The sequence below is a fragment of the Atractosteus spatula genome (assembly GCF_055471065.1).
Source record: "Atractosteus spatula isolate fAtrSpa1 chromosome 11 unlocalized genomic scaffold, fAtrSpa1.hap1 SUPER_11_unloc_1, whole genome shotgun sequence".
NCBI lineage: Eukaryota > Metazoa > Chordata > Actinopteri > Semionotiformes > Lepisosteidae > Atractosteus > Atractosteus spatula.
The window spans coordinates 137,030-209,118 of NW_028296630.1; the positions used below are offsets into that span (position 1 = coordinate 137,030).

The window sequence follows — 72,089 nt, forward strand, 5'->3', positions numbered from 1 at the left end:
GTGTTATTTTAATCCGATAGGTAAATATTAACCCACATATAAGCCGTGCCCGGGAATGTAGACAGTGGAAACTGAAAAATGAACTTCACATGGCACAATTTACCATTCTTACCACTTAAAAAGAAGCTCTTAGTTTTTAAATAAATAAAGTAAAATGTAAAGGTGCTTTTTTTTCTGCACAAAACTGTCTTTCATAATGTAATATTATGCTGTGGATTAAAAACAAAAGATTCTTTAAAAAATCCCAAGTATAAGTTGTTATAATTAGATGCCATTGTATGCTATATTCGTTTATAGTAGTGCAGGTGGGTAGCTGCGTCAGCATGCGTAGTCTGTAAAGGAACAATGGGTTTATTCCATGCTGAAAAGAGAAGAGAGAAAACACAACGTTTCGGCTGTGAAGCCTTCTTCAGATGCGTCTCCACACACCTTAAGAAGGCTTCACAGCCAAAACGTCATATTAGTTTATAGCCGTATCTTTAATTTGTAAAAAGCAGTTTTTGAGCAAAAAAAGATGTATTTCTAATATCACACTTAAAGAGGGAGTAGACACTCCACTGAAACAGATGCCCACAGCCACAATTTAACGGCAGCTGATTGTCGGAGCCACCTGAGAAGTGACAGAGAAAAGCCTAATTTTGCAGGGAAATGGTTGTTCTCTTTGAAAGATTCAATTGAATATATGGAATTAATATTCTGTTTGAATGTATCTCATGAATGCTGTTAAATGATAGTACCTATACAGTACTAACTACATGCTTCAAGACTAACATTGAGCAAATTAAATTCTAGAGGCTAAATACTGTATGCAGTACAGTGGTAAATATTGAATTGTTTTGGGAAATAAAAGACAAATTATATTTACAGTGACTACTGTTCAGGGGATAAAGTGAGTTCCTGAAGTGATTATCCAGAAATAACTAATTTATATACCATAAATATACAGTGTTGCCAAAGCAGGACAGTTTAGTCCAAAAACCTACTGTTCCCCCTAGTGGAAATATAGTGTTTGTACCGCTTTCCTTGTGCTACAAGAATATTTGCCAGTATCAAATGATCATAATGTATCTCTTCCAGGCTAAAATAAGCAACAGTAAACACTGGTATTTAACTGGAATATAGTAGCATAAAAAAGTGGTGCAGTGGTGCTGTCTCAGAGCACTGGGGCCATGAGTTCATCCTCATACCTGGGGTTTGTATGTTCTACATGTGTTTGCTTGGGTTGTCTTCAGGTAATTGGCTTTTGTGAAAATTGTCCCTGGTGTGAGTGTGCGCTGTGATGGACAGGTGTCCAGTTCAGGGTAAATCATGCCTCTGGCTCCCCTGCAACCCTGTAGTGGATAATGCAGTTAGAAAATGGATGGATTAAAACCTTCATTACCTTTATAGAATTCTTTCCTTTTAACATTATTTTACTACTGGAAACCACTGTAATTTTAAATCATATCCATTCAGCTATCAACTATTTTACCACAATATTACAGTACATTTTACCTTTTGTATATCCTTCTGAAACAGTGCTGCTGTGCATTCCATTGCAAAAAACGCTACACACATTCTGCTACCAGAAAGTTTCATTAAAACACTAAAGAAAACATACTCATTAAGTGCAATTTGAGACTTTACATCTCATTTAATATGGAGACCGTAAACTGACACTGACTCAATACATACAGTGAAAGTGGTTCAAGCTTTTAGAGACAACCTGTAAAATCTCACTGTCAGCCTCTGAGTCTGCAGATTGATTAAGACGCACAGTCTTTGGGGTGGGAATTCTTTCTTATTGGCTTATTTGCTGACAAGGGAGAGTTGACACATTCAAGAACACCATCCACAATTCAGAGGCAAGGTTATTAGATCTGCAGCAGGTGATTAAGAGACTCTTCTCCGGCTCCTCTTTTCATTGTACAGGGAGATGGCTGGGAGCAGCACTCTGATAATGGACACTGCCACCCACGCCACTATATTCTCCGCTATGTCATTCAGTTCTTCCGTTGTTATCTGTTTTAAAGCAACAGCATAAATGTAGGTTAACCACGGAGGACTAACATTGTCTTTTATTGCTATTAACAGAGTGTAAGCTGAGCATTAGACAGGATTCATCCATTCTCCCAGCAAACAGTGATAGGCTGATTTCTTTTTAAGGTCTTATTTTTGTTTTGACTTCACCTTGGAATATGTCATATTCTATTCTCATTTTTTCTACAGCCTATTCTGGACTTTTCTTTCGTTTGCTTTCCCTTCTTACCTCTCTCCCTCCTATTCCTTCTCTCTCCCAAAACCAAACCATTGTGCATTTTACTACACTGTATTACAATTAAAACACAAGATGAAAGGTTCTTATAAAATAGCTACAAATTATTTGTTTCTGGTACTAAATCTGGGTTTTGAAAATCATACTGCTTGGGGCACATTGCATTCTCTTCTTCTGACAAGATACCAAGGGTTTTGAGTCCCAGCTGGGTTTCTTCACAAGTCTTTTTCATAGGAACCCAATTCAAACAGATTACATACAGTAATTTCTAATTTTCTCGGGCAATGCAATAGATGCTGTTAATGGAATACAAGTACATTTTAAAAGACAACCTTAGATAATGTGACAATCAGTGCAACTCTTTTCAGTCCTTCAGATATCCCTTGTGGTGCCTCCGGGGGAAAGTTTATGTAAATGAGAGAAGTACTCACACCACACTTTTCTTTCCTGAGTTTCGTGGCGTTTCTTCCTCCAATTATCTTCCAAATCCAGTCCGTAATCCGCTCTCTTAATCCTGTTCCGATCCGAGTTACTAAAATCCGTAATAAAGCCAATCCGCGATGTATCCTTATCCACTATCCGCAATCCAAAAACCATAAACCTTTTCTCCTTTCAGTAGTCCGTTATTCATTAGTCCGATCTTTATCATAAACCTCTTTCCTCTCTCTTCCTCCAAACCACATTCACCTGATCGGCTTCCGCCCTGTTCTTATATTCACTTATATTTCACTTCAATTTCGGTTCCTGATGCGGCTCAGCTGTGTCTCATTGTTTCTCAGGGTAGACCCTTTCCATATACAGGTCAGCTGATTTTTTTTGGCAGCCATTTTGCTTAGGTCCATATCTAGTATTTTAAGTAGGTCATTCCGAAAATACCTGTTATGAATGACCCTTCCCCTGGTCATCTTACACCCTTTACTTGGCTGGCCTGTTGTGTGGGTGTTATATTCTATGATTTTCTCCTTGTTTTATTTATTACCTTGTCCAGTAGGTGGCAGAATTAGCACAGTAAGGAACTAGGCTTAAGGAGCAATATTTGTTTAATCAAGCTGACATCTTCCTCTAAAATATGTTTTTTTTTTTTCGGTAGTGGTATGAAAAACACAACGTGAAAATATAGTAATGAAAATGAAAAGTCAAAGCTTGTGCAACCAGGTGATGAGCAGCTGGGCCCGGGAATCGGGAACAGCGCCTCGTGCAGGCTGGTAGACCCTCGCTACCAGCCTGCTGTACGCCTGACTTGTACGTATCTCTGGAAACTCTCCCATGGCTCTTTCTAATTTTTTAGGTAAGATCTGAAGTAATAAGGCTTTTTTAAAAGGTCTGTAAATTTATGTTTACTGATGTCATAGTTTCGGTTTAAGGTTTACGCGTTTATATTTGTTTTAAGAGTATCAAAAGTGTATTCGGGCTCTGCGGGTTATCAGAGACGAAATTGAACTTCGTTAGCTAACTGTGTGAAGTCGCTAGATGAAAACTGTCTGTGTGTTGTGAGTTAAGTTCTTAGTGAGTTGAGTTGTTATGTTGTGTCGCGTTTAAATGGTGTTATAGTAAACGTCTTAAACAGGGGAAAACAACATGTACGAGGGTAGGAGTCAGACTCTCGCTACCAGCCTGCTGTAAACCTGACTTGTACATATCTCTGGAAACCCTCCCATGTTTTTTTCTATTTTTGTAGAAAATAAACTTTAAAAAAGGAAACTGTGTGTGAGTTCCTCTTGCGCGCGCCAGTGAGTGCACACGATCAACGGTAAAGCTGCCAGAACTGAGAGGGCCCCGCTAGAGGTCACCACAGCCAGGCAGAATAGGGACTGTGACGTAAACTTGAGTATTGCATTATGGGAGTTGTAGTTCATAAAGCCAACGCTATGTCCGTGAGCAACTATAGCCAGTTCTAAAACCCGGCTCCCCTTAAGTGAGGATTACAATTGCATTCCAGGCTTTTCTATGGAAGCCTGTTTCCGCCAGGGAGTAAAAAAAACGCGCTATGGTATCTCAGAATTCCGACTTAGCAACTCAGAATTCCGACTTAGCAACTCAGAATTCCGACTTAGCAACTCAGAATTCCGACTTAGCAACTCAGAAAGTACCTCAGTTGGCAGGACCTGGGTTCGAGCCAATGCAGTGAGGCACAAACTATGGTGGGAGCGGCGAGGGCACAAGCCCTAGAACCCGAATCCGTTACAATAACAAAAGGACAGACAATGAAATATGGGCTGTTTCGAAGTCGCAAATGTGAGATATAAAGTCAGAATTCTGAGTTACTTAGTCGGAGTTCTGAGTTACTAAGTCGGAATTCTGAGTTGCTAAGTCGCAATTCTGAGATACTAAGTCGGAATTCTGAGTTACTAAGTCGCAATTCTGAGATACTGTCGGAATTCTGAGATACTAAGTCGCAATTCTGAGTTGCTAAGTCACAATTCTGAAATACTAAGTCGGAATTCTGAGTTACTAAGTCGCAATTCTTAGATACTGTCGGAATTCTGAGATACTAAGTCGCAATTCTGATTTGCCAAGTCGCAATTCTGAGATACTGTCGGAATTCTGAGTTACTAAGTCGCAATTCTGAGATACTAAATCGGAATTCTGAGATACCATAGCGCGTTTTTTTGACTCCCTGGCGGAAACGGGCTTCCATACTTTTCAACCATCTTTTCCTTTTCCAACATTTCCTAAAATATTGATTTTTTTAGTGCGTTTGATTGAAACAGTTCTTACATAAAAATAACACCATTTTTAAAAATCATTTAGAATAATATTTTAATAAACACGAAGGTGCATTCATCATTTATCATAATGCAGAAAGTTATCTTTTTAGAAATAAAATTGGTGAACGTGTTTGGGGGTCATTGAATTTGATTCCAGACGTGTGCACCTTATGTAGGGGGTTTGCGTCTTCTCCCTGCTTTCACATAATCTTCCTTTGGGTGATTCCCTCCATCTTCCATCTTCAACACATGCTTGTTCGGTTCACTGGAATGTCTACATCGCCCTGTGTGTTTGTGTATGTACCCTACAAGGGGACAAGTATACTACTAATGCCGAGTTACACCTCTGGTATTCTGGGATAGACTCCTGGTCAGCAAACCCTTAAACAGGAATAAGCAGCCTTCTGATAAAGGGTGGATAAAAGACAATTAATCAAATAGATCTTAATTTCACGACCTGTTGTTCACCAGACTGCAGAATAAACACAAGCAGGACTAACAGTTCCCAACAGACAGTCAAGTAATGAGAGAGACTACTGGAAATGAATCAGATGCCAGTTCTTCAAAGACAAAATATTATAGAAACGGAGTTCTCGTATCCTGCAGGTGATCAGACCAGCAATGTGATTGTCAGCAAGACTAGGCTAAAAACAAGCATGTGCTTATTTCATACATTCAGGGTATTAAAATAATAATAATAATAATTGCTTACACTTATATAGCGCTTTTCTGGACACTCCATTCAAAGCGCTTTACAGGTAATGGGGACTCCCCTCCACCACCACCAATGTGCAGCATCCACCTGGATGATGCGACGGCAGCCATAGTGCACCAGAACACTCACCACACATCAGCTATCAGTGGGGAGGAGAGCAGAGTAATGAAGCCAATAATTCATAGATGGGGATTACTAGGAGGTCATGACTGGTAAGGGCCAATGGGAGATCCTACACCCCTACTCTTTTCAAGAAACGCCCTGGGATTTTTAATGACCACAGAGAGTCAGGACCTCGGTTTTATGTCTCATCCGAAGGACGGCGCCTGTTTACAGTATAGTGTCCCCGTCACTATACTGGGGCATTAGGACCCACATAGACTGCAGGGTGAGCGCCCCCTGCTGGCCCCACTAACACCTCTTCCAGCAGCAACCTTAGTTTTTGCCAGGAGGTCTCACAACCAGGTACTGACCAGGCTCACACCTGCTGAGCTTCAGTGGGTTGCCAGTTGTGAGTTGCAGAGTGATATGGCTGCTGGATAAAATGGATTGTATTCTCTTTTTTTACTAGGGATTTGAATTTGAAGGACTGTATCCACATCTTATTGCACCCAGCCTGACCGTGTGGCTCTGCAGATCAATCAGTGAACACACATTTAGTTAGCAAATTTGATCCCTCTGTCATCCACTGAGTCTTTTTCAGACGTTCCAAGCTTTGGCATTTGTATTATGTAATCTTGGTCACAAATCCGAATGCAGATTCTGTCCAAAAGAAAGGATAATCCTCTTGCAACTAAACAGATAAGCAGTATAATTGTTGATGACTGTAATTTTCTTTGCTCTCACACTGCAACAGAAATGAAGAAACTGACCTCTGGTAATTGCAGAGCCCTTCTCCACAGCATTGAATTGGATCAAGTGATTAGACAATGGATGGATAATATTCCATGTGTCATGCTGCTGTGACTGAAAATATTGAGGACAAGACCTGTATAACTATAAATGGCTGCAATACCATAATTGACCATAATTAAAATTGCATTTCTACACTTCTTTTCCATCCCAAAGGATCCCAAAGTCCATCACGCATTGTCCACCACTATACCAGCAGTTCCTTGGAGCTACAGATGAAAAGTGGTTGAAAAGTGAGAAATGTCTTCACCAATTGTTTTAAGGAAAAACTTTAGGAAGGCCAGATTAAGAATTCCAGAGTGAAATCTAGCTAGAATACGGAGGGGTTAACACACCTATTCTTATAAACAGGGATCTTAAATAACCAAGTATGAAATTTAAAGCACGGCATTGCTACGGTACAAATACCTTCAGCCAAACCGAAAACAACCAGAACACATCTCGAGGCTGAGGAGTTAGGAACCTCGTGAAATGGCCGTTCCGTTGTGACGTCATCCTACCGTCGCGCCCAGATTTGTTTTTAAAAAGTTTCTGTCGGTGCGTTTTCAATCCCTTTCTGCAGCTACACAGCTACAGATACCAGTTTACCAATTTAACAGCTTCTTCCTGCAGATTAGGTGCCGTTTTAGACATATCTAGAACAGACACATCAACCGCCAAAAAGCAAGACTGGGCAGAGAAAGGATGTTTTCATCCTTATTTCACCAGTGAAGCCCAACTGAAAGGAACTAGGACACAGCAGAGTGCAAGATTAGCATTATAAAACGCTTCGAAAAAAAGTGTTTTATAAGACTATAAAACCTACTGTATTTACAATATACTGTAGCGTTTACAGGTTCTTTTCAGAACAAAGGACCAGTGGAGACGTGATTAACAAACCAAGGGATAGCTTTATTCATTAACAACCACAAAACCAAACACAGGATATACATGCACATGAGGAGACTGACGGAACACGTACACATCTTTAGGGTGGTAATTACTTAACAACACGCTATACACTTATAAGTGTGGAGCCTCCCCCACGGCTCCTCCTCCCGGGCCCGGTAGGGGGCCAGGCGGCCTCGGTGCAGGACCACCACTCTCCCACCACTCTTCGCAACCGGACACGGTAGCAGACCTCGCCCACCACCCCGAGTACCTCAGCGGGCCCCTCCCACGACAGCGCCAGCTTAGGGCTGAGTCCCTGGGCTGGAAGGCAGGCCCCCTGCAGCGCAGGTCGTAGTGCCGCTTCTGCCGGACCCCCATCTGAGTCAGGTGGGTCCGTGCAAAGCTGTGCACCCGCCGCATCCGCTGCCGCAGGTCCCACTCGTAGTCCGGTCCAGCCGGCGGAGCCGACCCGTCTCCGGGCGGCGGGCCAAAGACCAGGTCCACCGGGGTTCGCATTTCCCGGCCCAGCATGAGCTAGGCCGGGGTGCACCCGGTGTATTCCTGGACCGCGGTCCGATACGCCCAGACCGCAAGGGGGAGGTGGCGGTCCCAGTCCCGTTGGTGCTGGGACACCAGGGTGGCCAGCTGGGTGGCGAGCGTCCGATTAAACCGCTCCACCAAACCGTCGCTCTGGGGATGCAGCGGGGTGGTCCGCGTCTTAGTGATCCCCAGGCGCTGGCACACTCTGGCGAAGACCTGGGACTCGAACTTACACCCCTGGTCACTGTGTAACTCCTCTGGCACCCCCAGCCTGGCAAACATCCCCTCCAGTAGTGCATCGGCCACCGTGGGGGCACTCTGGTCCGGGAGGGCGTAGGCCTCCGGCCACTTCGTAAAATAGTCCATGGCCACCAAGACGAGTACACTAAAGAGTACACTAAAAGTAACCGCAGAGAATATTCTGTTCAACGTTTCCCACCCATAAATGTGCCTGGGATGGTGATTGATTCTTATACAGATGACACAGAAGTCTTGAGTCGGGACACTCCCTATAGAGCCCTGACTGATGCTTCATCAAAACTTAAGGATCAACCTACTCCTACAGCAGAACAAGAAAATGAATTGACATGTAAAAGCAATCGAGTTCCCCGGTCCTGGGTTTGGAAGAAACCCTCTACTTCAAATGACATGGGACTGGGTGAACAAGAGTTCATGGAACTTCCTTGCAAAAGCAATGTGATAGAAGATTCATTTACAGATCAAAACAGCTTAAATGCTGCAGAACAAAAGAGAGGCTCAGAGAAAACAACACTTGACAATGTTGAGGAAGGAGACCAGCCAAGCCCTCTCATTTCACCAAAGCTTGACTTCTCAGCAGAACACATAGCATGTGCAGAGTCTGCAGTGTCTGACATTGAAATTGTTGCCATGGGTATTGTTGACATTATTATGGGCGAACTTGATGTAATGGAGGCCTCAGATACAAAAAGCAAGTCTAGAGTAAGCCAAAAGAAATCAGAGTGTGCAGCTGGTCTCGTCACTGAGAATATAGCATTTCAAACCCACTCCAATAATGTTAACTTGAACATTGAAAAGCTTTCAGCTGAAGAGGTGTCCTGTGCATCTCAAGTACCAGGAGCCACAGCAAAGCACAATCTCCCCCCACTGCAGACAAGGGTTTCAGAATAGCCTAAGGACCAAGTCAGGACCTCCACAGAGAGTTCTACAATGAGTCCTATTGAAAGGAAAGTGGAACAACTTGTCTCGAATGGATCTCTGCGTGTATTTTCAGAAGAACTTGTCAAAAATGTTTTCCATTTAATTTTGAAATCGGGAATTGCAGTACAATTCGGCACAGCTCACAAATCTAATTCAGATCCAACTTTAAAGAGCCCTCTAGTAGTTATCCCATCCAAAGTCCTCAGAGCTCTCTATGCAGTTGTTGTATTCATTTACTGAGAAATCAGTGAAAAAGCTGTTGAAGCAGTGCCTCAGTTTTCCTGATTCTCCAACTTTTGACACAAATGAGAAAGATGTTTCACTTTTTCAAGATTCTAATACAAATACGGAATTTAAGTCTTCCCAAAGGATTTCAGAAAAAGTGTCTCTGACTGCCAAGGATCACAGACCACAGAAAAGTACTGATCCATCAGTGCCCAGTTCACAGATCTACCATGATGCAATTAATCAGCTTTCCAGCTTTCTTGTAAAGTCTGTCATGGATGTTTTGTCTTCTGCGTGTGATTTATCAATGGAGCCTGAAGACAGTGAAAATCAAGGTAAGAAGGAAATCAAATCAAATCATTTAATAGTGTATTAACATTTTAGTTGTTATGAAGTACAATTTAAAAAATGTAGTGACTGTATATAAATATACAGTACCTTGATTTTCTATCTGTTGTATCTTTTAAATGTTTTTGATGTATTTAGACCAAGATAGTGTAGGCCATGACTATGAATGAGAGAATGAGTGAATATAGCCATATATTCAGTAGCCATATATACAGTATCTGTGAATATGGCTGCTTCTTTGTATGTAGTTACCTGAGCTCCAAGATGTAATTGTTTTACAGGAACATGAAGCTTTATACTCAAATATTTTGTGATGCCTGTCATTCGTTACTTCTCAATATAATTTAGTTTTTGTTTCAATTGTACATACTTTCTGATATTTTGTTTTACTATCATTAAATGAAAAGCTCTTTGTTATCATAGGTAATATACCAGCAGCCAGGATGACATCAGAAATTGAGAAGAGTTCTTCTGAGGAACTGAAAAGAGACTCCTACCTTGAAAACAGTTCTGAAATCAAACCACTCAGTGTCCCTGTAGAACCATTGAATATTGAACGGGTTTCCTCAGTTGGGCTCCAGGAAATTTCTATGGCTAAATCAACAGAATCACTTAATATGACTTTAGTGTGTACTGAGACTGTGGAAAACATCATAACACAGCTGCTATTGCAGATATACCCTACTTTGATAAAAGAGGAAACTTCTACAGAAATCCCAGGGAAGATGTCTATGTCTTTGCTGAGTCAGATAGCTGTGGACCTCTTTGACAGTGTGTTGCAGGACTTGTCCGAAAACCAGGAGATAACAGTTGTAAAACAGGATAATGATGTGTTTCATGAACCACACAAGATTCAGCAGGTTGCCAGCTCTGTTCACAATGAATTGCTGTGTCAAACTGGATCCCAACAGGTTCTACAGAAAGCTGCAGCCTCCAGAAATGAGACAGTGGTCAAAACCATAATCAGTTCTATGGTGACCAACATTTCCAAGCTGACACATTCAGCTTCCCAATGTTCATCCCTTTCACCAGAGACCAGTATTAGCAGAGAAGCAAGTGAGATCGTTGATGAGGTGATGGGTGATATTAGAATCACTAGTGAGCACAACAAAGAGGCAACACCCAGTGCTCAGTCTTCTGAAGTTTCTCTTGTTTCTTCTGAAATAGTACATGGAGTCACAGATAATCTGCTAAAGAAAATTCAGCTAAACTGTTTCAGCCCTGAGTCCAGTACTGAAGATCTGAAGAGACCTCTGCAAACCTTGAGTGAAATGGTTATAAGTATTACTGAATCTGTGATCATGCAGTTATCAGCTGTTCCAGGAATTACTATAGGCACAGCTGAGCATGACAGATGCGTCTTTCTTCAGCCTTCGGATGCAGACCAAATGATTGAAAAAGTGTACAATGACTTGCTGCAAGAAAATGGCTCCCTTATTGCATTATACTGTACAAAGCAGTAATGTCCAAAAATCAGGAAGTGTCCAATGCCATTATTGTATCTTTGGTTAAAGAGCTCTCAAAGCTCTACTTTTCAACAGCTGAGTCTTCAGCCTCAGGTGTTGGACGCGTTGTGCAGTGGACTGTTCATTAATTGTATGTCTGGCAGGATGGTGGCACTGCTTCACACCAGAGAAAATGATGGAAGGCAACTCAGGGGTAGCACTAGGTACCTGTACATCTGGGTTGTCCTGGGGTGGCACCCTTTGAGTCTGCTGAAGTTCGACAGGTGCAGTTGGAGGGAGACATTCTGTCTGTGGAAAAGCAGGTGTCAAATAAGCTTTCAGACGGTTGTGATGAACAACTTGGGTAGGTCCATCAGGGGAGTCTTTCTGTCTAATGACATACAGCACCCCATCTCCATCAGCAGGACGTATTAACTGTATGATACAGTATGGCCCTTTCCAACGTGGCGCCAGTTTACACCGTAAATGAGCTGGATCGTTCAACCAAACTAAGTCTCCCTTGTGGTAAGGTGAGTACTTTACTTTTTTGTCATGCTGGGTCTTTTGTTGTAGATGTGCAGCTTCACAATGTTCCTGGCTGGACTGATAAGCATGCTGGAGTTTACGACAAACAAATGCAGCATATTCAGCTGGTGTTCCTGGAGATGCAGATGATAGTTCAGCCTTAGGCAAAAATAACAGATGAACTGGCAACCGAGCCTCACGACCATGCACCAGATAGAATGGTGTATACCCAGTGCTAGCATGTACACTTGTATTGTAGGCAAACTGAATGGATCTCAGCAACGTGTCCCAAGCTTCATGTGTCTGATGATGGCCTGACACCTGCCGGTCCCAGTGTAAAGGTTCATGATAACCGTGGTGTTGTTGGTATGACCTGGCACCAGGACTGGGGCTTGCGAAAAGGTCGGCTTTGACTGATGCAGCTGCGTGAAGGAGATCTGCCTCTGCTGTGGTCTGGGGACTGTGGTCTCCTACGTGCAGCAGATGAAGACTGGACCTCCGGGGAATGAGAATGGGTACATGCCTGGGTGCGAGTCAGTGATGTTACAGCTGACTGCAATCTGTCCACTTGAAGTGTAAGTTTGTCTAGCTGGGCTGCTAGCTTGTCAGCACTGGTATTAGTCAAGCTATGGACTGGGGTGGAGAGAGCAGGCGGTGGAGTAGTCATTGACACTGCTGCTGGGAAGATGCCATGGAATGTGGAACGCGCTCTCTCACACTGGCCAGCTACCTTAAGAGCTACCAAGAGTGGTAACGCCAAACTCGTACAATTTTGCTTGTAACTCAAGGTCAAGTCCAGCAATGAAACGCCTCAGGATTTCTCATGTAATGGCAGTTTGCCCATAATCTGGGAAAGCTTGCAGTACAAGGCGACGCAACTCTGCTGCATACACCTCCAACCAAGGTTCATTAGGCTGACGCGGCCGTGCATTCAGATATGTTTGTAATGTCCTGAGTTCCTGTTTTTGTCCGAAAAAGGATTGCATGTGCTTGCAAGTGTTATCATAATCACATTTCACTGTATCTGGGAGACTGTCCCAATAACTAAATGCAGCACCCGCCAATCTCGATGGAAGAATTTTAGCTATTTGTGTTTTATCCATACCTGAAGTCTCACAGCACACTTGAAAACGTCTAACCCACTGTGAAAAACTTTCGGTTCCTTCACCAGTGAAATCCGCCGGCAAAACGGCTTTGAAGTGCACCACAGCAGTGAATGTGTCATCGTCAGACATGTCTGTAGACATCCTCAGTTTCAAAACTGTGACTTTCTCCTAACGGATTCACTCAAAGAATCTTCAGAAATATTATAGTGATTTTGGCCGGACGAAAAAAAAAAAACCAACAAATCCGTATGCAAAGTACAGAATAACACAAAGCCAAAAAAAATATCCAAAATGCGATCGGAGATGGCAGTATTAAAGTTAAAAGTTCTTAACTTGAAGATTTTACTTGAGGCGAACAAGTAACGAATTGCAGTACGTTTCGTTTCAAGGTAATATTGATAAAAACATATATCCTAAAGTCATTAAAATACTCAGTCAGATAATGATGCTCATCCTACTGAATCCATGAAATGCCAAAGCAGTGTAGTAAACTCACGTGTAGTCCTTTTGCGAACAGCGAATCATCCAAAAGAAATGTCCAAACGGCAAGGCACGGTGCTGACGTTTTTGTCCGTGAAGACCCCACACACAAAAATAAAAAAAAACCCGCCGCTGCCACCAAATATGTAAAATCCTGGGTTCGGTAAAATGTTTCAGGCATTCAGGTGAAGGACAACAGAGCTTTTACTGGCCGATTATCAAACTTAATTGGTAAAACAAAAAAAAGTAAACTAGCCGATCAAGCAAGAAACGACAAAGAATCAAAATAACGGACACAGCGCGAGCCTGCATTCTGTCCTCAGCCGTCCACACCACACTTTTCCCTGGGTCAGAGATTAAATAAGACTTCACTCGCACCAAACAAACTACCACACACTGAACACTGAACATGTTAAACCAAATATGTCTCACATTAGACCCACCGTGGAAAAAGAAACGTCCACGTTTCTAAGTAACATTCCTATAAGTAAATAAAACCTTTATTTTATTTAAAACCTAGGGGGGACCTAGGTGGCAGATGAAGAGCAGCCCTTTCTGTATGTAAACCATTTTGGGATCTCTTGGATGAAAAGCACTAACAAAGACATTATTTATCAAGTAATAATTGCAGTAATAGTAATTAATTAATGCAGAGCAAGAAAAGATTAAGTGACAGCCATATGGATATTAGAGCTGATATTGTTATGAAGTTCTCTGTATTATAACTTCTCCAGAATACTGTAATTTGAAGTTTAGGAGATACTCTTATCAAGGGTGACTTGATCCTTCTCCAGAAGGTAATTACTATACTGTATGTTTACTTGCTAGAGCTTTATTGCCATTGTCTCTTCAGTTTGACTTTTACATGTCCCATGGTAGCATCTTTTAATGCATATAATGTGAAACAAATGTAGTGGTGACTTTTAAGTTCTATGCTCTTAAAATTTGTCTGTTCTGCCTCTTGCATTTTTAACATACATTTGACAAACATTGCTTTAGTTTTAAAGAGAAGCTCGCTGCCAACACCAAGGTTGAATTTGATACTCAATGTAACTCAAGGTGATACTCAACGAGACATTTTCAAGAAAAGTCAGGAAAAGTCTCAGACCTCATAACCTCAGTGAGCAGGTGCCCTATCCCATCTGGACAAGAAGAACTCATACACAAGACTACTATTCATCGACTTCAGTTCAGCTTTTTACACTATCATCCCAGAGAAACTAGTCAAGAAACTCAGTGCACTGGGTCTCAACACCACCCTCTCCAACTGGATTCGGGACTTTCTGACAGGCAGACCTCAGGCTGTCAGGCTTGGAAACCACACCTCCGGCACACTAACTCTGAACACTGGGGTCCCCCAGGGGTGTGTGCTTAGTCCATTGCTCTACTCCCTCTATACCCACGACTGTAAGGCCAAACACAACACCAACTCCATCATCAAGTTTGCCGATGACGCCACAGTTGTAGGTCTGATCACAGACAATGATGAGAGGGCCTACAGGGAGGAGGTCAATCTCCTTACAACGTGGTGTAATGACAACAACCTCACCCTCAACGTCAGCAAAACCAAGGAGCTGATCGTTGATTTCAGGAAACTGCAAACCGGACATGCCCCTATCCACATCAACGGGACTGAAGTGGAAAGGGTCAGTAACTTGAAATTCCTTGGCGTCCATATCAACGAGGACCTCACAAGGTCTCTCAATGCCACCTGCCTGATCAAGAAAGCGCAACAGCGCCTGTACTTCCTAAGACGGTTGAAGAAAGCTAAGATATGTCCCCAGATCCTCACTAACTTTTACAGATGCACTACAGAAAGCACACTGACAGGCTGCATCACAGTGTGGTATGGCAACTGCAGTGCTGCTGACCGCAAAGCCCTACAGCGGGTGGTGAGAACTGCCCAGTCCATCACTGGGGCTGCCCTCCCATCTATACAGGACATTTATGAGAGACCGTGCTTGAGGAAAGCTCTAAGCATCATCAAAGACCCCACACACCCCAGCTACAGACTTTATGATCTACTACCATCTGGAAAACGGTACTGGAGCATTCGGGCCCGGACTACCAGACAGAGACAGTTTTTACTCCCGCACTATCAAACTATTAAACTCCCAGCCTCTCTCACTCTCACCTCACCTCTCACCCATGATCTGAACCTCACAGTGCCTTCTTTCTTTCTTACCAAAAACCACAAACACACATTGAAAATCTACCTCTACCATACATCTCAAAAGCTCACTCCCCATAATTTCTATCCCTTTATTTCATTCTGTTGATGCATGTTCTTGCACATAACCAGTTACCTTTTTGCTGTTTTGCACACTGCCTGTTGTCTCTGTCTTTCTTTTGTTATACAATTGTATTGTTGTTGTTGTTTTTTTTTCTTTGTACTACTTATGTCTGAGAGCTAGCTAAATAGCATTTCATTATACCATATACCTGTATATGAGTATAATGACAAACTTTAACTTGAACTTGAGGTACTGAGGTTATGTGCAGAGCAGTTCTGTACTGTATTTCATTATGTTTTTAATACGTGTATGAATCAGCAGAAATTACCCAGAATTGGGGAAACAGGTAACAGTCATGCCACTTGCAAAACACAAATGCCCCAAGATTAAATGATTTCAGAGCAGTGGCATTGTCCTTTTTAGTTATAAAATGATTTGAGTAAATTGTAAAAAGGCATGTTCCCCACCACTTAGAGCACCTGCTGGTCAAAGATGCTACCCTAACATTACTGAATCTCTTATGAATTAATTCACATCTGAAAGGTCCCAAGATATGCCAGAGATTGATTTATACAGTAGATTTCGGATCAGCCTTTAGCACCATTCAACCATGCTTGTTAGTGGAGCGATTACTCTCAAATTTTAATCTGGACTTTAATATTGTAGTCTGGATCTTAGACTTTTGACCAACAGATCACAAAGAGTGAGGGTAAGTGGTCTTGTATCAGGGCAGCTTTGTTCTTCCACGGGGTCTCCTCAGGGCTGTGTGCTGTCCCCTATCCTGAACTTTCTGTATACAGACAGCTGTAGAAGCCCTTTAGTGGACAGGCACATCATTAGGTTTGCTGATGACTTGTCAATTTCAGTCTCCTCCAAGACACAGACACTGATCATTGGCCTGTCGTGGGTTATTTTGTTGATTGGTATAACAGCTCCTTCCTTCAGCATAGTGTGTCAAAAACCAAAGACATGATCATCGATTAGAGAAAGCAACCACCAGCTGCAAAACCAACAGTTATTGAAGAGCAAGAAATTGAAGTTGTCAACAGTTACAAATATCTTGGCACTGTTGTTAATTACAAACTAACCTTTGAGGAAAACACAGATTCCATATGTAAAAAGAAATAACAGTGATAGTTCCTCCTAAGAAAAATCTGCTCTTTTAATGCGTGTACTACAACAATGACTTTGTTCTTTAGAACTTTCTTTGAATCCGTCTTAACATTCATTCATACAGGTGTAATAAAACCAAACTGAGCAGGATTGTGAAGCTAGCTAACAAAATTATTGGTGTACAACTACAGCTTTCAGACAACTACATCAAGCAAATAGCGCTAAAGGCCAATATAATCATTGATTGTCATGACCACCCCTTGAACAGTGAATTTCACTTCCTTCCATCTGGATGTTGATTTAGATGGCCCAGATTCTAGACCAATAGAACTAAGTCATCTTTTATTCACACAGTTATCTACCTGCTTAATTTAGATAACGCACTGTACATTTATTTTATATATAATACAGTCCGTAAGTATTTGGACAGTGACAATTTTTCTTGTTTTGGCTCTGTACTCCAGCACATTGGGTTTGAAATGAAACAATGGATATGAGGTTAAAGTGCAGAATGTCAGCTTTAATTCGAGGGTATTTACGTCTATATTGGGTGAACCATATAGGAATCACAGCCCTTTTTATACATAGTCCTCCTATTTTAGGGGACCAAAAGTATTTGGACATTTGGCTGCTCAGTTGTTTCTTGGCCAGCTGTGTGTATTTGCATCATTAGTTCATGCGCAAGAGAGCTAACAAAAGGTCTAGAGCTGGTTCTAGATGTAGCTTTTGCATCGAGTCTGTTGCTGCTGTCTCTCAACATGAGGACCAAAGAAGTGTTAATGCCATTAAAGTGGGTCATCGTGAGGCTGGAAAATCAGAATAAATCAATCAGAGACATAGTCTTAATTTCAAAGTAACAATTTTACATTTCAAAATGAAAAACTAATTGAATACAGATGCAGCCATTCAAAGTTCGCGGTACAAACCCCATACCGCACGCAACTATGCACAAGCCCCCGCGCCGTACCGCGGTACGTGATTGGCTGGCCAAAATGCCCAACAGGGGCACCCATGGGGCATTGATCGGTAGTGAAAAGATTTAATCATTTCATCTCTTTACTGTGCACATTTTAATCCGCTTAGTATTGAATATTTATATGGAATTTTACCACTAAAGGGAAATTTTAGTAGCTGAGCATAAAAAGAATAGAAGCATAATGCATCTGGTTATAGGTCATAATGTTTATGTTACTAAATTAATATAGTTTATGTAAAGTGTATATTGCTGGTATTGGTAGTTTAAAGAAAAAAATACACACCAGTATTCCATTTCTTCCTAAACATTTTAAGCATCAAAGTCTCACATGTGGTTATTTCGGAAACGTTTTTACGTGCTCCTTCTGACCATATTGTTTATATACTTTGTGAGAAAAGTGATATTTTAACCTCTTCTGCGAATACGCTCGCTATCGGAGTAAACAAAAGCATACTTATAGAACTTGATTAATAGGGAATATCATATGGATTCACGTATCTAAATAAATTAGATAACTATATTCATGTACTGTTGCACAAACAGTAGTATAAGACTTTCTATTGGTATGTGTATGGCTCAGAGCACTGGGGCCATGAGTTCATCCTCAGACCTGGGGTTTGTATGTTCTACATGTGTTTGCTTGGGTTGTCTTCAGCTAATTGGCTTTTGTGAAAATTGTCCGTGATGTGAGTGAATCCTGCTTCTGGCTCCCCTGTATTGGATAAAGCAGTTAGAAAAGGGATGGATTAAAACCTTCATAACCTTTATAGAATTCTTTCCTTTACCACTAATTTTACTACTGGAAACCACTGTAATTTTAAATCATATCCATTCAGCTATCAACTATTTTACCACAATAGTACATTTTACCTGTTGTACTGTACATCCTTCTGAAACAGTGCTGCTGTGCATTCCATTGCAAAAAACACCACCTACAGTACATTCTGCTACCTGAGAGTCGCATTGAAACACTAAAGAAAACATACTCATTAAGTGCAATTTGAGACTTTACATCTCATTTAATATGGAGACCATAGACTGACACTGACTCAGTACATACAGTGAAAGTGGTTCAAGCTTTTAGAGACATCCTGTAAAATCTCACTGTCAGCCTCTGAGTCTGCAGATTGATTAAGACGCACAGTCTTTGGGGTGGGAATTCTTTCTTATTGGCTTATTTGCGGACGAGGGAGAGTTGACACATTCAAGAACACCATCCACAATTCAGAGGCAAGGTTATTAGATCTGCAGCAGGTGATTAAGAGACTCTTCTCCGGCTCCTCTTTTCATTGTACAGGGAGATGGCTGGGAGCAGCACTCTGATAATGGACACTGCCACCCACGCCACTATATTCTCCACCATGTCATTCAGTTCTTCCATTGTTATCCGTTTTAAAGCAACAGCATGAATGTAGGTTAACCACGGAGGACTAACATTGTCTTTTATTGCTTTTAACAGGGTGTCAGCTGAGCATTAGACAGGATTCATCCATTCTCCCAGCAAACAGTGATAGGCTGATTTCTTTTTAAGGTCTTATTTTGTTTCAACTTCTCCTTGGAATATGTCATATTCTATTCTCATTTTTTCTACAGCCTATTCTGGACTTTTCTTTCATTTCCTTTCCCTTCTTACCTCTCTCCCTCCTATTCCTTCTCTCTCCCAAAACCAAACCATTGTGCATTTTACTACACTGTATTACAATTAAAACACAAGATGAAAGGTTCTTATAAAATAGCTACAAATTATTTGTTTCTGGTACTAAATCTGGGTTTTGAAAATCATACTGCTTGGGGCACATTGCATTCTCTTCTTCTGACAAGATACCAAGGGTTTTGAGTCCCAGCTGGGTTTCTTCACAAGTCTTTTTCATAGGAACCCAATTCAAACAGATTACATACAGTAATTTCTAATTTTCTCAGGCAATGCAATAGATGCTGTTAATGGAATACAAGTACATTTTAAAAGACAACCTTAGATAATGTGACAATCAGTGCACTTCTTTTCAGTCCTTCAGATATCCCTTGTGGTGCCTCCGGGGGAAAGTTTATGTAAATGAGAGAAGTACTCACACCACACTTTTCTTTCCTGAGTTTCGTGGCGTTTCTTCCTCCAATTATCTTCCAAATCCAGTCCGTAATCCGCTCTCTTAATCCTGTTCCGATCCGAGTTACTAAAATCCGTAATAAAGCCAATCCGCGATGTATCCTTATCCACTATCCGCAATCCAAAAACCATAAACCTTTTCTCCTTTCAGTAGTCCGTTATTCCTTAGTCCGATCTTTATCATAAACCTCTTTCCTCTCTCTTCCTCCAAACCGCATTCACCTGATCGGCTTCCGCCCTGTTCTTATATTCACTTATATTTCACTTCAATTTCGGTTCCTGATGCGGCTCAGCTGTGTCTCATTGTTTCTCAGGGTAGACCCTTTCCATATACCGGTCAGCTGATTCTTTTTGGCAGCCATTTTGCTTAGGTCCATATCTAGTATTTTAAGTAGGTAATTCCGAAAATCCCTGTTATGAATGACCCTTCCCCTGGTCATCTTACACCCTTTACTTGGCTGGCCTGTAATGTGGGTGTTATATTCTATGATTTTCTCCTCGTTTTATTTATTACCTTGTCCAGTAGGTGGCAGAATGAGCACAGTAAGGAACTAGGCTTAAGGAGCAATATTTGTTTAATCAAACTGACATCTTCCTCTAAAATATGTTTTTTTCGGTAGTGGTATGAAAAACACAACCTGAAAATATAGTAATGAAAATGAAAAGTCAAAGCTTGTGCAACCAGGTGATGAGCAGCTGGGCCCGGGAATCGGGAACAGCGCCTCGTGCAGGCTGGTAGACCCTCGCTACCAGCCTGCTGTACGCCTGACTTGTACGTATCTCTGGAAACTCTCCCATGGCTCTTTCTAATTTTTTAGGTAAGATCTGAAGTAATAAGGCTTTTTTAAAAGTAAATTTATGTTTACTGATGTCATAGTTTCGGTTTAAGGTTTACGCGTTTATATTTGTTTTAAGAGTATCAAAAGTGTATTCGGGCTCTGCGGGTTATCAGAGACGAAATTGAACTTCGTTAGCTAACTGTGTGAAGTCGCTAGATGAAAACTGTCTGTGTGTTGTGAGTTGAGTTGTTATGTTGTGTCGCGTTTAAATGGTGTTATAGTAAACGTCTTAAACAGGGGAAAACAACATGTATGAGGGTAGGAGTCAGACTCTCGCTACCAGCCTGCTGTAAACCTGACTTGTACATATCTCTGGAAACCTTCCCGTGTTTTTTTCTATTTTTTTATAAAATAAACTTTAAAAAAGGGAGCCGTGTGTGAGTTCCTCTTGCGCGCGCTGGTGAGTGCACACGATCAACGGTAAAGCTGCCAGAACTGAGAGGGCCCCGCTAGAGGTCACCACAGCCAGGCAGAATAGGGACTGTGACGTAAACTTGAGCAGTGCGTTATGGGAGTTGTAGTTCATAAAGCCAACGCGATGTCCGTGAGCAACTATAGCCAGTTCTAAAACCCAGCTCCCCTTAAGTGAGGATTACACTTGCATTCCAGGGTTTTCAACCATCTTTTCCTTTTCCAACATTTCCTAAAATATTGTTTTTTTCTACTGCGTTTGATTGAAACAGTTCTTACATAAAAATAACACAAATTTTTAAAATCATTTAGAATTATATTTTAATAAACACGAGGGTGCATTCATCATTTAGCATAATGCAGAAAGTTATCTTTTTAGAAATAAAATTGGTGAACGTGTTTCATTGAATTTGATTCCAGACGTGTGCACCTTATGTAGGGGGTTTGCGTCTTCTCCCTGCTTTCACATAATCTTCCTTTGGGTGATTCCCTCCATCTTCCATCTTCAACACATGCTTGTTCGGTTCACTGGAATGTCTACATCGCCCTGTGTGTTTGTGTATGTACCCTACAAGGGGACAAGTATACTACTAATGCCGAGTTACACCTCTGGGATTCTGGGATAGACTCCTGGTCAGCAAACCCTTAAACAGGAATAAGTAGCGTTCTGATAAAGGGTGGATAAAAGACAATTAATCAAATAGATCTTAATTTCACGACCTGTTGTTCACCAGACTGCAGAATAAACACAAGCAGGACTAACAGTTCCCAACAGACAGTCAAGTAATCAGAGAGACTACTGGAAATGAATCAGATGCCAGTTCTTCAAAGACAAAATATTATAGAAACGGAGTTCTCGTATCCTGCAGGTGATCAGACCAGCAATGTGATTGTCAGTAAGACTAGGCTAAAAACAAGCATGTGCTCATTTCATACATTCAGGATATTAAAATAATAATAATAATAATAATAATAATAATTGCTTACACTTATATAGCGCTCTTCTGGACACTCCACTCAAAGCGCTTTACAGGTAATGGGGACGCCCCTCCACCACCACCAATGTGCAGCCCCACATGGATGATGCGACAGCAGCCATAGTGCGCCAGAACGCTCACCACACATCAACTATTAGTGGGGAGGAGAGCAATTTAGCCAATTCATAGATGGGGGTTATTGGGAGGCCATGATTGGTAAGGGCCACTGGGAAATTTGGCCAGGTTACACCCCTACTCTTTTCGAGAAATGCCCTGGGATTTTTAATGACCACAGAGAGTCAGGACCTCAGTTTTACGTTTCATCCGAAGGATGGCGCCTGTTTACAATATAGTGTCCCTGCTGAGCTTCAGTGGGTTGCCAGTTGTGAGTTGCAGAGTGATATGGCTGCTGGATAAAATGGATTGTATGCTCTTTTTTTACTAGGGATTTGAATTTGAAGGACTGTATCCACATCTTATTGCACCCAGCCTGACCGTGTGGCTCTGCAGATCAATCAGTGAACACACATTTTGTCAGCAAATTTGATCCCTCTGTCATCCACTGAGTCTTTTTCAGACGTTCCAAGCTTTGGCATTTGTATTATGTAATCTTGGTCATAAATCCGAATGCAGATTCTGTCCAAAAGAAAGGATAATCCTCTTGCAACTAAACAGATAAGCAGTATAATTGTTGATGACTGTAATTTTCTTTGCTCTCACACTGCAACAGAAATGAAGAAACTGACCTCTGGTAATTGCAGAGCCCTTCTCCACAGCATTGAATTGGATCAAGTGATTAGACAATGGATGGATAATATTCCATGTGTCATGCTGCTGTGACTGAGAATATTGAGGACAAGACCTGTATAACTATAAATGGCTGCAATACCATAATTTACCACAATTAAAATTGCATTTCTACACTTCTTTTCCACCCCAAAGGATCCCAAAGTCCATCATGCATTGTCCACCACTATACCAGCAGTTCCTCGGAGCTACAGATGAAAAGTGGTTGAAAAGTGAGAAATTTCTTCACCAATTGTTTAAGGAAAAACTTTAGGTAGGCCAGATTAAGAATTCCAGAGTGAAATCTAGCCAGAATACAGAGGGGTTAACACACCTATTCTTATAAACAGGGATCTTAAATAACCAAGTATGAAATTTAAAGCACGGCATTGCTACGGTACAAATACCTTCAGCCGAACCGAAAACAACCAGAACACATCTCGAGGCTGAGGAATTAGGAACCTCGTGAAATGGCCGTTCCGTTGTGACGTCATCCTACCGTCGCACCCAGATTTGTTTTTAAAAAGTTTGTCTGTGCGTTTTCAATCCCTTTCTGCAGCTACCCAGCTACAGATACCAGTTTACCAATTTAACAGCTTCTTCCTGCAGATTAGGTGCCGTTTTAGACATATCTAGAAAAGACACATCAACCGCCAAAAAGCAAGACTGGGCAGAGAGAGGATGTTTTCATCCTTATTTCACCGGTGAAGCCCGACTGAAAGGAACGAGGAGACAGCAGAGTGCAAGAGTAGCGTTATAAAACGCTTCGAAAAAAAGGGTTTTATCAGACTGTAAAACCTACTGTATATACAATATACTAATATAAGAAATTAAGTCTGAAGGTGAACCGGACCCCTCGTCACATTACGGACACTACAAAAAGTAGTTATTTTTAGGATATTTTCTTCAGCAGCGCCACTTGCTTTCTATAACAAAGTAAGGAATTGAAGGGCGTATCGCGGTAGTCACTGAAAACTAGGTCTTGATATACAGAAAAAAGATACAGTTTTTAAATATAGTATAGTTGGAGATTTCCGTATGTACTGTGGCCACTGTCTTGTTATGTTGCTCTGTACAAATTACTAATCAGTCCGCGCTTTTCAAACAAGGTGTTTATTACTTTGTATTATTATTATTATTAGAGGTGTAAATTATTAAAAGGCAAACCGTGTGTTATATTTTTGGGGTCTCCAGGCTCCACTGGTAGAGCCAGACTGTTTGGGACGTGCGACCACACAGGTTTGATACCGTGAAGGCTTTGAGTTAGAATGGCGACATTCAAATTAAACATTAAATCGGACATCGCCCTTTTGTCTGGATTTTCTAATGAAAACCTAATTATATATATATAAAAAACAAGTCCGTACAGGGACGAATACTGTAGCTTCCCTGCTGCAGCTTTTAATGACGTCTTTACTTAACTTGTACACGCTGGATACGTCAGATAAGGCAACTGCTTTGCAGATCTGACGTAATAATAGACAACATTTTGGTTAGACAGTGGTTTATGCTCAAGTCCGTATTATACAAAATAAAGTTTAAACGCTCACGAACACGACGGAATTGTTTTCTCAAAATAGATTAATTGATTAATGGATTAATGGAACGAGATCAGGGATAAAAATGGAGAGAAAGAAACCGGGATCTGGAGCTGTGAGTGTACTATCCATACGTTTATATATTTCAACTTTTAGGTAGTGAATTGTAAAAAAAAACAGCATTAGTTTAGCTTTAAAATGTAAGGTTTAGTAAAACAGTAAAAACGTAGTAATATTTCTAATACTGTTTTAAAAGCTCTAGAAGGTAAAATAAATGGAACGTGATTTTAAAATTCCAGCTATGTGTTCTATTTCTGAAATCGTGGGTTAATAATTTATTGTTAACCCTTTCTGTATTTTATGGGAATATACGTACTGTACTTTTCTTTTGTTGTCTTAAAATGTCTTGCGTGAGAATATGCCTTCCCAATCTAAACCTCTAAACAGACTTAGATCCTTAGCCCAGATGCAGAGAATCAACTCGTTTGTGCAGAAGAAAAAAAAAAGAATGTTATGAACTGATTTAGCCCTCTAAACACCCTAGGGTTACTCTTCTTACCTATCTTTAAAAAGATATGTCAGGAACCGTGACCCTTAAATGCAGGGACTGCTTTTAAAAGTTAGTTTTGTAGCTGATTATGCCACCTAGCAATTCTAAAGACCTTTTCCCCCAGCAACAAGTTCTTTTTATCTTCCAGAACCACAAGTGCATCCACAGACCAGACAAGACAGTCATCCTACATAATTTCCATTTTTATTACAGTACTTTGCAATTCCAGTATCTATTATAGCCTAATCCACAGAACACATATGACAACTTATCCACTAGAGGTACTTACTTACTCACAGAACACATTGCAGACCAGCTCAAGAGCCCCATTTGAGCCCAGTTACCAAAACCAGAGTTCCAAAGGAAAAGTCCAGCTGCAAATATTCTCCCAAACCCAGTCCCAGTTGGAGACCTGGTGTGCCTGCTTCTGTCATAGCAAAGACACTCTGTGTAGTCTTAGGGATCCTCCTCAGTCCTGGCTGAGTCTGGTTTTTAATATGCCCCCCCCATTTGTCTCTGAGTCAATTTTTTGAGTAGAGAGGGGAGGAAGACAATGCTAAAGCCTTCCTCCCTTGCTCACTGTAGAGAGTCCCTGGTGTCCAAACCCTCTCCTGGGTGCTGTGGTACAAATTGGTTATTCCTGTTTCTTCTGTTTCTGTGTGCTCTGTCACTGGGGTTATTAAAGCCCCCCTACCTTTCTTGGGGGAGGTGGGGGTTGATAGTTTTGGGTGTAAGCAGAGCTAACTTCTTGGGGCTCATTGATCAAATGGCTATATACAGATGGCCAGGTGTAACATTGCTCTAGAACATTCTAGATTTTCTAGAATTGTTATGTTCTAGACCCACCTCCTCAGTCTGAGGCTCAGCTAGGCCAGTTTTGACATTCCATGTGTCTTCTCTGAACTGTGTGGTAATTAACAAGCATCTTTGATCAGTAGGAAGCCCCAGAACAAAGAAAGACACATATTACCACCCTCATTGAAGTCACTGGTCATTCTATGCAAACTTCAAGTCAGCATTGTCCTTGATACCTGCTGTTGCCCCCACAGCCATTTTATTTCACTCTGTGACAGATGAAATAATTTCTGCCATCAGCTCTGCTTGTTTTTTCTGGCGTTTTGGCTGTGGTTCTGTGAGGTACGATAGCTATGTTCTGTGTTTCAGGGCTGCTACACCATGCTGTATGCACTGCGGGGAGAGCAGCAGCTGTTGGAGAGACCCGTCGGCACTAAACTGCCGTTAATCCCAGGGTCTAAACCTCAATTTTGCAGGACTGCTCTTTTGGAGAAAGTAAGTGTAACCTAAAATGAAAAGCATGAATACATTCTCATTTAATTCTAAACATTTAAATTGTAAAAAATGACATGTTTATTCATGGTTTTCTTTCTTTTTAGGGGTAAACCAACATGTAAAATGTTATAATATGAAATGATACCTGGGACACATTAACACATTTCTGTGTGTGTTAGTATAATGTGGTTGCTGTAATGATTAAACTGTAAGCAAACTGTCCTCCCTTGGCATCTTTGTGCATATAACATCAGGAGTAAGGTTATATATTTTTCTAGACGCAGTATATTGATCACATTATTGAAATTCAGCTGTACTGTATGCCTTAAAGCTTATTGTGCTTACTGTCTTTTTGCAATTTAGTCAGTTTTAGTAGGCTACAATGACTGAGAAATTGGAATTTGATGTTCAAGAACGTAGGAAAAATGGTAACAGTGATTCTGGAGTAGTCTTCCAAGAAACTGGCGACAGCCTTCAGAGGGGGGAGAAAAAAACATTCTCATTTTTATGTTCAGAAACATAGGGGGATACATATCTGTGTTTACCTATACATATCATGTTTTAATAAAATACTTACCTTCTATTTCAGCTGCACCAGCCATCTCCTGACTTCACTCTGACTGATCCCCGCGGTTTCCTTTTGGATTCGAAGTACAACAGCCTCCATGACCCCCACCTGCGCACCTATTACCATCGCAAGGGCATGCAGGAGTCTCTGCAGAACAGAGGCTTAATCAATGAGCAGAAGAAAGTAAGGCTGTTTGCAGTTTGTGCAAAGAATGAGGCTTTTTTGGTATGGTGAAGGAGTGAGGTGTTGTCAAAAAAAAAAAACATAGACCAGGTTCTAGCTCATTTAGCTGTAATAGTTTCCAGTAGTGTGATTTAACTCATGTCTGCACTACAGCATAGATGTATTCGGTGTGCAGGCCTATGGTTGTAATCAAAGCATGTAATAGTAGATGTAATCAAAGCAGGCCTATGGTTTGTGCTAAAGTCCTTATGCTCAATAAATATTCAAACACAGAGTACTTGACTGTGCTCTAGATTTGTAAAATAAAAATAAAAACATTTTCTTTAACCTCCTAGACAGTACTTGAAACATGTTTTGTCTGTTTTCAGGTCCTCTGCTCTTTGAAAGAATACAATCAATATCGTAACTACCTAAGCAATGTGAAGTTGCAGTATGACAAAAATTATGCGACTAAACAGGTAAGTGTGATGTTTTTAAACAACCGTCCATCTGATTCTGACTCTTCATCATAGACTTCTGCCTTTATCCAGCCCTCAATCAGTAACGTTTCTGGATGAAGGCTTCCATAATATCTCTCCATTATGCACCTTTGAATATACTGCTGTCATCATGTCTTCTTCAAGGAGGTCTCTACCTTGACTGTGTTTGTATTCTAAGGATCAATTTCAGTTTTTTCTTTCAGTTTCTTCTCTAATTGCTATAAAGCTCATTTCTGTTTTAGTGTTTTGACGCTGATGATGTTGTTGCTTATGTTTGTCACTGCTCTAGCCTATTTTAGCTTCTTCTTGTTAGTTCAACCATACTGTACATCTTTTCATGCTATTTTGTGTTGTTTATAGCCCATATAGTCCTTTCTGCAAGCAGGATATGGGTTTCATATCATAAGAATAGTTACGAATGAGAGGAAGCTCCTTAGCCTGTTTGGTAATTACTTGCTAATTGGTCTGTGAGTCTCATCCAGCTGTTTCTTGAAAGAAGTCAGCGTTCAACAAGCAGACTTGTCTGTGAGGATTTTGAATATTTGAAACAGGTCTCCTTGTAGTCGTCTCTGTTCAAGATAACAGAGTTAAAAAAAGAGAGTTTTTTTTATTCATTGAGGCTGGGCAATATATCTGGATGTCTTTCTTTGTGGTAAACCACTAATTGTACCACCCCAATCGGAGCATTCAGTGCTTATCTGTACTGCTCTGTAGAGTTTAATCCATTTTCAGTGCAAACAAACGTATTTTTCCAAACACGTTAATACAGGCAGCTTTTGTGTGTAGTCCAAAACAGAATTTATAAGTCTTCTTTGCCAGACAAGGCTGAAAAACGACTTGAACTTCCATCCATCCCTTTCCATCCACGTCATCTAATCTAACTGCCTCATCTAAGGGCTGCAGGGAGCTGGGGCCTATCCCAGAAAGCAACGGGCTTAAGGCGATATACACCCTTGACCAGAATTTAGTCCATTGCACGGCACACACAGACACAAATTCACACTAGAACCAATTTTCCTAGAAACCTTTTTTTCTACCAGTATAGTATGGCTTTGGACTGTGGGAGCAAACCAGAGCAAACCGTGAAGAACCCATGTGAATATGGGGAGACCATACAAACTCCACACAGATAACAACACCTCAGGCCCAGAATAGAGCCCCTGGCCCCAGTGTTGCGAGATAACAAGGTTAACCACTGTATCCAAGATGTACATCTTAAATCGAAATGTTTAGATCAACAAACTACAGTAGCTCAGCCTTCACTCTTATACATATACAAACACATTCTATCGGTGTGAGTTCAAATGAAAAATCTAATGGAAAAAGTCAGTGTTGGTTTTGAAGTGCACACTCGGCTATAATAGTGCTTAGGAGAACTCTGCAATGAAGGGAGTGTGGCGCTCTAGTAAAAGGCTGTGCTGGCTTTCAGAAAACAATAGTGAAGAAGTTCTTGGAGCTCCAGGAGCAGAACAAGATTCCCAGGGATATCAGCTTCACCGATGTGAGGGAATGGCTCCTGGAGGAAGGATCCAAGAATATTTCAGACCAGATTATGGCTAACAGAGACAGGTAATAACATACGGAAGCTCCTCACTCTTTAACAGCAAGTTCCTGCCTTTTAGATTCCCTGATTTCTTATATTTGTATCACTTTTTTTTTGTTTCGCTGTAAATATTACTGTTATGTGGAAACATTGGATGTCAAGAATACAACTGTAAGTAAAGGTTTGCCTTAAGTGAATTAATTGTGCAAGCAAGTGGAAGTCTTGACTGAGTCAAAGTTTTCCAAAAGATGAACATTTGCTCTACAGAAATACCACATTCACAAATTCCTCTGCTGCTGTCTGACATTTTGACCTTGCCTTGTGGATTAAGCTTTCTTTGCTGTTGTTGTTTATGAAGGCACCAGGCAGGAGCTCCGAAAACCGAGGAGATATGCAGTGGTGAAATACAGCGTATGAAAGGTCTGCAGTACACCGGACAGGATGAGGTATGAGAATACAGTTTGATTTATTTTGACCAAGGGCTGCTCCTGGTCATCACCTGGATGGGAGATCTTTAATAGCTGGTTTCCTTCTGCATCTTAAACTGATTAGAGACATTTATATCCACTCTGGCAAGTGACCTTGTGACACCTCTGTAAATACAGCTTGATTGGGGAGCAAGCAAAAGAAAACAGGATCTCTAGCATAACTATTTTAAAAGATGTTGTCTTTCTGACAAGTAATTAAGCATTAATGTTGCAAAATGCTAATTAAAAAAATTCTCTCACCTTATTCTGTATATGCCTCTTCCAGCCGAACAGATTTCTGCAGAGTAGATACCCTTAGTAAATCATGTTACTTTATTGTCACACTTAGACTTCAGACACTTTTCATATGCTTTTATGAATCTTACATTTCACACTGTAGCTTAACTCACTTTTAAAACACATAGTTTATTCACTCCTTTCATTGATTTATCAGCTTTCAAATCACCAGCATTATCTATATACAGTATTTAGCCTCATCGGTTTTCTAAATCAGCTTAATCATGTTTCTTAATCATGTTTTTTTTCACATTCTCACTGTACATTACTGTATGGTATGTTATTTTCCCAGTTATTTTGTCTTTGGGCTTCCCAGACCACATTCAGCTGCTGAATGCTCCTAATATGCTGACAAATACCCAAAGGCCTCATTTGCTAGATTGTAAAAAGGGGAGAGATTCAGCTCCACATGATCTAACAGAATCCTCAATATTTAATGTACCACCTATAAGCAGGTGACATATATAAATATAAAAGTCTAGTAGCGTAGCTGTTTTGTGCTTAACACAATCTAGCTTTCTGCTGTTTCTCATCGGCTTTGCCTTTTCACTGACGGCTCTACAGATGTGGAAAATCAGAGAGAGAGCTTTTCAGATGAGGATAGAGGAAGATGCCCGGAGGGAGGTGCGACAGGCCCAGCAGAAGAAAGAGATCAGAGCTAGAAGGCACAAAAAGGTACTGGAGTAATGGATGTTTGGATTCATCCTCTTAAGGTGTACTTTTCTTTATGCAAATTCCGGACTTGACACTGAGCTTGCAGCTATATTTTGTTGTATTTCCAAGATGACCACCTATAGGTTGAAATTAATAACCTAAACTAATACTTTTTGGATCCTCAGTGTCCACAATGAGCGTGGTATGTTGGCACCTCTTATATTGTGCATCTTCTCTAGGGTGGTTATGCCAAGATATGCTACAGAGGTGCCAAAGCACCATATTCTGGTAGTGTTTGGTGCCTCCAATTCATGGTTATAGCACTGCATCTCCAAAGCCCATGGTTTATCTCCAGCCTTGGGCACCTGCCTGTGTGGCATTTATTCTGCGTGTAGTGGGTTTTAATTCCAAGTACCATCCCAGAGACATGCTGCTTTGCATAATTGGCTGTTCTAACGTATCCCTCAGGGGTATCTCCCCAAGAGGATCCAAGAGGGTGGTTGATGATCTCTCCTCTTCATTACCTAAGCATTAGAGGAGAGATGTTGCTGCTTCAGTCTCTTATACCCAGCCTGCAAGGTTCTGAACTACACACAGAGTCTTTCATCCAAGTAATGTCGGACCCAGCCTTTCTTCTTCTGAGCTCTGACCAGACCCAGCTTCCCAGCTTCAGGGTGCTGTAGATTGAGATGAGATTGGAGTCTCCTGTAGTTTTTACTTGAGCTGGAATTTCAGTGGTGCCCAACAGCTTCTGTCTGATACTAAATTAAAATGTGACCTTATGGACGGGATGTTTTCTACTAGCAACATATTGGGTTGCAAGCTAGTTCATTTGTCATTAAATACTAGAGTAATGGAAAAACATGTGCTTTTTAATACAAGATGTTCAACAATGAGATGGACCTTTTCATCTTTTGTTGAGAGGCTTTCCTTTTTCTTTAAAGAATAGCCACTTGTGAAAGGTTTTCTGTCATTCCCAGGCATTTGAACTCTATGAAAGGAAGGTTGCTCTCCAGCAGCAAAAGCTAAATGAGAGTTTACAGGAAAGGAAGGATTTTGAGAGAGAAATGCAAGACAGTATTAAAAGGCAATATTTTAATGAAATACTTCAGTCTGGAAAACAGGGTAAGCTTCTAGATCCAATAATTTGCAGTGGTACAACTGTGATTTAGTTCACAATTTAATGTGTTTTAGTTTGTTGGCCAGAAGGAATGATGCAGGTTGACAACATCTTCAGGTTTACTACTGATTACAGAACTGTAGAATTTGTTTAATAAACACCTACAATTACAAAATTCCAAAGCTTTTCAATCATATGGCTGTTTGAAAAGAATAATATGTATGTACTGAGATCAAAACGTTTTAAAGGGAAACGCGCAATAAGTTGCAGGCATCATAAAATAATACATTAAGAAGGAATCCTTCATTATCTTCAGATTGTTTAATTTCCAGCCACAACATGTAAATACATTATATTCAACATTTCTGTAATCCATATTTTGTATTTTGTGATAAAAACATTTACAGTATCTATTGATCTAAACTATCTGAAAGGACTGTTCAACTAAAATGATGTTTTCTTTGTGGCACAGCTTCAACTGAGATCATTAGCAAGGAGAATAGAGATGTTACCATTGCTAATGAGAAGAGTTCTAAAATCACCAAAGGTCAGTATTTTAATTTGTTTCTAGAAAAAATAAAGGTTTTGAAAAAAGTTATGTTTTGACAAATTTTCCAATGCAGCTGCAGAGAAATTCAGTGGGTGCTGATATACTGAAAGATATTGTGAAAGACAATGGAACATATAATCCCAAAAATCCGTTTAATTCAATTCAGTTTTATTTGTATAGCTTATTCAGATAAAAACATGTCAATTGTTTTGTGTCATTTAATCAATATTAAATGATTAATGCACAAGTGTTGGGTTTTGAAAGCTTGGTAACATCTACTGTTAAGGTTGAAGAAGGTTCCAATTAAGTCTGGGGATCTCTGGGCAGCCATTGTGCCACAGTCTGGTGCAGTAAAATTGTTGTGAGCTAAGGTGTGAAAATGATTTAAATTATATGGGTAAACAGAGAAATAAATCCTAATCAGCATCCTATTTTCTTCTATGAATAAATACATGTTTTCTGCCCATTTTGGATGTTAATTGGATTGATCACTTTTTTATGCATGTCATGAGAATTCTAATGCGACAATAATTCTTTTCCCCTGGGTCAGTTCATATTTCACCTGACTCCACTGAAGAGGTGACTACTGATTCCAAATGGTTTCATGAAGTCTCTCTGATCAGTCAGCTGTCTGATGGGTAAGTCCTACATTCTGCAGTTGTGGTATGTTAAGCATCAGTGCGTACATAAAGTTATTATTTTAATCATTTTAGTATGGTGATATGTAAATGTTTAAAGAGCAACTGTTTTCTATTTTGAGCTCACTTCTCCAGCTGAGTTTGTGAAATTGCTTTTTCTCTCTTTGCGAATGCGTGAATCAGTCTGTTAACAGTACAGTACATGTGCACATCTTTGTGTTAGCTCATGTGCATTTTTTCCAAATCCTAGATATAGTTTACCATAAACTGGCTTTGTAGTAATGACTAGAACATTGACATTGAATATTGATATTGACGATGACTAGAGCAGCAGTCAAAATACACTAACTGAACCTTCGCAAAAATAAACTGTTGTATTGTACTTATGTATAACTCTGATCATACTGCATTACAACAATAATATATTAGTCATATTAAAACAAATTTCTATCATAATAACTGACAATATGTTGTGGCACCGGTATAAAATGTGAAGTTTTGCTGAAGTATTGACAGTGGGAGAAATGTCTGGTCGTGTTTGAATGGATGTTATGTTTCAATCAACAACCACCAGAGGGCAGTAACAACTAAGTAACACTAAGTCATGAAATGTGTTGAAAACGCATTTTGGGCTTTGTCCTGAATGATGCAGCAGCAACATACAGTTGTATGCAAAAGTTTGGGCACCTCTGGTCAAACTGCATGTTTCACAGAATCTCTAAGTTCTCTAAGGTCTAATCTCTACGAAGTTAACACAATGTCTGCAGGGTACAAACATAAACATGACATATTTCTGCACATTTCAATGCAGAATTACTATTTATTTTCTGAATTTAACTGTATTTGTCATGTGTCAATTATGAAGTACCCAGTATGAAACTGGTTAGATACATTGCGCCTGACCAAGTAGTTGTTGTTGAAAACACAATGATGTAAATTACCAGTGATCTTGCTTCACATAGGAACACAATTGTACCATACTTGCTAAAGTGTTATGGAACAGTTGCAGTTTGAAGTTTAAGATTTATCATTTCCAATGTGCTATTTTGTTGTGGTGATTTTTATTTTATAAGCCTCTTATATTAAAGTGAAAAACCTAAGCAAGTTTTAGACATCCAGTAGGTAAATTGAAAAAGTACGAACATAATCATGGTTAGGAGGCCATCTTTTTTACACAGAAATGTGCTTTAAAATAGATTAATTGTTCTGCCACTAGAAAAGATGCCTATATATTGTTAATTAGTCACCATTTTTTAAGATTGCAAAATATAGTTAGTATTTTGTCCATGTAGTAGCAATGTCACACTAATTAATTTTTATGATAATGTTTTTTAGTGAAAGAAAGGTGATTGAGAACAGTTTATATGGACAGGTAAGGTACACTGCTTGTCTGAATGTAATGGATGCATTTTATTTTTCCAGATAGCTCCTTGAGGTTAAAATGCACAGTGTCATAACTAAAGAAGAAATGTAAAGAAATATGTTAATGTGTTCCTTCAGTACAGTAAATCCTGAAATTTAGTCCACCTAGCTGTTGCTTAGTGGTTCCTTCCCTGACATGTTCAGCTCAGCTCCCACTAGGTTTTGATTGTGGCTGCCCTGGCATCAGAGCCACATAGCCACTCCTCAGAGCAGAGATATTCCACTATGCCAAAGGTCTGCGCCTCTTTGCCAGAGAATATTAAGCTGTCCAGGTTCCAAGGGGGTGACTTCACTTTCTACCATAGACTCGATGCCAAAAGAACCCTTTGACACTGCCTCCTCTGGAATGAAACAGGGGTCTGCACATTGAATTATTTATAAATTAAGGGATCCACTTAAAATATGCAATACTGACCATTCTATTTCTTTGGTTAGACTGGTATTCTGTTGTTCTTTTTTCATTTATATATTAGAAATACTGTACTGTATATATTTTTCTATACATACAACAGTATATCTATAATAGATTTTTACTATACTGTATAGACAACAGTATATTTGTATTAGTTGCATCTGTGCTGGCATTCAAAATTTGGTTGCAAATTTCTAAATGTTAACATGGGAAACAATGAACCCTGACAAGTAAGTAAAAGTAGGTCTTATATTGATAGGTGTACTGTATATTGAACATTTTAGTGCTCTGTGCTTACTTTTGTACTATTGCTTTAAAACAGATAACAACAGAAGAACTTAATGGCATGGCGGAGAATATAGTGGTGTGGGTGGCAGCATCCATTATCAGAGTGCTGCTCCCCGCCATCTCCCTTTACAACGAAGAGAGGAGCAGGAGCGTGTCTCACTGCTCCTTTGAGTCCCCGGTTTACTTCAGCAGTAGTGAGGAGACACTACAGGCCACCCTGAGTTCTCATTCTCTGCTTGGTACTGAGTCGGGGTCCACATGGCAGTCCCAGAGTAGGAGCAGTAGCTTCATGTCAACGAGATGCAGGATCTCCACTCCCTTCCCTTCACCCCTCTCGTCCTCGGGTAGTTCAGGAGAAGAAACGGGGAAAAATACACCCTGCAGATTAAAATCCAGAACACCCTCGAAGGAGATTGTGGTTGCTGATAAAGGAGAAGATGCTGGAAAGCCCCTCTCGGAACCTTTGAAGGACCTTTTTGGAATCACTAAGTCTAGTATAATTACAAAAGCAGAACGTATAGTACAGGATGTCCTTAGCAGAGCCTTCATTGAAGCACAGCTTCCTGCTCAGCTGATGGAACCCCAGTGTTGTGCGTTAGGTGTCTTGATTACCCACTACAGATCCAATAACCTTGCCACTGAACTTGTGGATGGTGTTATTGGACGTGTTAAGTCTGCCTTGTCAGAAAATAAGCAAAGAATTTCCACCCCAAAGACTGTGCATGTTAATCTAGAAGCCCAGACAAAATCTGTAGCCTCAGAGGTTGCCAGTGAGATTATACAAGTTGTCTCTGGAAGACTCCAGCCTTTTTTCACAAGCGCTGTTGAGTCAGGGTCAACCTGTAGACTCCTGGGTGGCCATGGTGGTGACCTACATGCCTTAGGACAATCCCAGAGACTCCACTCAGAAGAATATGATGAGGCGGAGTTAGCGGTTACGGCAACAGAAATAATCAGTACTGTCTTACAAGAAGTCAAGAGTGAATTCTGCAAAGCAAATACTGAAAATGAGATGAGTGACGTGAAGGAAACATATTCAGGCGATAACCAGTCAATGAGTGACTTTGTGTCAGCAATTCTGAAAAATTTAGAAACAATTTCACCCTCCTCCAGCTTATCTGTGGAGAAGAACTACCTTCTTCAGAGTCCTGATGCCCAGCAGAATGAGAGAGATGAGGCAAAAGTGACTAAGAAAAGAACAAATGGCAGTAGGCCCCCATCTGTCAAATTAAAGTCTCACGCCTCGGAATCAAGTGTGGGAATGAAAAGAGCAAACAGTGATATTGCTTTTGGGATCTCTAAAGCCAAAATCATTGAAATTGCTGATCAGATAGTATCTCAGATCATTGAAAAAACAAAGCAGGATTTCACCCCTGTGGGTAACAATTTACATGAGAGTAACTCAAAAGAGTCATTATTGCTCCCAGAAGCTGCAGAAATCTCCATTTTGGAAAAAATAAGTCCAAAATCTCAGATTCCCAACAATAGGGTCACTGTTATTGCCAAGGACATTGTAAATTCTGTTTTTGAAAATGTTTCGTTTGCACTGAATTGTATTGAAACAAATAAATATCTGCAAGAATCCAATAAAAATGTTGCTGCTGCTCTTCAAACTTCTAGAGGCAGCACAGAAACAGGATCCATTGATGATACTTTTGACATTAGTTCAGTTGCAAAAGGCATTGTAAGGACTATATTTGGAAAGCTCAAATCTTTACTCACCCAGACTGAAGAAGATGTATCTAGTTCCAGTTCTCCTGCTCAAAGCAATGCAAAGAGCTCAAGTGTCAGCTCTTCACCAAAAAATTCAGTGTTTTCTGATTCTGTGTCAGATATTTCAGATTTGTGCACCTATACAGTAGAAACTGCTGGAGCCATTTGTGAAGCAATGAAAAAGGAGTTAGACCAGGAGATTTATTGCACAACAATGGCAAAGAAGGCTTCAGATGAAAGCCTTCTGGCTAGAGAGGTTGTTACTTCAGTTTTGGAGTACCTTGAAGAGCAATATATTTTAGACACCATTAAAAGCCCTTCACCATATCCTAAAGACTGGGAGAGAGATGCTTCTACATTTATAAGAGAGGAGAGTAATCCAGATCAATCAAAATCCCAGATATCTCCTGTTGAAGAAATCATATTATCTGATATTGATAAGGCAACAGGACAAGTCCCTAATCAAATTACAATGGAGATTTGTAGATATCCTCCAAAGGTGGTGTCATCTGAGAACATTTCTTCAAAACAGCAAATTGGGCAAATGGATATGAACTTGGTTGAGGACAATTTAAGTGTTTCCTCTTCTGGAGAGAGCATCATATCAGATGCAGAAAGTGAAGGATCAGAGAAGATGCCGAGGACCTCCAGCTCTGTATTCCATAGTACAGCAACAAGGATAATAAGTGAAATTATTGAAAAAGCAGCTGCAAAATGTATATCTTCTGGACTTGCCCATCTCCCAGAGCAACCAAACAGTACAGCTGATGATGTATGTAAAACACCGGATGCAACAAAACATGCTCAAGAAGCAATGTCCTCAGCCTCTTCTTCTCATGTGCAAACCACTGAACTGGCTTCGGATATTGTTGTTGATGTTTTAGAAAAACTACATTACGCTACATGCTTTGAGAAGATTTCTTTCTCAACAGACTACAAAGATAAATTCGAAAGTTGTGATACAGCCCTGTTACCAGGAACATCAGAAATTAAAACTGATACTAGAACAGCTGAGCACCTTAGGACAATGACTGAGGAACTCTTCAAAACTGTAAAGAACAAACTGAAACACTTTTGGAATCAGAAGAGCCTGTCTTTGTTCAAAGCAAGGAAAGTTTTATCTGCTAAAGAGCAGAGATCAGCAGATTCACTTGAGATGTTTCCTCCTTCAGTCCAAGTTTCACACCTGAGCTTTAGTGAACCACACTTGACTAAGAAAAGCATGTCAGTACCAAACTCGGCACCCCGTAAGCATCTTAGTGAAGATTCAGAACCTTTAGGTGTGTTAATGAACGTTGATTTCTCAAGGCAAAGCAGGACTAATCAGGAAAATCAGGCAAATTTAATCATCTGTGCCAAGGATGTTGGCAGTCAGATATTGCAAACAATCAGGAGGGAAATAAATAGGGGTGATGACAAAGGATGTTGCTCAGGAGCAAGAGCAAAACCCTCAGAAGAAACCCTTCAAGCAAGTGAACTGGTGGATTCTGTTTTATCTACATTTGAAAATCTTAAAGTTTCAGATGTGGTCTTAAAGCCCGATTATGAAACAATGCACCTCTCTGGTGAACAATATGGGAAAGACAGGATGTCTAGTGCAGAAGACACTGTCCATAAAGAGTACACTAAAAGTAACCGTAGAGAATATTCTGCTCAACGTTTCCCACCCGTAAATGTGCCTGGGATGGTGATTGATTCTTATACAGATGACACAGAAGTCATGAGTCGGGACAGTCCCTATAGAGCCCTGACTGATGCTTCATCAAAGCTTCAGCATCAACCTACACCTACAGCAGAACAAGAAAATGAATTGACATGTAAAAGCAATCGAGTTCCCCGGTCCCGGGTTTGGAAGAAACCCTCTACTTCAAATGACATGGGACTGGGTGAACAAGAGTTCATGGAACTTCCTTGCAGAAGCAATGTGATAGAAGATTCATTTACAGATCAAAACAGCTTAAATGCCGCAGAACAAAAGAGAGGCTCAGAGAAAACAACACTTGACAATGTTGAAGAAGGAGACCAGCCAAGCCCTCTCATTTCACCAAAGCTTGACTTCTCAGCAGAACACATAGCCCGTGCAGAGCCTGCAGTGTCTGACATTGAAATTGTTGCCATGAGTATTGTTGACATTATTATGGGCGAACTTGGTGTAACGGAGGCCTCAGATACAAAAAGCAAGTCTAGAGCAAGCCAAAAGAAATCAGAGTGTGCTGCTGGTCTCGTCACTGAGAATATAGCATTTCAAACCCACTCCAATAATGTTAACTTGAACATTGAAAAGCTTTCAGCTGAAGAGGCATCCTGTGCATCTCAAGTACCAGGAGCCACAGCAAAGCACAATCTCCCCCCACTGCAGACAAGGGTTTCAGAAGAGCCTAAGGACCAAGTCAGGACCTCCACAGAGAGTTCTACAATGAGTCCTATTGAAAGGAAAGTGGAACAACTTGTCTCGAGTGGATCTCTGCGTGTATTTTCAGAAGAACTTGTCAAAAATGTTTTCCATTTAATTTTGAAATCGGGAATTGCAGTACAATTGGGCACAGCTCACAAATCTAATTCAGATCCAACTTTAAAGAGCCGTCTAGTTGTTCAGAATTTATCCCATCCAAAGTCCTCAGAGCTTTCTATGCAGTTGTTGTATTCATTTACTGAGAAATCGGTGAAAAAGCTGTTGAAGCAGTGCCTCAGTTTTCCCGATTCTCCAACTTCTGACGAAAATGAGAAAGATGTTTCACTTTTTCAAGATTGTGATACAAATCCGGAATTTAAGTCTTCCCAAAGGATTTCAGAGAAAGTGTCTCTGACTGCCAAGGATCACAGACCACAGAAAAGTACTGAACCATCAGTGCCCAGTTCACAGATGTACCATGATGCAATTAATCAGCTTTCCAGCTTGCTTGTAAAGTCTGTCATGGATGTTTTGTCTGCTGTGTGTGATTTATCAATGGAGCCTGAAGACAGTGAAAATCAAGGTAAGAAGGAAATCAAATCAAATCATTTAGTAGTGTATTAACCTTTTAGTTGCTATGAAGTACAAGTTAAAAAATGTAGTGACTGCACTTTAACTTGTTTCTTGAATATACTGCATTTCTATACTGTAAATTGGAACAATTACAATGGACACTTAAAAATTGTGTTTATACACATAAGATTATTAAAATATAGCTCCCAATATTTTATATGTGTTATTTCAAAGATATGTGTAATATTGAGCAATTTCTCATAGAAAGATGTGAAAACAGAACTGAAACTATGAACGATAGAAAAAAATACAAATGTATTGATTGCTACAGTATATTGTAAGATGTTAACACAATATAAGTTGGGGGTAATTCTTGTGTTGTATTGTAAATATTCAGTACCTTGATTTTCTATCTGTTGTATCTTTTAAAAGTTTTTGATGTATTTAGACTAAGATAGTGTAGGTCATGACTATGAATGAGAGAATGAGTAAATATAGTCATATATACAGTATCTGTGAATGTGGCTGCTTCTTTGTATGTAGTTACCTGAGCTCCAAGATGTAATAGTTTTACAGGAACATGAAGCTTTATACTCAAATATTTTGTGATGCCTGTCATTCGTTACTTCTCAATATAATTTAGTTTTTGTTTCAATTGTACATACTTTCTGATATTTTGTTTTACTATCATTAAATGAAAAGCTCTTTGTTACCATAGGTAATATACCAGCAGCCAGGGTGACATCAGAAATTGAGAAGAGTTCTTCTGAGGAACTGAAAAGAGACTCCCACCTTGAAAACAGTTCTGAAATCAAACCACTCAGTGTCCCTGTAGAACCGTTGAATATTGAACCGGTTTCCTCAGTTGGGCTCCAGGAAATTTCTATGGCTAAATCAACAGAATCACTTAATATGACTTTAGTGTGTACTGAGACTGTGGAAAACATCATAACACAGCTGCTATTGCAGATATACCCTACTTTGATAAAAGAGGAAACTTCTACAGAAATCCCAGGGAAGATGTCTGTGTCTTTGCTGAGTCAGCTAGCTGTGGACCTCTTTGACAGTGTGTTGCAGGACTTGTCCGAAAACCAGGAGATAACAGTTGTGAAACAGGGTAATGATGTGTTTCATGAACCACACAAGATTCAGCAGGTTGCCAGCTCTGTTCACAATGAATTGCTGTGTCAAACTGGATCCCAACAAGTTCTACAGAAAGCTGTAGCCTCCAGAAATGAGACAGTGGTCAAAACCATAATCAGCTCTATGGTGACCAACATTTCCAAGCTGACACATTCAGCTTCCCGATGTTCATCCCTTTCACCAGAGACCAGTATTAGCAGAGAAGCAAGTGAGATCGTTGATGAGGTGATGGGTGATATTAGAATCACTAGTGAGCACAACAAAGAGGCAACACCCAGTGCTCAGTCTTCTGAAGTTTCTCTTGTTTCTTCTGAAATAGTACATGGAGTCACAGATAATCTGCTAAAGGAAATTCAGCTAAACTGTTCCAGCCCTGAGTCGAGTACTCCTCAAGCTGCCATTGATATGGAAACCCGGAGCACTGAGCAGCTCATGTGCACCAAAACGGAGCAGTTAGAACCTTCACCTGTTATTGGTCGAACAGTCAGAAGTAAAAAACTGCAGTCTTCTATGACAAAGTCTCCAAAAGGCTTTTCTCCAACAGTACGAAGTGGTTTTGAAAACAGTTTCCAGCCAGAAGACACTATGGATAAGCCCTGCTCATCACGTTCCCTAGGAGAAGCTGTTGGTGTGACACCTTGTTCTAATAAGAAAAAAGATTGCTTAGCTTCTGAGACCCCAGAGAAGCCTGGAGATTATCTGGTTCAAAGAGTCCAGGATCTAGAAGGAGTACAGCAGTGTAAGGCATCAGGGAAGACAGTTAAGAAGACTAAGAAGAGCTCCTCGAGGCCACACTGTATGAAAACACAACCTCTGGAGACCTCTTCGCATGATGTGAAGGTTGATGAGCTGATGAGTGATATTAGAATCACTAGTGAGTACAACAAAGAGGCAACACCCAGTGCTCAGTCTTCTGAAGTTTCTCTTGTTTCTTCTGAAATAGTACATGGAGTCACAGATAATCTGCTAACGGAAATTCAGCTAAACTGTTCCAGCCCCGAGTCCAGTACTGAAGATCTGAAGAGACCTCTGCAAACCTTGAGTGAAATGGTTATAAGTATTACTGAATCTGTGATCATGCAGTTATCAGCTGTTCCAGGAATTATTATAGGCACAGCTGAGCATGACAGATGCATCTTTCTTCAGCCTTCGGATGCAGACCAAATGATTGAAAAAGTGTACAATGACTTGCTGCAAGAAAGTGGCTCCCTTATTGCATTATACAAAGCAGTAATGTCCAAAAATCAGGAAGTGTCCAATGCCATTATTGTATCTTTGGTTAAAGAGCTCTCAAAGCTGTACTTTTCAACAGCTGAGTCTTCAGCCTCAGGTCCTTCTCCTTCCTCCATTACAAATGAAGCCACTAATGATGTGAACAGCAGTGAAAATGACACCTTGAACCTTGGTTGCCAAAAAAAGGGAATGTCAGCTTCAGAGCCCCCTTCTGATATTCACCCACCTTCTGATATTCCACCACCATATTCAGATATTGTGAAAAAAATTGTAACTAAGCTGCTCTTAAGAATTCATCCTATTTCTCCAAAGCGGGAGGAGAAACAAGAACAGATTATGGAAAGTTTATCTTGTTGGGAGCTCAGTGAATTTGCTGTGGGCATTATTGACAATGTGCTGACGAAACTATTTACAGCCCCAGATACCTCAGAATGTAATCCAACAATGGGAAGCAATATCCAATGTGAGCTGGTTTCTGTCAAACAAGTGGCCAGCTGTATTTACAGAGAACTGCTGCAGAGTGCTGGTTCCAAAGACAACTTACAGCAAGCAGTAGCAGCCAAGAGTGAGGCACTGGCCAAAAAGATAGTTAATTCTCTTGTGAGAAAAATTATGAAGTTCCAACATTCAGATATCAAGTCTTCAGATGCTCCTCAAGCTGCCATTGGTATGGAAACCCAGAGCACTGAGCAGCTCATGTGCACCAAAACGAACCAGTTAGAACCTTCACCTGTTATGTGTCGAACAGATGCAGTGAAAGATATCATGGCAAAACTGCTTTTGAAAATTCGCCCTGGTTTCCCCAACCCAGAAAATTATTCAGGGGAAGTGGAAGAGCTGTCCGAGTCTCAGGTCAGGGACCTGGCACTGAAACTCACCAAAGATGCGCTGAAGGAATTGTCAAAGGTTTCCACTCTAACCATCAGTGAACCAAAGGCTGAAGAACATCTTCCATTACAGCAAGCCATCAAGAAAACTGTTAGCTCTGTTTACAGCAAACTGATGGAATCCATTGGCAGCAAGAAAGTATTACAAGTAGGAATTGCCTCACAGAATCCAGAAATGATCAAGGAAATGGCCTGTTGTGTGGCTAAAGAAACTATTGCAATTCATGGTTTACGAAGCGGGTGTTCAATTCCATCTTCACAATCTCTCATTTCTCAGAAAACCAGTGAGTCCACACAGGACAAAATTGTGGACACAAATGTAACTACAGTCAGAAGTAAAAAACTACAGTCTTCTATGAAAAAGTCTCCAAAGGGCTTTTCTCCAACAGTCCAAAGTGTTTTTGAAAACAGTTTCCAGCCAGAAGACACTATGGATAAGCCCTGCTCATCGCGTTCCCTAGGAGAAGCTGTTGGTGTGACACCTTGTTCTAATAAGAAAAAAGGTTGCTCTGCTTCTGAGACCCCAGAGAAGCCTGGAGATTATTTGGCTCAAAGAGTCCAGGATCAAGAAGTAGTACAGCAGTGTAAGGCTTCAGGGAACAAAGTTAAGAAGACTAGGAAGAGCTCCTCGAGGCCAGACAGTATGAAAACACGACTTCTGGAGTCCTCTTCGCATGATGTGGTTGATGAGGTATGACCAACAGTTCCAAACCTGTAAAAAGTTCTCTTATCAAAGTAGGATGGACCTGTTCTGTACCTAATTAACAGACATTTGTGTAGAAAGTACTGGAAGATGGAACTCATTTTGTAAATATGATTATAGTTATGTTGTGCATTTTCCTTTACAATGCAATAAAACTACAAATCCAGATTTGTTTTCCCTAATATTGTATAACATCTCAGAAATATCCCTATTGTCAGTTTATAGCGTACGTACAATACTAAACTCACCTGTCTGTGGATTTCAGCTTTATCACTTTCTTATTAAATTAGCACAAAAGCAATCAGGTGAGTTAATGCTACTATAGAGAGACTTGCTCACAGTATTGTCTACATTTCCAAACTGATGTCTGCATCATAAAAAAAATTGAGATGCATTATTTTTTATACATGCAATTGTAAACATTCACATTCACATTGATTTATTATTTTATATTTCATTGTCTGCCTTTATTCTAGTGTTAACGTCAGTGCTAAAATCATATACACACCCCATAATCCTTATCTTCTTTTCTGTAAGAGAAGTGTTACTTGTTTTGATTTACTTCTAAAAATGAAACAACAATCACTGAACTGTAACTTTTTGTTTTTTTGTGACAGGAGTTGCCTGGACACTCATCTTGGTATGTGTACAATCCCAGCCTTAATAAGGACAAAAATCTCAGTCCAGCCCAAAGCAAGAGTGGTCTGCACATTGACATAGCAAAACATTACATGACCCCAATGCAACTGACCAAAACGTCTGAGAGCGAAGGGCTTCTCTCGCACAGCAACATCCCCTTTGCAGTTAATACGCCGGATGAAGATGTGAATGTGAGCCAGAAAGTCAAGAAACATCCTTTGAAAAAGTTTGGCTCCATGATAAAGCATAAGATCATGGGTAATAGATCAAAAGACTTCAGAATTCAGAATGAAACAAATCCATCTTTGGAAAACTTAAGAGCCCAGGGAACATCCAGTGGACGCGGGAGCTGTGAAAGCTTTGGACCTTTTAAAGTGCCTGATGAGTACAACAAGCCTCAAAAACACAAGGTATGGATTAGTTACCCAAACTTTAATTATTAATTAACTTGGGCATTATTGTATTTTTAATATTAGCACTACAGAAATTATTGGAATAGAATGCTCATTTGTACATCAAATAATATTCTAGAAGACATTTCTATTAATTGCAATCGACAAGAATAGCAACTGCTATGGTGGCCAATGCTGAATATTCTGTATGAATAATGACTACAAATTTATCAAGATCAATACAGTACGTAACAGTTCAATTATAATACCTGTGGAAGAAATATTCCTTAATTGTTTTCTTTGTGTGCTCATAGTTCTTCAAAAAAGAAGTTTTTAGTTTGGACAGATTCAGTAGGAACAAGCCTCAGAACACTCCAGATGGTGAGTATTTAGTTTGTGACTGTGATTTTATTTTGTGTAGCACATTAGTGACCAGTGTGGTTCAGAATTAGACATTGGATGGAATTTATGTAGAATGGGGGAATTCATCCTAAATTTAGAACCCTTTAAAAAACAAACTGATTTTTACACAAATTGGCCTTAGTCTTCTGCAAACGTCACTTTTTATTGACACTGCTACCTCCATGGGAATGGTGAGGCAGAACTCTAAACTCCACTCTGATCAATTGGTTAACTGTGCAGCTCTACTCTTACCTGATCTCTCTTCTTCTAAATAGTCCATTGTCCAGTGCATCAATCTTTGGCAGTCCTCTTCAACAGTACTCTGTTTTCTCCATTTTCAGTGCCCTCCCTCATTCCCTTCTACAGTATCTCTCGGTATGGTAAATATGACTAAATGTGACTATTATGACAAGATATAAGCTAATATGTCTTACTTCTTTTACAAGTAAAGTTATGAAAACCACTTTAGAACTAAACAACAGGATCGCTCATATGAAAATAAGACCCTAGCAATATGGTTTTAGAAAAGGTCATTCTTCCTTTACCAACTTGTTAAAATTCTTCAAACAAGTCACAGCAGTAAACACACAGAACGTACAAAATGATATGATTAGATTTTAAAGATGCTTTTGATAGTGTTCTTCTTAAATTAAAGGCAATAGGCATTTAGGGAAATTCATGTATTGAACTGGTTAAGGGACAGGTAATAGTACAGATCAGGGGTGAATAGTCCAATAGAAGATGAGAGGAATTAGAGTTATGAATGTGATTGAAATGACTGAAAAACAGTTGTCTAATAGCCAAATTACCACACACCTTTAATCAAATAGCTTCTTATTGAATAAACCTGACATTAAGATGCCGCTGGGAAGAACTGTATCCAAAGTCTATCTGACCTGCTGCCATGGAATAAAGAAACTCGAACAGTGACATGTCAAACCACTCTGTGTTTCCAGGGATCCCTGTAATTCCAAACTCCAGGAAGATGCCAAAAAAAACATCTTTGCTGTCGAAGATGTCGACCGCTTTATCCAGAGCCTTCCTGTAAGAATCAAAAAAGGAGTTCTATTGATGGGAACCTCATTTGCCTAGCTGATCTACTGTTTCTGAAATAAAAATAATTGCATTCATGTTTTTGTATAATGTTGTGTTATTCAAATAGGTGAGCACACTACCACATCCATGACCAGACACTTTTCAACTAAATCACAAAATGGTTTGTTAGTTTTAATGTTGTCTGTAAATATCTTATTGGTGTACTACACCATTAAAAAAATAAAACAGTCTTAGCCTTCATAATTCTATTCATAGTTATAGCAAGTAACTATTCAAACTATTCAAAATCCTCAAAGCTACTGACCTACAGTAGTGCACTTCATAAGATTGAGTAGTGAAACACGAACTAGGGGAAACTATTTGAATTTTTTTTAAATATAAGAGGTTTAAATAATCTACCAAACAGGGAAATGCATATTTTTATTCAAAGGGTTTGGGGCCTGGAACAAACTACCCAACTATGATGTGGACGCCGATATCCTGATGTCCTTGAAGAAAGGGTTAGACGAGTTACGTGAATGACTTAGCCACTGAATTAGCTACTGAAAAACCAAGCAAGCCAGATGAACTATCAACGTTCTACTGTGCAACAACAAGTGCACCTAATGAACTTTTGTGTGATTGGCAAGTTGCAATGCCTCACTGCACAAGCTGTATTGCTGGTCAGAGGGCTTAAAACAAATTGACAACTTTTTGTGAAAGTACATAAGCTATAACTATAATATTCTCATTCCAGAAAATGTTGCGTTTCTTTTTTCCATCTATACTGTATATATAGAACTAGGAACTTATGTACTCTGCGTCTTTGGTTTCCCTTCGGACCGCTTAGGGGAGCGAACGGTAAACGGACCGCAGTGAGCAACAAGTTTTTTTTTTTGCTTTTCTTTTAAATTTTTTTAAATTTTTATTTATGCTTAACAAAAGAACAAACATTACAATACAAACAAGAGTACATATAACAATTCAAAACAAAAATATCGTTAGGGGTACATACTACTACATCAATTCAAGTTATGAAAAAAGATTAAACAAATTACATAAAAATAATGTCCGCACCGCTTTCATATTTTTGCATTTCGAAATAGTCTCCAAATACCCCTTTACTTCCATTTTAAAATACTCAAACACAGGGTACCTCCCAGACCACTTCATTTTATGTATGTGATAACGTGCCAGTATAATAATTAAATTTATTACAAACGAAATTTTTCTATTGTTTTCATTGGGGCTGAAACTTAACATAATATCTTTTTCAACAAAACAAATATCAATATTGGTCTCTTTTTTAATATAATTCTGCAACTTAGTCCAGAACATTTTTACCCTGGGACATAACCAAAACAAATGCTGAATAGTTTCAGGGCTATTGTCACAAAAAACACATTTGTCATCTATATTAATTTTAAATCGTTGGGTAAGAAGAGTTTTAACTGGGTAAATTTGATGAATTATTTTGTATGAAACCTCCTTAATTTTACTGGTTATACAATATTTATTGGGCATCATCCAAATTTTTCTCCAATCAATGCGTTTTCCAAATGCAGAATTCCAATATATTGAAGTCGCAAGTAAATTATCATTTTTTAACAGGGATCTCAAAAATTGGTTATTACATCCACAATTCGCAATATCCTTTCCTTGTAGTCTAATATGAGCTGTAAATTCTTCCAATGTTTCTAAAGGACTACTATTACAACTCCTTAAAAGAGTTCATATTTCCCCAGAAATCGCATTAATTACAGTAAAATACTGATCCAAAGTAATAGAAATATTGTATCTATTAACAAACTCGGTGTAACTATATATTTTACCATCAGCCTTGATTAATTGTTTAATCCAAATTATATCATTCTTGACCCAGTTTTCAAAAAATAAGGTTTTATTTCTAATTTTTATATATTTGTTGTTCCAGATAGTAAATCTATGTGGGGAAAAGTTGTTTATACATAAGTGACCACGTCAGAAGTACTTGTTTATGAAAACTGGCAAGTTTCAAGGGGATTTTTCCAATGTCAAAGTTACACTTTAGTAAAAACTCTAGACCCCCTACTTCTTGAAATATCAGATTGGGGATTATATGCCATATACTTTGCTTATTTTCTAAATAGTTTTGTATCCATTTAATCTTAAAAATAGCATTAGATGTCCTAAAGTCTAAAGCATTTAAGCCCCCTTCTGCCTGTGGACAACAAATCATTTCTCTTTTAAGATAATGGGGTTTATTCCTCCAGATAAATTTGAAAAGTTTGGAGTCAATTTTCCTAATAGTTGCAGGTGGTACGTCCAGAACCAGTGAAGCATAAACTAATCTAGATAAACCCTCAGATTTAGACAAAAGTATTCGACCATTTAAAGAAAGGTCTCTTAACAACCATAAGTCAAGTTTTTTTTCAAATGAATGCATAATTGGAGAAAAGTTTAGATCATTTCTAATTTTTGGATTTTTGGAAATCTTCATACCTAGATATTTAACTACATCTTTTACAGGAATATTACATATAGATGAAACATCACAGTTCCCAAGAGCCATCAGTTCACATTTTTTTAAATTAAGAGAAAGACCAGAAACAGAGGAAAAAACATTTATACACTTAATTGCCTTCTCAATCTCTGCATGGTTTCTTAAAAATAGCGTTGTGTCATCAGCTAATTGGGAACACTTAATCTCTCTATCCTGTATTTGAATACCCTGAAACACATCTTGTTTTATATGAATAACCATAACTTGTGTGACCAGCAGGAATAAGAATGGGCTTATGGGACATCCTTGTCGAATTCCCCTACCAATTCTAAATCTATGAGAAGTTCCATGAGCCAATTTAACAGAGCTGTTACCTTGATTGTACAAAGTTCTAATTACCTTTTGAAAATACTCACCAAAGCCAAAAAAATTGAGAGTTTCAAAAATAAAAGAATGTTCAATTGTGTCAAAAGCCTTATAAAAGTCCACAAATAGAACAAAGCTATCCTGACTAATAAGTTCACCATAGTCTACAAGGTCCAACACCAAACGAATATTATTACATATATGTCTTCCTTTCATGAAACCCGACTGTGACTCATCAATAATTGAGTCAAGGCCTGTTTTCAGTCTCTCTGCAAAAACAGAAGCAGGAATCTTTCCATCATTATTAATCAAAGTGATAGGCCGCCAATTATCTATCAACAAATGATCTTTATCTGGTTTTGGAGTTATGGTTATTAAGCCCTGAGTCATCGAGGTTGGTAAGACTCCCTTGTCAATTGACTCCTTAAACACCAGAAGAAGAAATTCAGCCAAATCATCTCGAAAGGTCTTATAAAATCCAGTGGTAAGGCCATCATTACCAGGAGATTTGTTAACCTTGAGCTTATTAATAACTTTCTTAATTTCAAAGATGGATATCTCTTTATCACAGATGGCTTTAAACCCTTCGTCTATAGTTTTAAAGTCTTCTTTTAATGAGTTCAGAAAATCACACATTTTTTCTGTAGAACATGCCTTACTAGTATATAACTTACCATACAAATCTGATACATATCTTGAAATTTCTACAGGATTTTGAGTTTCACAGCCATCTATGTTAAGTTTACTAAGAGATGTATAATCTCCATTCTTTTTTTCCAAATTATAGAAGTATTTTGAGTTTTTTTCGCCTTCCTCCAACCATCGTCTCCTGGATCTAACAAAAGCTCCTTTTGCTTTTTCTATGTATAGTTCATCCAGTTCAGCTTGCAGTCCAATTAATTTACAAACATCTGTTTGATCAGTATTGCTGTCATCAGTAAGATCACAAATTGCCTTAATAACTTCCTCTTCCTTTATTTTATTAGAGCGGACAGCTTCTTTACTTCTTTTTATAGCAATCAATCTTATCTTATAATTCATAAATTCCCAGTTTTGGCTATATGAATTTGTTAATTGAGCTCGCCTCCAATATGTTTGTATAATTTCCTTCATTTCCATTTTAAAGCTGTCATTTTCCAAAATCATATTATTGAGTTTCCAATAAGTCTTAGGGACTTTAGAATCCTCATTGTTACTCAAGTTAACAGAAAGATAAATTGCTTTATGGTCAGATAGTACTAATGGTTCAATAGAAACCTTGTTAATCTGTCCTTCTAATGCATTTGAACTTAACCAAAAATCTATTCTTGATTGTTTAGATCTGTCCTTGTTACACCACGTGAACTCCTTTAGTCCTGGATGTTTACATCTCCATATATCACTAATTCCTAAGCCTTGACATAACCTGTGCAACTCCATATCAGGAGGGGGAGATCTAGCAGGTACAGGGTATCTATCCAACTTAACATCAAAGACTGTGTTAAAATCACCCCCTAAAATAATTTCAATATCCTGGAACTTGTCCTTCACCTTATTCACTTCTTCTTCAACTTCAAGAAACAAGTCTCTGCTATATTGTTCATTATTAAAAGCATATATATTCCCCAGCAAAAACATTTTCCCATTAAGAGCCACTACAAGAATTATCCATCTGCCCAAATGATGAACTCTACTACTAATAAATTTACCTTTAAATTTACCCTTTAATATTGCAACCCCCGCAGATTGATTACTACCAAATGATAACCAGACATCACTCCCCCATTGACTCTTCCAAAAATTCAAATCCGAAGAACAAGCGTGCGTCTCTTGTAAAAAATAAAAATCTGCATTAAACCTCTTGCAGTACAAAAAAAATAGCCTTTCGTTTTGTCAAATCACGAAAACCCCTGACGCCCTGCCCCCTGGTACAATGACCATCTGCGATCCATGAAGGCAGCCTCTCGCAAACTTGAGCGTAGGTGGCGTCTTTCCGGCCTACATGTACATTATCAGGTTTGGAGAGGTTACTTATCTGAATATAAGGTTACTATAGAGTCTGCTAGATCCACCTACTTCTCTCACATCATTGAAAATCACCAAAACAATCCCAGACATCTTTTCTCCACCATCAACACACTGCTCAAGCCAAACTGCCCCACCACATTACCTGCCTCATCACAACTTTGCAACACATTCTTACATTTCTTTAGTTCTAAGATTGACAACAGTATGTGTGCATTTGTTTTAACCACTTCCTTCACTGCTTTCATATCTGATCTTAAGTCTCTCACCTCCTCCAACGCGAAGTCCACTGACTTTTGTAAGGCAGCAACTGTCATCGTGTTCTTTCGAATCAATGCCTCCAGATGATCTGCTCTCTCATTAATCTTCCTGGAGAGAAGCACCACGATGTTATTCTGCATTTCCAGCAGAGACGGCTCGTCTTTCATCCTCTTCATGAGGGGCTTTTCCGGAGTGTCGGGCTCAATGTCTCAGTCGGAGTCGAGCAGCTGTTCCAGCTGCGTCTCTCCGGAGCTCCTCTCGCTGTCGAGGGCGGACGAGTGCTCGGCCTCGGGGGCGCCCCGGCTCCGCCGCTCGCCCCTGCTGCAGGGTGCACCTGCCCTCCTGAAGGCCGCGGCATTTTCTAAACGTCCTTCTCTTTTCGCTTCTTTCCACCAGTGCTTTTTTCAGAGATCGAATCCATCCTAAAATAACGGGGTTTTTTTCCAGTAGTGCAATTCAGAGGAAAGAAAAAAAAATCGTATCCAAGTTTTAACTTTTTGGGTTAGAAATAAAATTAAAACTCTCCAAAAATTGACATAAAGTTAGTCAAAAATCATAGACATCCAAATCAAAGCAAATTTTCTCCTTTCACCAACAGTTTAAGGGAAAAAGACTCCAAATTTTTCAGCGCTTAACAAAACACGTGCGAACTGGTCGCCATCTTGCCGACCTCTCCGCGGTGAGCAACAAGTCCTGAAACGATTAGCCAGCATCTTGGTACTGTCTGCATGAGAGAGTAATTTTAATATAATTTGTGTTCCTGAAGATCGATTTAGATTATTCGAGAAATACAAACTACGATCATAACATTTATATTTATAGCACATACTCCAAATATGGCGTCTCGCTCTCCATCGTCTTCCCCCGACTCTGCTACGGGTTCAGGTACCGACCCGGCTCGGCCAGACACAGGAGAGCCGCTCGGTGGTTCAGATTCGGACTCAGACGGGTCTCGGGGAGGAAGGTTGCGGTGCTGGTGACCTGGGGTATCGCCTGGAAGAGACAGAGCTCGAAGCCGAGTTTGAAGCGGCAGCTGAGCGGCTCCGTGGGCTGGTGCAGACAGCGAGCAGAGAACAGCTGCTTTACCTGTACGCCAGGTATAAACAGGTAAAGCAACCCCAAACCTTTGGCAACTCTTTAATAAACTGCAGCAAAGGCGTGTTTGATGTGTTTTCGGGCTCAGGATCAATTAGTTTGAAACCTTCCAAATGTGCACTCAGCATGTGCATAATCAGTTTCTGTCATATAGTTGGTGACAATGGGGGATAACCTTCGTGTTTATAAAGTACTGAGTACGTTTGGATGTAGAAACCACTAGCAATATTTTCTAGTTTCCCAAGGGATCGTTTTAACTGACGAACGTTGAATAGAAGTGTACAAAACGACTTTTCTGAAGTCGCGATTTGTGCGCAACAACGGGTTGGCTTGTTGCTTTTCTTGAAGTCTGTGACGGGGGAAAGTTCCCACTTTACATCTTCAAGACAACAACTGGCAAGAAGCAGTTTCCTCATGACATCTTGAAGTTGTCAGTCAAAGACTTATTAGGACCAAGATCTGATCGGCAGAAGACTCGGATGATACCTGTTTAAATTCGCAATTTTAATGTGAGGAATATGAAAGTGCTTTAAAAATCGTTAACAAGCTCTCGCGTGACATCAGATATATAAAAGTGCAGAAATAAATACTTTACACAGCCATTTTAAAAGATATTTGGGTGGACACCAATAATAGAGTTTTCACTGGCATGATAAAAACATGCGACACAGGGATACGTACTATGATTGTAAGCTACTAAATGTGTATGAATCAGATGGGAAAGCAGCTCTGGTCTGGAGAATTTGGAACTAGCAGTAACAAGATGTGAATCCAGTCTGTGAATGCAAATTCATATTTGAACGTTAATCCTTATTTGAGCCAAATACGCCTATCTGAGACATGCTGACCTATTTAAATGGAATAAAATGAGCAACTATAAAGGCAATGACATCACACACTGTGTTTCCAAGGACACATTCTCATTTTGAGCATAATCTCAAAATGTTCTATTTCCGTGCTGCTGATGGCAGCAAGCTCTTGTGACGTACAGGAGAATAGAAGTTCAGGACTTGCTCTGCTTCATGAGATCGACATCGCTTAATAAATTCTTTAACCAGTTTTGTCTTAAATAATTATTGTTATATTTTATCACTTCAGTGCTTATTTTTTGTTTCTCTTAATTCCTGAAATTTGTAGAAAGTGCTTAAAATAAGATTTTTTAAAAAAAGTTTTCACCTTCTTACTGCCATTTTTAAATTCAGTCCTGTATTTCCTGCAGAATGACCTCAAACATTGTTTTCATAATCTTGATACAGTACAATGTTTGCCGCTTGGACTAAAATTTGTTAAGCACTTTATGATGATGCTTTCTAGCAATAGAAACTGTAAATTAATTGTATGTGATAAAACTTTTTTTCAGATTTCAAATTCTGTCTGGTTTGACTTTTCAGGTCAAAGTTGGAACATGTAACACAGCAAAACCAGGCTTCTTTGACTTTGAAGGACAAAGGAAATGGTAAGTTTGAATGAACTACAGTTAAACTGGTTTAATTGGAAACTGTCTTCTTAGATAATTGTTTGTAGAACTACGTTGTGATTATAAGCATAATCCATCTACAGTACCTCCTTGTAGTACTACATTGCACCTGTGACATTATTTCTCCTGGTAGTCCCCAAACATTTTGTATTACTGACAAACCTACTGGCCATGTATACTGAGTTATATACATTATTTATATGCAAAATTTAGAAATAAGCAGTTGGCATAAATGAACAGGGTAATACAATATATATCTATATATATCATATCAAGCACATTTAAAAAATAAATGGAATCATTTTCCACACAGTGAACATATTGCCACTGTGAATTTAAAATAGGAATACAGTTAAATTCCAGTGGATTTGCTGTTTGAAACAACCATTGTTATCCTCTGTTCACATGATGACTAGCTAATCATATTCTTAAAGTTTGCTTCTTCTCATTGATACCTTTTCAGTTGTTGAATATGTATTCCTTTTAGTAAGCGATAGCTAAAGTATTGTGCACAAACTCATTTTAAGTTACACGAGGCAAGAGACAAATCTGTGCGAGTCCACAAAACCCACACTAAATATAGGTTTCAGTGTTGTCCAGAAAAAAAGAAAGGTAAATGTGCGAACTTTTACAGTGATTGTAAGAAACCCAACAGACCAGGGACTGTAAGTAGGATTTCAGTTGTTAAAGGCTAAGTAACATCCTAGACAAGTAACATCTGTCTGTCAATTTATGGGATAGACTGTGACTAGATTACGTACCCGAGAAGATGAGTTCTAGCATTGACAGTCTCCTTGCCGAACTGTATTAAAAATAGAAAACAAAACATTTGTCCTACTGAAAAGCTGTTAAGAGTGTGGTTTCTACCAGCTGGGCTCTGTAAGGCTGCTGATGGGTTACACATTGTGCTGTGATGTTGCAGGCAGGCCTGGAAGCAGCTCGGGGACATGAGCAAAGAACAGGCCATGCAGGAGTATGTAGCGTGTGTGCATTCTCTGGACCCAGAAGGAGGCCAGAAGGTAGTGTAGGAACTTCTGACTCAATATTGCTTAAACCTGCTATTTGTTTGGTGTCAGCTTTTGGGCGCCAGAATGACGTCATGCATTGAGAGGGTGAACTGTCTCTGGGACAAGCTGTCAGATTTGTTCTAGAGATAAACCTGTTCCTGGGATTCCTACAGTACAAGAGACAGTTTCACATGATTCATCAGTAAACTACTAGCTACTAGCAACCTAATGAATACGGTCACTTGAGCAGCCCACTTGTGTCTGTAACCTCTCTTGCGTTTTTCTGTTCTTGGTAGTTTGTATATTGAAGTAATTCTGGCAGTAATTTGTAACATTAACCTCTCTCAACACAGCAACAACGATAGTGACAATCATCTTACCTAAAACAAACGTGAATATTGATGATCAGAAACTAAGGCCCACTTTAAAAATCACAAATATGCTCCTTAAAAAAAATCACAGAATCGGGTTCCAGATAGCAGCATGTTTTGCTTACTCAAAGAGCAAGAGGTCTGTTTTCTACCAAATGTTACCAAAAACATCCCTGCCCATTTGCAGCTGACAGGACTTGGCTGTTTCCCCATATATACTGTATGCCATATATATCCAGTGAGTATAATATGAAGAGGGGTGGATCAGGGATTTAGTGTTCACTGTTGTCCCTTTTGTGCTACATTTAAGAAAATAAAATAATTTTTCAGTATGCAGTGTCTTACCTTTATGACTACTGAGAATAAGTACTCTGGAACACAATGAAAAGAAAATTAAAATCTATATAAAGGGCCAGCATGGCTGTGGAGTGGATAGCGCTTCTGCCATGTAGCACTGGGGCCCTGGGTTCAATTCCAGACCTGGGGTGCTGTCTGCGTGGAGTTTGTATGTTCTCCCCATGTTTGCGTGGGTTTCCCCCCACAGTCCAAAGACACGCTGGTAGTTTAATTGGTTTCTGGGACAGTTGGCCTTGGTGTGAGGTTGTGTGTGTCTATCTGTGTGTGTCCTGTGATAGACTGCTGTCCCCTCCAGCGTGTATACTGTACCACCTTGCGCTCACTGCATGCCAGGATAAGCTGCAGCTCCCTGCAACCCTGTATTGGAAAAAGCAGTTAGAAAATGGTGGGATTTATAGTTTAAAGTGTGAAGAGTATGTAGATAGAACAGTTATATTTCAGAATAAACAAGTATTCCATGTCTATGTGGAACAATTATTTGTTTATATTTTGGGTATCAATTTTGAGGTGACTAAAGGATTTACAAAACAGTAGTGCCTGGATTTTAATGAAGAGGATATGGCATTAAGGAATTAAGTTGTTTGAATTCAGCATTAGCTCTTGTGTAGATTTAACAGCCCAGTTCATAGAGGCCACGCAGAGTGGCCTCGATGTGTCAGCGTCTCTTACGATCATTGGTGCTATTAGTTGCAGTTCATGCTTGGCAAATTTGACATCTTGCCCAGAGTGGTGAGTGCAGTATTGCAAGATTTTCTCTCTTCACAATTCTCATGACTATGCATTGAAGGACAATAATAATAGTATAATGTTAATTTATGAGTGTTTTTAAATAACCCTCAAAGCTCCTTACAGTAGTACACATAATACACAAAAAAATAATGGCACATATCAATATTATAGCATTAATTTTTCAGCTGTTGAGCTAATATCAGTCTTGTCACGGTTTGCTTTCAGAAATGTTTCTTTTGTATCTATATCTTAATTTCAGACAGACACCTGTAAAGTACAGAAACCAGAATAGTAGTAATCCAATTTGATTTTCAAATTAATCTGTCAGCAGGATAGCAGTGAAACCCAAGCCCATAATGGTAAAAACTTTGCCCAAGAGCCAGTGTATAAATATTAAATAGTTAAGTTTCCAGTACAAATCTCTATGTAATACCTCGGGTTAGTGCACTTTTAACTAGGATTGATGAATTTGTTTCTGGTTGTGGTATTGATAAATAAGAGCTAAACCAAGGAAGGGATGTGCCAGATATCCCAAGATAAGTTTCCATGTGATCCAGTGTGGGACTGTGATTGACACCAGCAGCATTTTAGTTGAATAAAGAGCACATTAAGTGATCCAGAAGCCACTGGAAAATCATTAACTGACTTAACAATGGTAGTTTCTGTACTGTGGATCCAAACTCCAACTGAAGAGGTTCAAAGAGCCATTAGATACAAGATGCAATTAGAATTGAGTCGCATTGTCCATTTCAGAGTTTTTGTGAGAAAAGGCAACTTGAGCACATAGTGGTAGTTAAGTGCTTGAGGTCCTAGGTCAGTTTTTTTGCAACAGGTGTCTGTTTCAGTCTATGAATTGAAGACCCAAATGTCTTAATTTCACAGTAACATTCTAGAGCTTAAGGATAGAGACAAAAATGTACAGACAAACCTCGAGTTACATAATAGTTCCGTTCCAGAAACCCTTACGTAACTAGAAATTTACATAAGTCGAAATGCCCGTTAATCACACCCCACGGGCTATGCATACATGTGTACAGTACATCAATATGTCAGTGAACATATGATGTTATTTCGGTCAGTTTCTTTCATATGAAGCACACATAGAAAATTAAGTTCAATAATTATTAATGCAGTGTTCTATAAATAGAAAAAATATCTAAACAAAAAAATAAATTCCAGTACTGAATAGTACATCGTTATGTCAATGAACATGTTGTAGAGGTTTTCTGTCATTTTTTTTCATATGATGCATACAGAAAGTTAAGTTCTATAATTTATAATGTAATGTGATATCAATAAAAAAACTGAAAAAACCTGTTTGCCCGGATCGTGGTCACTGGTGACCACGCCTGTCCCCCCAGATGACACTTTTTATTTTTAAGATAAACGCAAGATAAACAACATTTTTTTTAACTGCTCCACAAATTTTCTCACATGCACGTATTCTCCAATATCATCACAACAAAACCATAAAGTTTGTTTCCACAGATATGACACTGTTATGCAATAAACCAATAAATTAATGAACTAGCAGAATCCCAATAAAAACACCCGGCTAGCACAGCATGTCAATATCATACATTTTTACCAACAAAACAGCAAAAGCAAAAACCAGCGTATATATACAGTATATATATTCCATGTTTTTACCTTATTCTGAAGCATGATATATATCCAAAATAACCCAGACTAGTTTATCTCCAGTTTAACTCTTGAAGGTTATTGACTTCGTAGTAAATGTTTGAAGAACGACCGCTAGAACTAAGGCGATCTGATTGGTAAAAACCACTGTCATTCATTGTATTTTCAGCCATTCAGAGCCCTTAGGGGGTAAGGCTTCCTCTAGAAGCCTCCAGCTGCATTCCGCCTGCCTTTTAGCTGTCAATCATTGACTCAGAAGGGGTAATCAATCAGTTTCTTATCAGTGCTCCTTTTTTTCACAGCAGAAGGCAACTCTGAGGTTTTTTTCCATTGCATAACAGCAGATAAAGGCTCTCTAGCAGTGTCTAATGGTTTTTATAGCAATTGCAATGGTTATTATTCTTATTTTCAATATTTTTATGATTTTTTATTATAGGTGTGAAATTTCATTCCAGGTTCAGTCTTCACAAAACATGATGTAGAATTTTTTCTAATTGATCAATTTTTCCCAGATTTGTATCCAAGCTAGTAGTCACCTAGAACAAGGTTTTCAAATCATTCCCAGGCCCTTGACATGCATATAGTTGAAAAATCTGACCTCTGAAGACCAAAAAAACATTTTCGCCTCCTGTTTTTTTTTCATATGTTTGTCTGCTGAGTGGACACATTAAGAAATATAAGAAATTTGACTGTTCACATTCAATGCCAAGGGGGTTACCTTCAATTTAAGACCTGAACCAGGCTCCTGCTATGTTCTGCTGCAGAGATATAACAAATGTTTAAGGAGGAGGAAATTGGCTAAATGTGTCAATGTTAATAACAGGTTAAACAAAAATTGGAAGTGTCAAACATTTTTCTCCTACATTTTTATGTGAGAAAAACAAAACAAAGAGTTTGTTACCTGTCAAGGTAGGTGGGGTGTTCACTACCTCATTATTTTTAAAGCAACTTAAAACGTAAGTGTACAAATGCATAAATTAAGATTCAAACAATCAAAAGACAGTACAACAATCAAACAGCAAACTGGAACTATTTCTGATCAAATAATCTGTTCTCTGATAATAAAATTGTTGTGAAAAAGTAATGTTACATTGATAGTTCAGGTGGGTAGCTGCGTCAGCATGCGTAGGCTGCAAAGGAACAAGTAATAGGTTTATTCCATGCTGAAAAAAAGAAGAAAGAGAACAACGTTTCGGCCGTGGAGCCTTCTTCAGGTGTGACTCCAGTATTTAATTATTCACCAGTTAAATGAATCTTCAATTCCAACTCGGCTCTTACCTACCCAATTAATCTAATTATTTGCTTAGCCACAACGGTTTAATGTCCTTCCCCAAATCTCTGGGTGCTTCAGAGATAAAAGCCATGTCCCAGTTCTCGACCTGCGCCCTAAGCCATTTCTACAAGTCCGCACTTCTGTGATGTAGCGCAAGTGTGAACTTCAAGTGCGCCAGTATTAAAGGGCGCACTAGTACAAAAAGGTAAAAAGCACCCTCGCGTGATGTCACTGTTTTGTCACACGGCTCAGGAGGGTCAAAATCCAAGTCGGCTGTTAATTTTTTCGTTGTCCGCTTGCAGTTTGATTAAATTGAATTTTATCTCGTCAATCCCTGTACAAATGTAGTGACACTGTGTTCATTCATGTTGAAAACTTAACCTCGATTCATAACAGGCGAAGTAAACTAAGGAATCACTGGCAATATTGCTGCTTATTCCAAGCTGTGTACCATTAAATACATTTCATATCGTCTGTCCCAGTACAAAAATGACAGTACGAGGAACATAACGCTTTCATTCAACTAAATAAGGTAAACTTGGCTATACCTCAAAGCTTGTACTATTAAATACGAGCACCATTAAATACTCCGTGTACAGAATACAAAGCAGGTAAATGAATAAATATACATCAGTCGAAATGGGGGTGACGAAATAAAAGCTTTATGTCAAAACTTCGTACGTAGAATACATACAGTTTGAATCTAAAGTAGCCTAATGAAGTTTGTTTTTTCAAAAAAATTGTAGCGCTCCGGTGTTCATGTGGGTATGCGCCCTCTCCTCTGCCGCCTCAGGTCGAACCCCCACCATCGGGGACTCGAACCCGGGCCTCCGGCGTCACTCAACAGGGACCCAGCCAGCTGAACTAAAGGGAAATCTCCCATCAGCCCGGCGGCTGCGGTCCCTGCTATTCACAGGGAAGGGCGGTGACGTCACCGCGCTGGTAAGCCGGCTCTCACAACCAATGGTGGCCGTATGCGTTACAATATTATGAGCTCTAAAACTTAAAAAAAGTTCAATTTTGCTAATACGTGAATGTTTTATTCTCCATGGCAACTTCTCTCCGCCTTGATACGTTAGAATGTGGAACGTCACCATTCCGCGAGCAATTGGGGGTAATTCCCTTCAGCGGAGTCCACTCCAATGCAACCCGAGATCTGCTGGATCATGGCATCCAGAACTATAGCTGGACACACATGCTTTAAGCTGGTTCTCTTTTTTCAGCTTTTATTTATTCTAAATTGTAATGTTTAATACACGCAATGAAAGAATGTGTCCATCTACTGTTTATTACAATTTACACCTCTTTGCTGTTGCATGTATACTGGGGAATTAGTAAAGGCAGAAAAACCACTCACCAGTCCACAGACTCCCCCTGCTCGTTCCTGCAGGACACGGCTGCACCAGCAGTGAGCCCACTGTGTACAAATATCATCAGCGGCCAGATCAGCAGCATCCAAACGGCATCCTAATGGAAACAAGGGCTCAAGAAATCTGGTTTGTCCTTCTCAATTGCCTACAATCAAACCATCGAATTTTACAGAAAAATGCAATAATAAATCAGTACCAAACTGTTTTCCTTCATTATAAAGTGCCCATCATTTTTTCAAACCTAGAAGCTTAACTTTCAAGACAAATTTGCATGTAGTAACAAATGTATTCATGTTGAGTCAAACCTTTCCAGCTTGTACTGTATCTCATGCTTAAGGCTGGCACACAAGACAAAGTAATATTTGGTGAAGAAAGACATTTCAGTTCACACTTCACTTCATACACAGCATTTATGGTCTATTTAAGTCTATTTATGGTCTATAAGTTACAGTGCAGTTCTTTCTTGGATTAATGTGTCATTTATTGTAGTGCAATATGGATGTAGTGCTATGCGATCAGTCATTAAATGGACATTCAGCATTTTCTATTATGCTTTCATTCCCAACAAACAAAGGTAAAAGTGTATGTGAATTCTTGAGAGATTTCCAATAAAGCCATCCCATAGTCATTTTCTAGTTTTTAAGTCCAGAACTACCACAATGGTAGAAAATGAAATGTAGGCTTGATGTTAATAGCTGCAAAAATAACAATGCAATAATGATGGAGTAATAAGGGACTCAAAGGCTACATAACTAAAGGCTAAAGTTAGGAGCCCAGATGCCAACTTAAGCAAGACAATCCCCAACTCGTACTGCAGAGGGTGAGTGAACACGGCTTGTGAACGATACTTCTTGTGTGACTAAATTCAATCACGGAACATTCTAATTCAATTTTCAAAACTAATGAAAGAAAACCAGACACTTACCATGAGTGTGGCCTTGAAGCAGGTTTTAGTCTTTCAAGACTAAGGAGAGACAATACAGGCAGCTACTTCAGTTTTCTCACTTCTCCAATTCAGGCCACGAAACCCGAAAGTGTTGCCAGACCAAAACTTGCCTAAAAGAATGCACAGAATGCCAAAAAAGGCATTTTGCAATTGACCTTGAAAGACAAGGAACTATTTGCAGTTCTGATTTTCCGGTATATCCAGTATTAGATACGTGAAAGGACACTGTAAATCAGACTATGATCTAGAGCAGAATTTCTCAGTTAGGTACTTTGATTATTTTGACATCATTAAAGCAGTTTAAAATAATATCATCACAAATGCTATTGCTACATTTGTGAAACAAAATAACATTCCAATGAGTGTTCATTTTATAACAGTCTTGATGTTCTTTCACCACAACAGGGTTTTAATTCAATAAAAAAAAATTCTGTATCCTAACTCCCAACATGCGAGGACATATGAGCATGGACAGTGATTTTGCCCGATCAGTGCAACTCACATAGGCTTAAAAAGACCTGCTGAGCGATTGCTGTATCCAGTTGTTCTTTCTTTACATCTGTGCTACTATTCATTTCAGGAACCAAAGAATTTGAATAGGACAGTGAGAGCACATTTCACCTCTATTTAAGGAAGCTCTCAAATACAACAGTGTGGTGGGTCAGCAGTGTTGATGCACTAGTTTCAGCTGAGGGGGTTCAAGCCTCAATCATGTGTACATAGACCCACGTGGGGGTGAATTAGCAAATTAGTTAAGGGTGAGAGGCACATTCTCACATGGTGTCAATTAGCCTAGGTTTGGTACAGTTTATAAATAGTTCTATGGGAGGATTTTGTTGTTGTTGTTGGTGGTGGGGCAGCTTGTGACTTAAATTTTTTCTGCAGTATTTCCTTTCTGTTGTGGCTTGTCCATATGCTGGGGCCTAATGAGGTCTGAAGAGGCTGGCTTGTCTCAAACCGCTATTTCAGTCTTCCTTTTATTAGCTTGTATTCATATTGTTTTTTAATACAGAGAACAATGACTTCATTGTATATTAGAAATGAGCATGTCTAAAAGCTAAAGATAAAATGTAGGAGTCCTTATATTAGAAGATCATTACAATAATTGACATTGGAAACAGTCTAAGGAAGAGAAACCGGAATAACTCCCACATTGAAAGGTACAGTATTGTGTTGTAAACTGAGAGGTTAAAACAACTTTATCACTTTTGGCTGGAGGATTGAAGATGTGGAGACTTGAGTATTCAAAATCCTGAAAAGAACTGAGAATTTGGACTCGGGCAGCTACAGTACTTCACATTCAACATGGGGGGAGAGAATGAAATTGAAGTCTGTGATGGAAAAGACATGCTGTGCAATCCAAATCACAGGAGTGTTACAAAGAATCTTTTATCAATAGTTATCAACCAAACAGAAAAGATGGGCAGAATATCTTTCTCTCGCTTGTAACCTTTTAACATTCCTGGGCTAGAACTTTATCAAAATTGGAAGTTTAAAACCGCACATTGAGGAAGCAGCTGTGATCAAGGTATAAGTCCCTTCACCCAGTTTTGCATAAGGGGAGTTTTTTCTGGGTTTACACTTTGTCAGAGCAATATTTGAAATCTGATCCTACTTGGAATTTTGTTTAGACAGACCCACAAAATTAAGCTCAATAATTAATTGCTTACACTTACAGTATATTGCACTTTACAGGTAATGGGGACTCCCCTCCGCCACCACCAATGTGCAGCATCCACCTGGATGATCTTGGCAATCATCTCCAAACAGTGCAAAGCGGTTTTCACTTTCTTCAAATATCAGTGATGCATTAAAATTGGACTGAACACTATACTTCCAAGAACAGAAGTTAGTGTTTTGAGTGTTTTTCTTGGTGTGTAATAGTGATTCTATTTATCTAAGCAGGTACAGTGGGCTCAAGAATTATTGGCACCCTTGATAAAGTTAAACAAAATAAGCTGTATAAAATACACAGCACAGATAATGAGTCTATCTTATGCCCAGACAATGGGAATTATTTCAAAACAAATATTTAAAATGAGTAATACATGTTTTTTCCAGGAACATTAATGTCAAAATTATTAGATCCCCCACTTTTCTTTAAGAAAACTGAACTAAATAAAATCTGAAATGAAGTTCTGCTTTTTTAAATATAACTCAGTCAAAAGGAACATTTTCTGGACTTGCTGTTTCACCAGGGTATAAAAAGAGGTAAACACACATAATAAAAACTTTGGCCATCCACCACCATGGGGAAAGGCAAAGAAGTGACAAATTAAGAGACAAATTAGTATTAATCTTCACAAATGGTAAAGAAACCAAGGGTCACAGCTGGAGAACTGCAGAGTCTGGTTGCATCTTGGAGTCCTTGAGTCTCTAAATCAATAATTAGATGGTACATCCATGCCAAAAAGCTATTTGGAAGGGTTGCCAGAAGGAATTGATAACAAGAAACAAACTGAAGTGTCTGGAGTTTGCCAAATCCATTGGGACTTTGACTAGAACCCGGTGCTATGGTCAGGTGAGACCAAAATTGAAGTGTGTGGCCACTCACACCACCAGTACGTTTGGCGTTGGAGAGGGATGCATACTCACACAAAAAAACGTATATTCACTGTGAAATATGGGGGTGGAACATTGATGTTGTGGGGTGGTTGTGATGCCACTGGGGCCCTTGTTAAGGACAAAGGTATCATGATATCTACTAAATATCAGGATATTCTGGGCAAAAATCTGGCTGCCTATGCCAGAAAGCTACAGCATGATTTGGTCTCTGGTGGACCTCCCAGCATGACAGTGATCCTAAACACACCATTTAAAAATCAACTAAGAAATGTTTGAGAGAAAACAAAATCAATGTTTTTCACTAGTTTACCCAGTTTTGGGGTATATAAAATATAAGTCATTATCTGTGCTGTTTATTTTATATGGGGTTTTTTGTTCTTCATTAAGGGTGACAATAATTTGTGAGCACACTGTAAGGTGGTAGAAGAAAACGGGAAGAAAAACAGTGCCAACAGGAAAAATAAGACATTTGAGGAACACAGCACAAGATGCTAGTAGAAACGTTTTTTTTAGACGAAATCATGTTGTGCACATTTTTTCCCAGGCAAATATGACCCAGCTCCACCAACAATGGAAGTCAGGAATATCTGCGTACCTCAGCAAATAATATGCTGTTATCTTAACTTATTGATTATAGATTAGATGCACACAACAAAAGAGTGCTGGTAGACCAGGAATTCCACTAATCTTAATATATTCAGAGCTGCGAGCACCATCATTTATTGGCTGTAGATGGGATTCGCACAACAGAAGACAAAAGCACAAAATGAGGAAAGATTTCACAGAACTGCTGGTGGTAACCCAACCAAACCTATAAAGAAAAAACATTTGCGCAACATAATTCTGATTGACATTTACAACCAGTGTCCTCTTATTTTAAATGAAGAGCTTTGCCACTACACTTCACAGGAAAAAAGCTGCTTTCTGATAATAGATGAATGGATTGATAATTGCAGTCGTTGGGTGTTTCTTTTGTGTTAGCCATCAACCCATGTTTAAACCTATACATTTTAGTTGTTCTGGAAAGAAGCACATTTGCATTTGAGCAACTATTTTTCTTGCTTTTCAGCAAACATTAGCTTCAAAATATCAAACAGCATTTGCTAAACCTGAGCGCAATTAACACTGCTCTGCATCTGCAACAAATAGATACAGAAAGAGTCAGCGTAACTGAATTGCAACAACAGGGTCAAACATTCCCCCTCTTACAGCTTAAACATGTCTCTGCACCTAACAAACCAGGACACAGCCCCCCTGAAAGCGTAGTAGATAACAGGGTTTTGTGAGCAAATAAGTCCTCCACTTTTCCACTACTGGCAGTCCTCTCTGTTTAGATCTCCAGTGCAGATCCACTGGTCTCCATCCTTCTGGGATACACACCACTTGGCATGATCAAAGTGAGAGCAGAACTCCACAGGTCCCGGCAGTTTAATTCTTCTGATATTTAAAACGTGTTCAGGAAGGGAGCAGTTCGAAGGCAGTTCATGCTCTTTTCGTTGCCAGGTTTCCGTCAACAGAGTAGTCTTTAAAACTTGCCCAACCAGTGTAGATGTCTGTAAAAGACAACCCTCAAGTATGTCAACAAAGTAGAAATATAAGGCATTTAACAGCATCTACAATGGCTCTCCAGACAGGGCTCTTTCTTGGCTTAAAGAGAAAGGAAACACTCTGTGAAAAGTAAAAAAAAAGCTCTTACCGGTCTGGAATTTAATTTTACTGCCATTTTCACATTGTATAATGAAACATTTCCCCTTACTAAATGGTTTTCAGTGCTTTGCTTTCCAATTAAGTTCTTTCAGAACTTTTTATGTTTTAATAACAATCACAACAGAACAACATAAAAGAGCTACTGGTAGTGATTGGAAAGCCCTTGTAGCAAGACAGTTTTAGAAGCGCAACATGTGTTTCTGCCCTACAGATGTGAACTACAAATGTGCAGTTTGTATGTTCTCCCTGTGTTTGCAGGGGTTTCCTCTGGGTGCTCCAGTTTTTGGTCCCACAGTCCAAAAACAACAGACTAGTTGGGTTAATTGGCTTTTGGGAAAATTGACTCTTGGGTAAGCACTGTGTGTTTTTGGCTCTGTATGCACTGTGATGTCCTGGCATCCTGTCCAGTGTGTATCCTGCCTTTTCCCCTTTGCTTGCTGGGATAGGCTCTGGCTCCCCAGTGACTTTATAGTGGATGTTGCGCACCTATCTGAGGGAATTGTGTAGATTTGTAAGTGATACAGAGCGCATTCCGGCCGTTCAGTTTCCCTGAGGACGGCCAGCTGTACCCCCTTTCTGGGAATGGAGGGAAGTGGGGGACACTGTGACTGAGCCAGAAACCCTGAGTCTGGTCAAAGTGTAGGGCTCCTGTGTGGACACACAAAGAGATATTACAACAGACCGAGATAACAGATCACATTCTATTCATTCATACTTGCAATGAACAGCAGTTAGCGATTTATGAAGAGTCAGTAGATGATGGATTGCAAGTTATTACCGTTAACACAGTACTTTGAAAAGGTCAATAATAATAATAATAATTCCTTACACTTTTATAGTGCTTTTCTGGACACTCCACTCAAAGCTCTTTCCAGGTATTGGGGACTCTCGTCCACCACCACCAATGTGAAGCCAAAGTGTACACAGAACACTCACCACACACCAGCTATTTAGTGGGGAGGAGAGCGGAGTAATGAAGCCAATTCAAAGATGGGGATTCTTAGGAGGCCATGACTGGTAAGGGCCAATGGGAAATTTGGCCAGGATGCTGGGGTAACACCTATACTCTTTTCGAGAAACGCCCTGGGATTTTCAATGACCACAGAGAGTCAGGACCTCGGTTTTATGTCTCATCCCAAGGACAGTGCCTTTTTAAAGTATAGTGTCCCCGTCACTATACTGGGGCATTAGGACTCACATAGACTGCAGCGTGAGCACCCCCTGCTGGCCCCACTTACACCTCTTCCAGCAGCAACCTTAGCTTTCCCAGGAGATCTCCCATCCAGATACTGACCAGGTTCACAGCTGCTGAGCTTTAGTGGGCTGCCAGTTGTGAGGTACATTGTGTTTAATTTAGTAGTGGCAATGATAAAGATGATACTGATGTTTGTATCCCTGGAAGCAATGGGCACAAGGAAGGTGACACATTGGACCGGAAGTCAATTAATCGCAGGGCAGATACAGACACTGAAGCTCACACTAGAGCTAATCTTTTCTCAGAAGCCAATCAGCCAACCAGTATATTTTTGGACGGGGGGAGGAAACTGGAGCACCCAGAGGAAACCCTGGGAGAAAAGACAATTTCTTCACAGATGGCATCCTGAGTCCAAAATCAAGCCCAGGGCCCCAGTGCTGTAAGATAGCAATGCTAACCACTGTACTACTGTGCTGCCTGGTTAGTAGTAGTAGTAGTAGTAGTAGTGGTAATTTTATACCCACCCAAATTAGAATTGGCGATTTTATCTGTACATTTCTGCTCACGCCCATGACCTTTGACCCCAGGTTTGTCCAACCTCTCTTACACAGTCATACACCTATTGACCTTACACAGTGATGTACAGGACTTTTCCAGCCCATCAAAGAACGTGTATTCCCAGTGCTGAGCCACTTATACTCCACTACTTTCGAAATTCTAATTGCCATAACATGGTCTTTTATAATTAATAATTATAAGTCTTTAGCAGACATTAAATCTAATAAACAATAAATCCGTGTTAATTTTATACTGATTTTATTATAGAATTTTTATTATAGTTTAATATAGAAAAATTGATTATGTTTTTGAAAGAATATTCGTAATATAGTGATACAAATGCATCACTTTCTATGCCATGCTGTGCTGTTCTATGAAATGCTAAGATACACTTCCAAACAAAAATAATTAGTATCTAATTATCAGGGTCCTTACTAGTGTTATCTCGCTAACTTGCTAAAATATCCTGTAGAATTCTTTAAAACATCTTTCTCACAATGATTTCATTATCCTAAAAAAAACCAACAATACCTCTTTATCAAAAGAGGGGCAAGAAGAAAGTGATCAGGCAACTTTTTAAAGTTATTTAAAAGTGAGATGATTTGATGAGTTTTACCAAGAATACTTTATAAACAGTTCTTCTGATTGCTTTCTTACTACATTAATAGAAGCATATTACCAGGAATATATAGATACAGGCTTGCAAACACTTATATGTGCAAGTAGTTCAGGTGGGTAGCTGCGTCAGCATGTGTAGTCTTCAAAGGAGCAAGTAATAGGTTTATTCCATGCTGAAAAGAGAAGAGAGAAACACGTTTCGGCTGTGAAGCCTTCTTCAGGTGTGCTAAAGAAGAAGGCACACCTGCACACCTGAAGAAGGCTTCACAGCTGAAACGTTGTGTTTTCTCTTTTCTCTTTTCATCATGGAATAAACCTATTACTTGTCACTTATATGTGCATGTGTGTTTATTTGCTTGGACCTCATGATATTTCTGTAATGAAAGGACAGTGTTAACCTTAGAAACAAAGGCACAATCCTTATAAAAGAACTCTGAAAGCAATCAAATCCAGTTAAAAGATGTTATTGTTATTCTGCTATTATACAGTGTATTGTAATTATGTGTTTCAAGAAAATTAGTTTGAAGGCTTACCAAACCACACGACAAGGTTATGATCTAGTGTTGCTTACTGTAGTAAACTATGATAAGAACAGTAGATTAATTAGGGAAGCATCTGGGAACTTATTTTAACTTGATTTATCATGTTAATTGCAGGATTAGAGCACAAAATATTCTCATGGATTTGCCTTCACAAAAGTCAAACTATTCAATACCATTCAACATTCCTCATTCACACCCGATCATAACTATCCTAACTTTCTGTAAGTAAGGATTCCATTGTACCAGTACATGTACATGCAATAAGGTTCAAGTTCTATGTCAATATGCAAGAGCAGATCAACTATTATCAAGGAAACAAGGCTTGATTAATACAGTGTAATACATTTAATACTTGTGTTAATTGAAGTCGCATACGTGCAGCTTTCAAGGGTGCCAGCCTGTAGAGGCAGCACCTGTATGGAGACTTTTCGGCAGCAGCGGGAGCAGTGCGACGCATTACAGGGGAGGATTGGGAGGTTAGAGACACTCCTGAAGATGCAGAAGCCGGAGACAGTGTGTACCGGCAGTCAAACGCTTGAGCAGCTGTCTCCCGGTGAGTGCCTCCCCCCACTGCGCAGGTTGCAATGCCTGGCGGAAGCTCTGCCCCCCCCAGAGCACACACCGCCTCAGGACACTCCATCCCGGCTTCTCTGCTCACCACCGCCCAGGACCTGGCTGACGCTGTCCCCGCCGTCTGTCTCCCCTCAGGGAGCACCGTTTACACAGCGGAATTCACAGACGCCAGTGGAACGAACAATTCTCCCAGATATCCAACTGTTGCCCATCACTCAAGAGAAGGAGGGGGGGTTGTACTTGCAGTGCATCGGTATAGATGGGAAAGCCAGAGCCGACCTCTACGCCGCCCTCGTGTTTGGGGTGCTTATCATTCTCAGTGCATAACAAGGAAGATTAATAAACATAAACATAATCTCATGGTTAAATAGTCAAGTCTAGCCATGTGTGAGTCTAGTCTCACAGAGCTTCAACAGCAGATGACAACTTGTGAGTTCGATTAAGAATGAATAAAAGCATTTCATTAATAACGCGTTTGCGTTTGTCTGGGTGCTGACAAAGTAAAACACAATTACTTTTTGACAATGAAGAACTGTGTGTGTGTCTCTCTCTCTGCTGGCGTTTGTAATCGTTTTTATTTTTAAATACATTTTAGCAAAGTAATGTACCATAAAAGTATTGTGAGACATATTTGGGTTAACATGTTCAGTGTTCAGTGTGTGGTAGTTTGTTTGGTGCGAGTGAAGTCTTATTTAATCTCTGACCCAGGGAAAAGTGTGGTGTGGACGGCTGAGGAGAGAATGCAGGCTCGCGCTGTGTCCGTTATTCTTTTTTTCTTTTTCTGGTTTGGTCGGATAGTTTTTGTTTTTGATTTATCAATAAAGTTTGATAATCGGCCAGTAAAAGCTCTGTTGTCCTTCACATGAATGCCTGAAACATTGTACCGAACCCAGGATTTTACAGTATTTTTTCTTTAAAATACCAATAACAGCAACATACAGTTTACATAATATGTTGATGTTCCAAAATTAATATCGTTTATGACCTTTATGACCTTCATTATGCTCTTCGTTAATGTCTAAGCCGGAACACATCATTATATCTCATTTTGTATTTCTTTTTAAAAAAAAAATCGTTTGCCCAGCCAACAGTATTGTTGTTATTGTTTTTATCCTGTAAAGCGCTTTGAGGAGCCACCTTTAAAAGCGCTATATACAATAAAGTTCATTATTATTACTATTGTTAGTTTGCTGGACAGAGAGGTGAACATTATTACGCAGAAGACAAAGATAGCGATTTACGTTGCATTGTGCATTGTGCTGCTGTAATACAGTTTTAAATAATTAAAAGTCTAAACAGTATCAGCTTTATTTATGGGTTGTAATTTAAAAAAAGTCAAAAACCGCACTCAAAATGCAATTTATAGCTTTCTGGCAAGAGGAGACACCCAAATTAATAATGTAATATGCCACTGTTTGTGCATGAATAAGGTTATACTGCTATTTCCTTAGATACTGTACGCGATTCCATGGGGTTTTTTTTGAATCCCCGGCGGAACCGGGCATCCATAAGAATCAAGTAATAGGTTTATTCCATGCTGAAAAAAAGAAGAAAGAAAACACATTCCATAAGAATCAGCGCTTTTATATGGCGCCTTTAAAGGTGGCTTCTCAAAACGCTTTACAGGATAAAAACAACAATAACAACAACAACAACAATATTGTATTTCATTGCACTTTGACAGATCGTCCTTAAATCAATTGTTGATTTAGTTTGACAGTAACCCTAACACTAACCCTATTTTATTTTTTCAAAGAAATGTTTGTTAAAAAAAAGAGTCATGGCTCCAGCTGGATTCAAACACCCAACGTTTGATGTGTGAGTCGGGAACCTAACCCACAGCGCCACTGGCAAGGCCACATAAGGACTGTTGAAAAAGCCCTACAGAAACATTATCAACAGACATCGTACAGCGTTCTTACACATTTTTGTGTTGCGGTACATGAATATAATTATATCGTTATTAATTTCTTTAGATACGCGATTCCATATTATATTCCCTTTTAAGCAAATTCTAAAAGTATGCTTGTTAACTGCGGTATCACGTTAGTTAAGGACTTCGATGCTTAAAATGTTTAGGGAGAAATGGAATACTGGTGTGTATTTTTTCTTTAAAGTACAGAGACCAGCCATATACTGTATGTTTATGTTCCAAAATTAATATCGTTTATGGCCTTCACACGCGTTACAGTATGCTCCTATTCTTTTTATGCTCAGCTACTAAGATTTCCCTTCAGGGGTAAAATTCCATATAAATATTCAATACTTAAACGGGCACAGTAAAGACATTTAAATCTTTCTACGACCGACCAATGCACCACGAGTGCCCCTGTCGGTCAACCAATCACGTACCGCGGTATTTTGCGTCATCTCGCGTCACGATGCGCGATGACGTAGCCAATTACCCCCGGTACGTGCCTGTGCCGCGCACTTTGAATGGCTGCATCTGTAAATCCAGGGTACAGTGTCTATGATTTTTTTTTGTCATAAAGAAATTACTATTGGATTTTAAAGTGTTTTTTTCCTTTCAATAGTTCGTTTTGAAACGATTCACCAGAATGTATTCTTGAGTTGAGTAATGTTTGTGAGATGCTTGCCTTGCCTCGCTTCTTTTAGTCAACTGTTGACTCTTTGTCAACTGCTGCAGTTCAGTTCTACAGAGCTCTGCTGGTTTAAAATGCAGAAAATGAGCTCTAATCGCATAAGATTATTCCAGTTTTTCCACAATGCTCATGTCAAACATGGGCGACCCCTAAAAACAAGAGCTATTTTCGCTTTGTAGGCCACTACATCACCTAGAAATGATCAAGGCTGCTTGACCCTTCTTCTCTTGCCACAGGTTCTGTTCATCTCCCAGAAGCACCAGTGCACCCACAGACTGGCAACAGACACTAGTATTGTTTAAGTGCCCTTTTTATTTTCTAGTGATCACAACAGTTAACACTGTCTGTCCAACACCCAGGACACATTGTACAGTGTCACAGTTCTAGAGCAGTATACAGTATGTAATACTCTTTTATGTGTTTTTGGAATCATACAGGTTTATTCTGTATAAGCTGCCAGACCACGATGAAGGAAGAGGTCTGCGATACCT

The 72,089-nt window shown here is 39.5% G+C and overlaps 2 protein-coding genes and 2 pseudogenes across 2 annotated transcripts; all 4 read left to right on the top strand.

Moving 5' to 3' along the window:
- The first annotated feature begins 26,011 nt into the window (after nucleotides 1-26,011).
- LOC148811431 (fibrous sheath-interacting protein 2-like) lies at nucleotides 26,012-35,630 on the top strand. The gene is made up of 8 exons (XM_088908768.1): nucleotides 26,012-26,125; nucleotides 26,715-26,876; nucleotides 27,245-27,334; nucleotides 28,785-28,924; nucleotides 29,257-29,344; nucleotides 30,227-30,337; nucleotides 34,781-35,018; nucleotides 35,593-35,630. Exons 1-8 carry the CDS (start codon nucleotides 26,012-26,014, stop codon nucleotides 35,628-35,630), a joined length of 981 nt encoding a protein of 326 aa, XP_088764894.1.
- Nucleotides 35,631-43,117: 7,487 nt separating this feature from the next.
- On the top strand, nucleotides 43,118-51,336 carry LOC148811432 (uncharacterized). Its single transcript, XM_088908769.1, has 6 exons — nucleotides 43,118-43,378; nucleotides 44,008-44,439; nucleotides 44,736-44,802; nucleotides 45,165-45,198; nucleotides 45,780-45,867; nucleotides 51,055-51,336. The coding sequence occupies exons 1-6, from the start codon at nucleotides 43,118-43,120 to the stop codon at nucleotides 51,334-51,336; spliced, it is 1,164 nt and encodes a 387-aa protein (XP_088764895.1).
- Nucleotides 51,337-51,807: 471 nt separating this feature from the next.
- Nucleotides 51,808-54,571, top strand: LOC148811433 (acyl-CoA-binding domain-containing protein 6-like; annotated as a pseudogene).
- A 16,812-nt stretch (nucleotides 54,572-71,383) lies between these two features.
- The window catches only part of LOC148811434 (deoxyribonuclease-2-alpha-like), a 5,388-nt pseudogene continuing 4,682 nt past the window's right edge, over nucleotides 71,384-72,089 (top strand).

What these genes read in the sequence shown, in the direction of transcription:
- LOC148811431 (XM_088908768.1), top strand. Translation starts at nt 26,012, where the DNA reads ATGCTGTATGCACTGCGGGGAGAGCAGCAGCTGTTGGAGAGACCCGTC. An exon ending in GGACTGCTCTTTTGGAGAAA is followed by an intron (nt 26,126 to 26,714) that starts GTAAGTGTAACC and finishes CTTCTATTTCAG; the next exon opens with CTGCACCAGCCATCTCCTGA. An exon ending in GAGCTAGAAGGCACAAAAAG is followed by an intron (nt 30,338 to 34,780) that starts GTACTGGAGTAA and finishes GCTTTAAAACAG; the next exon opens with ATAACAACAGAAGAACTTAA.
- LOC148811432 (XM_088908769.1), top strand. Translation starts at nt 43,118, where the DNA reads ATGGATAAGCCCTGCTCATCGCGTTCCCTAGGAGAAGCTGTTGGTGTG. An exon ending in GCCTCAGAACACTCCAGATG is followed by an intron (nt 44,803 to 45,164) that starts GTGAGTATTTAG and finishes CTCCATTTTCAG; the next exon opens with TGCCCTCCCTCATTCCCTTC. An exon ending in CCCTTCTACAGTATCTCTCG is followed by an intron (nt 45,199 to 45,779) that starts GTATGGTAAATA and finishes CTGTGTTTCCAG; the next exon opens with GGATCCCTGTAATTCCAAAC.